The 72,089-nt window shown below is 46.2% G+C and overlaps 3 pseudogenes; all 3 read right to left on the bottom strand.

Annotated features, from left to right (window-relative positions):
* Positions 1–36,921: 36,921 nt before the first annotated feature.
* LOC146829804 (28S ribosomal RNA) lies at positions 36,922–38,641 on the bottom strand (annotated as a pseudogene).
* A 436-nt stretch (positions 38,642–39,077) lies between these two features.
* On the bottom strand, positions 39,078–39,231 carry LOC146829803 (5.8S ribosomal RNA; annotated as a pseudogene).
* A 997-nt stretch (positions 39,232–40,228) lies between these two features.
* LOC146829802 (18S ribosomal RNA) lies at positions 40,229–42,008 on the bottom strand (annotated as a pseudogene).
* Between the last annotated feature and the right edge of the window lie 30,081 nt (positions 42,009–72,089).

Raw genomic sequence — 72,089 nt, 5'->3', positions numbered from 1 at the left:
AGAAACCACCGCATTGAAGTCCCCCCCAACCACCAGAAGCCCCCCCGGGAGGTCAAGGAGGAGGCGCCCCAGGTCTGCAAAAGTGGTAGACTGTAACCCCGGTGGGACGTACACTGATACAAAGACAACTACTTTGCCCTCCATTCTCCCCACTAAGACAGTGTAGCGTCCCCTCTCATCATGGCGCACCTCGTCTATTTCCAACGGGAGCGAGTTCTTCACCATGATGCCCACCCCCCGTGAGCCCGACGTGAAGCCCGAGTGGGCCACCAAGCGATAGCCACGCCGATTCATGGCACAAAAGGAATTACCAATAAGGTGTGTCTCCTGCAGAAAGACCACATCTGGTGAAAGTCGTTTCAAATACTGCAGGACCACACCTCGCTTGATCCTATCCCCCAGTCCATTAACGTTCCAGGACAATAAAGTCAGGTCCCTACCCCCCATCACATACAGAAGCCATCATTCGTCCCCCCGAGAGCACCTTAAAAACACCAATACAATAAAGGGTTTGCCTTGCGGTAAAAACGAACAACACCCCACCCCAACCCACCCATCCCAACAGAACTCCCCCCTCCCTGCACCCCTGCATGAGCCCAAACAGCCCCCCCAAAGTGCAATGTGCCTGTCGCCCCATGAATGATGAAACTAACTAGTCCCCCAGAGGAGGAGGGAGAGCCCCCAAGAGACCGCGTACTACCTCCACAGGAGGGGAACTTACACGAACAGTCAAAAGTGACGATAATGTTGTCCAGAGCGAGGCCTACTATTAGTCACTCAGTCCGGATCCGGCGAGCCTTCCCCTCCAACCGCGCCCCCCCACCCCCCCGGCCCCGATCCCCGGGCAAAGAGTCCAACCAGTCCCCGGCCGCTTCGGGACGATCAAAAAAGTGCGTGCGGCCATCCACCTCCACTCGCAACTTAGCTGGAAAAAGCATCGCATACTTGAGGTTCAGGTCCCGTAGACGACGTTTGACTCCGAGAAAGCTCAGTCTTTGCTTCTGGACCGCTGGGGTGAAGTCAGGATAGAAGTTTACGTCCATATTGTCAAGTCTGACCAGTCCTTGTAGCCTAGAAGTCTGCAGGATAGCGTCTCTGTCCCGAAAGTTGAAAATCCGGGCAATGAGAGGCCTCGGAGGGGCTCCGGCCTTAGGTCTCCCTCCGGGAACCCTGTGGGCACGTTCCACCGCAAAGAATTTACTCAGCCCCCGGGGCTGGAGATGGGTGAGAATCAGGTCCTCCACAAACAGGTCCGCCGCCGCCTCCTCACGTCCCTCCGGCACCCCGACAATGCGGACATTGTTCCTCCGGGCCCGACCCTCGGAATCCTCCAGTCGACGATCCATCAGGGCGCTCGCCTGGCCAAGCCGGCGCACCTCCTTTTGGAGGGCCGCCACGTCCGTTGTGAGGCCCGAGGTGGTGTGGGCCAAAGAATCGACCCGGTCATTGGTCTTGGATAAGTCGGCCCTCACCAGGCCAACATCCACGTGGACCGAGTCAATCTTCTGCGCCAGTGTGTCAAAGCGCTGGTCCACCGAGGCCTTCATCTCGGCGATAGCGCCCATGACATCCCGCAGGGTCAAATCCGCGGGCAGAGCAGGAGCATCAGTCGGGCCCTCAGGGGACCTACGCGGCACCTCGGGAGATCCCTTCTGGAGGGTGTAGCGGTCCATGCTGTTGGACTGATGGGCTGCGCCACGGCGGGTCGATTTCACCTTTGCCCGGTCGCGATCTTGCTTTGTGGACATGGTTTCAGTCCCCAAATCGTGCCAATCACCTCGGAAAAGGCCGACAAACCAGTTCACGGGCTCTGGGGGGGGGCAACCACAAGTCCGCAGGACAGATCACAGCCGGCGGGCCAGCAGGGCACCCCAACGAGGCCCCACCACCGCACACCGCCCCGCAACCCAATCTCGCCTACGCAGCAAGGAGGGTGGCAAAGCGAAAGTGAAAGTGCGGGGTACGCGAGTCGCCCAGCCCTGCCCGCCGCTGTTGATCACTTTGTCTCCGGATCGCCCCGCAACTCCAATCCGGGGGGCCGGCGTGGAGAAGGCCGCAAACCTCAATCGGTGCTCCCGCCGGTGTCCGAGGTCCAATTTGGAAGCGGAAAACGGGTGACACCTCAGCTCGGGCTCACCAACACAGTCCCCTCATCTAGGACAGGATATTGTCAGGATTTATGTAGGAGGTCACGGAGGTCCTCGGGAGCCTCGCACCTACGCGGCCATCTTGGTTGCGCGCTAGGCTCCTCCTCCGCAAATGACAATTTTTAATGTATTAATTGTTATACTGATTTTTTTTATACTGATTTACTACATTTTTTAAACTATTTATTTCTAGATTTTTTTAATTACATTATAATTACATTATACATTACAATACAAAATATACTTTCTCAGAATGAATTACTTTAGTTTAAATACTTGGCAAATAGGCAACAGACTTTTAAGTACAGTAGTTACAGTTGTTGCAATTACCAACACAATTTCAAACACAAAGCAACATTGAGCTCAATGTGAATTTCTAGTTAAATGCAATTATTTACTTTATGGATTACTTTTCTAACCACAGGACGGGATCCTAGATTCAGTCCTTGGACATTTCCTGTAAACATTTGAGTAAAAGCGTTTTGGTTACAGTAGTTATTTTTAAGGAATATTATTGTATTTAAAAAAATTTCACATAGAATCACCAATGTTATCCTACGGCAGAAAATTCACCTGGCAGGTAAGTAGTGTTATCGTTACTTTTTCTAACTCACTGGTGGATCCTGGATCCAGCACTGGCCAACCTCCTGTAAACAGTTGAAAGAATGTGATTAAGTCGTACAGATGATTTTTTAGGAATATTTTTAGTTTGTGAAAATAGACACTTAGAAACTTTTCTGCTGAAAACCACACAATGCATTCCTATGGAAGGAAATACAAGTTACTGGTAAGTATGGCTAGAATTACTTTTCAGGGTCAGTGCTGGGCTAAAAGATGCAGCACTGGGTTCTCTCCTGATTACAGGTGAGTAAATCAGAATTCGTAGTTCGGCTGATTTTAGACGAATATTTGTATGTTTTATAAATGGACACTTAGAAAATTTTCTGCTGAAAACCACACAATGGATTCCTATGGAAGGAAATACAAGTTACAGGTAAATACGCTTAGAATTACTTTTCAGAGTCAGTGCTGGGCTAAAAGATGCAGCCCAGGGTTCTCTCCTGATTACAGGTGAGTAAATCGGAATTCGTAGTTCGGCTGATTTTAGAGGAATATATTTGGTTTGTGAAAATAGACACTTAGAAACTTTTCTGCTGAAAACCACACAATCGATTCCTATGGAAGGAAATTAAAGTTACTGGTGAATACGCTTAGAATTACCTTTCAGGGTCAGTGCTGGTCTAAAAGATGCAGCACTGGGTTCTCTCCTGATTGCAATTGAGTAAATCGGAATTCGTAGTGCGGCTGATTTTAGACGAATATTTGTACGTTTCATAAATGGACACTTAGAAAATTTCCTGCTGAAAACCACACAATGGATTCCTATGGAAGGAAATACAAGTTACTGGTAAATACTCTTAGAATTACTTTTCAGGGCCACTGCTAGGCTAAAAGATGCAGCCCAGGGTCCTCTCATGATTACAGGTGAATTAATCGGAATTCGTATTTCGACTAATTTTAGAGGAATATTTGTACGTTTCAAAAATGGACACTTAGAAAATTTTCTGCTGAAAACCACACAATAGATTCCTATGGAAGGAAATACAAGTTACTGGTAAGTACGCTTAGAATTACTTTTCAGAGTCAGTGCTGGGCTAAAAGATGCAGCCCAGGGTTCTCACCTGATTACAGGTGAGTAAATCAGAATTCGTAGTTCGGCTGATTTTAGAGGAATATTTTTAGTTTGTGAAAATAGACACTTAGAAACTTTTGTTTCAAAAATGGACACAAAATTTTTTCTGCTGAAAACCACACAATGGATTCCTATGGAAGGAAATACATGTTACTGGCAAGTACGCTTAGAATTACTTTTCAGAGTCAGTGCTGGGCTAAAAGATGCAGCCCAGGGTTCTCTCCTGATTACAGGTGAGTAAATCGGAATTCGTACTACGGCTGATTTTAGAGGAATATTTTTAGTTTGTGAAAATAGACACTTAGAAACTTTCCTGCTGAAAACCCCACAATGGATTCCTATGGAAGGAAATACAAGTTACTGGTAAATACTCTTAGAATTAGTTTTCAGGGTCGCTGCTGGGGTAAAAGATGCAGCACTAGGTTCTCTCATGATTACAGGTGAATAAATCGTAATTCGTATTTCAACTGATTTTAGAGGAATATTTGTACGTTTCAAAAATGGACACTTAGAACATTTTCTGCTGAAAACCACACAATGGATTCCTATGTAAGGAAATACAAGTTACTGGTAAGTACGCTTAGAATTACTTTTCAGAGTCAGTGCTGGGCTCAAAGATGCAGCCCAGGGTTCTCTCCTGATTACAGGTGAGTAAATCAGAATTCGTAGTTCGGCTGATTTTAGAGGAATATTTTTAGTTTGTGAAAATAGACACTTAAAAACTTTTCTACTGAAAACCACACAATGGATTCCTATGGACGGAAATACAAGTTACTGGTAAGTATGCTTAGGATTACTTTTCAGGGTCAGAGCTGGGCTAAAAGATGCAGCCCAGGGTTCTCTCCTGATTACAGGTGAGTAAATCGGAATTCGTAGTTCGGCTGATTTTAGAGGAATATTTGTACAATGGTGAAGGAAGGGGGCGGGGCCTGAGGTGATGTGTGCAAACACGCCCTGTGGCGCGTTTTAAGTTGGGGAATTGCATTGCAGAGAGGTGTTCAGAGGCCACGCCCCTTTTTACAACACTCTGCAGCGCAGCTCCGTGGTGCTTAGTGGAGGTATCTGGTGGGCTAGTTGGTCCCCAGGGACCCTCAGGATTGAAGAGAAATTAATTCCCCAACTTAAAATGCGCCACAGGGCGTGTTTACACATATATCACCTCAGGCCCCAGCACCTACCTTCACCACTGTGCAAACGTGCCCCGTGGGGTGTTTTAAGTTGGGGGATTAAGTCCCCTTGAAACCTCAGGTCACCTGGTGTCCAACTAGCCCACCAGGTACCTCCAGTATGCACCAGGGACCTGCGTTGCAGAGAGGTGTTCAGAGGCCACACCCCTTTTTGACAACACTCTGCAACGCAGCTCCGTGGCGCTTAGTGGAGGCACCTGGTGGGCTAGTTGTCCCCTAGGGGACCTCTGGATTGAAGAGGAATGAATTCCCCAACTTAAAACACACCACAGGGCGTGTTTGCACAGTATCACCTAAGGCCCCGCACCCTACCTTCACCACTGTGCAAACGCGACCCGTGGTGCGTTTTAAGTTGGGAGATTAACTCCCCTTCAATCCTGAGGTCCCCTGGGGTCCAACTAGCCCACCAGGTACCTCCATTAAGCACCACAGAACTGCGTTGCAGAGAGGTGTAAAAAGGGGCGTGGCCTCAGAACACCTCTCTGCAATGCAGCCCCCTGGTGCATACTGGAGGTTCCTGGTGGGCTAGTTGGCCCCCAGGGACCCCCAGTATTGAAGGGGAATTTGTTCCCCCTCTGCAAACGCGCCAGGGGGCACGTTTGCAGAGTGGTGTAATGGGGGGCGTGGCCTCTGTCCGCGATCCTGTTTTAGTTTTTTATTTTCTTTGTTTTTTGGAGGGGGGCTGCCTTAACCCCCTCCTGTGGCCCCTTATGGCCCCGGGGACCCCATCCCCCAGGGCCTGGCTATCTCGTTGCGGACCGTGGGGGGGTCCCAATCTCCCCACGGTCCCAGCCGGCTCCCGCTTCCTGCCGGCATTGCTTTTCCACATGGGGAGCATCTAACATGCTGCTCCCCATATGGAAAAGCAATCTGCTTTGCTTCATTAAAGAGAGAGCAGGGTTCCGTGCTCTCGCTTCAATGAAGCAAAGCAGTTTGCAATGGCAGGGTGGGAGCTGCGAGGCTCCCACCCTGCCATTGCAAACAGCAGTGTCCCGGGGTGGGCACCCCGGGACACTGCAGGAGCCGGCCCTGGGGGGTGGCGGTCCCCAGGGCCACGACAAGGCTCCAGGAGGGGGGCCGCGCTGCCGCCCTCCCACTTAAGCTAAAGCCCCGGGGGGTTGTTGTCCCCGGGGCTTTAACTTAAGTTACTTTAAATATGTAGTGCACCGGGGAGGTGGTGGTCCCCGGGACGTGTGGGGGTCTCAAGCCCCCCACACAGGGTTTATTTAAAAAAATAAAAAGCCCCGGGGGTGGCGGTCCCCGGGGCTGCGGGGGGGCTAGGAGCCCCCCGCATACATTAAGATAAGCCCCAGGGGGAGTCAGTCCCTTGGGCTGGGGGGCCCCTCTGGGCCCCCCATTATTTATTTATTTATTTAGATAACTTATATCACGCACAAATCATCCCAATGCGGATCTCTTGGCGCTAGCAGACAGGATCAGCGATCAGAGAGAAGGAAAGAACAGTTAGAAAAGCCAAGTTTTAAGCATCTTTTTAAATAGTACCAGATTTGAACATTGGCGAATAGCTTCAGGGAGGCTATTCCATAGCTTGGGGGCTAGGTAGGAAAAAGCACGACCTCCTAACCTTGCATTCCTGATTTTATATTCGCACAGGGTTTTGCGATTGCAGGATCTAAGCTGTCTTGAGGGCTGATACCATTTAAGTTTATCCATAAGATAGACCAGTCCCAGTCCATATAGGGATCTAAAGACCAGGCACAACATTTTGAAGGTGGCCCTTTTCCTAACTGGCAGCCAGTGTAGTTGGCGCAAAAGCGGCAAAGAGGGAGTTCGCGCAGGATTATCAAGAGCAAGGTGGGCAGCTGTATTTTGCACCACCTGTAGTCGGGAAAAGAGATCTTCCCTGATTCCAACCAATAGGGAGTTTCCATAATCCGGGCGACTCATTAACAGGGCCTGGATAAGAGTTTTTCTGGCACTCAGCGGGATCCAAGGGGAAAATCTTCCTTAACATTCGCATGGTACCAAAACACAAGGAAGCCAGGGTTTTGACTTGGGTCTCCATTGAGAGCTGGTTGTCTAGAAGGATCCCCAGGTTTCTCGAACAACTTCTAGGGATAGGGGCTGGACCCAATTTTGATGGCCACCAATCGGGGGTCCCTAAGTCCGCAGCTTTGCCGAACAGGAGAATCTCAGTCTTAGATGAGGTCAGTTGCAAAAAATGACTTCTCATCCAGTCGGCGATGTCAATCATACAGGCTGCGAACTTGATTTTCGTAGCTGCGGGATCCTTTCCGAGGTTTATAATCAGCTGCGTGTTATCAGCGTAGGAGATGGCCTCAAAGCCACAGTTTCTAATGACAGATGCTAGGGGGGCCACATATAGATTGAATAATGTGGGGCTCAAAATAGAGCCCTGTGGGACCCCCTTATCAACCCATACTGAAGATGACACGCAGGACCCCAATTGGATAGATTGAGATCTATCAAATAGGTAGCTCTAAACCACCTAATAGCTAGGCCGCCGACCCCCACCTCGCACAATCTACTTAACAGTATAGAGTGGGAGATGGTGTCGAAGGCTGCCAACAGATCTAATAACTCCAGCTTAACCGGAGAATCCTCATCAAGCGACAGCCTGATGGAGTCCGTGACTTCAAGCAAAGCAGCCTCGGTGCTATGAGATGTACGGAACCCTGACTGTGTAGAATCCAAGAGCTTATTTTCTTCTAAGTAGTTGGACAGATGACCATTTATGATGGATTCCATAACTTTAGACCAGCCAGGAAGAAGAGAAATGGGTCTATAGTTAAGAACTTTAGTAGGGTCCGCTGATACCTTCTTAAGTAGTGGCTTGACACGAGATACCTTCCATTTTTTTGGGAAGGTAGCTGTCACTAACGACATATTACAGATGGTAACCAAGGAATCTGCAAGGATAGGAGACAACTCCTTCATAATCCTGGGTGGCATAGGATCCAGAGGGGATCCCGACTTAATTTTAGCCAACAGAGCCTCAACCTGGGCAACTGTAATGATAGGAAAAACATCTAGACCAGGTGAACCTAATACTGGTCTAGGGACCTGGCTGGTATTTAGGTTGTTATTCCCCTCAAAAGTATGATAAATCATGGAGATTTTATCGATAAAATGTGTAGCTAATGCGTTGCAGAAGTCCTGTGTGGCTGGAAGGAGCACCTCATTATTCTGAGGGCAAGTAAATTCTTTCAAAATCTTGAAGAGCTCCTGCGAGGAGTCCTTGGCCTCCAAGATCCGCATACCCAAATGGGTTCTCCTAGCCTTTTTACAATTGTTTAGTTAGATTCTGTGAGCTGCCCGATGCCTATCTCTATCTGCTACTGCTTTAGTTTTTCTCCATCTTCTTTCTAAGGCTCTAATGCCGGTTTTCTCTTTCTTTAAGGCTTCAGTAAACCATAGCGCCAGAGCTATTCTTGGCGCGATTTGCATCAGCCTTAATGGTGCGATCACATTGAGGGCCTCCATCATGGCGGCCTCGACTCTCTCTAGGGTAGCATTGCAATCAGTCTCACCAAAAAATGGAGGAGAGTAGTTTCGGCTGAAGGAGGCGGCCGTCACTCTTTTCCAATCATTATAAAACAAGCCCCGGGGGGTGGCGGTCCCCGGGGCTGCAGGGGGGCCATGAGCCCCCCGCATACATTAACTTTAAGCCCCGGGGTGGCGGTCCCCGGGGCTGTGGGGCCCCTCCGGGCCCCCCATAACTATGAAAAATTGCCCCCGGGACTTGCCCCCCCGGGGGCTAATTTTAAACGAAGAGTGGGAGCCCGCGCTTGTTTTTTCCTTGTGGGACCCCCTGAGCAGGCCTAGGGGGTCAGGGTGTTTCTACCCTGCCCCCTTTTCGCGTTTTGCGATGTTTTTTTTGAGGAGTGTTGACAGCCAATTAGCATTCAGCTCGTGCACGGCAGGATGCGCGCTGGATGCGGGGAGGGATTGCGGATCCTCCTCGGCCATAAATATCACTAACATTTAACTCTAATTTTCTCAGGAACTGCTGAACGGATTTACACCATTTAAGCAAAAGGCACAAGTCTGAACTGAGGACTACCTCATGCCAAATTTGGTGTAATTCCGTTCACAGTTCGGGCTGTAGCTGCGACAATAGGTCCTATGGGAAATTGCATTGGGAAAATGCGTTTTGGGACCCCCCTTTTTTCTCGGCCCCCGCTTGGCGAATCACCGCCAAACTTTCAGGGCCAGAGCGGAGCGGAGCTGGCCAAAAGTTTGGAAAATTTTGCGATGATTCGTCAATCGGCACCAGACTTATTGCGAATAGAATGTTGTGGATTTCCTATGGAAAATAAGTCCTAACTATCAATCAATCAATCAATCACTGCAATTGTAAAGCGCGCTACATACCCGGGAGGGTCTCAAGGTGCTGGGGAGGGGGGGTGCTACCGATCGAAGAGCCAGGTCTTGAAGAGTCTTCTGAAGGCCAGCAGGTCCTGGGTCTGTCGTAGGATGGTGAGGAGAGTGTTCCAGGTCTTGGCGGCGAGGTAGGAGAAGGATCTGCCGCCGACTGTGGTTTTCCGAATGCGGGGGACTGTGGTGAGGGTGAGGTTGGCTGAGCGGAGGCTTCGGGTGGGGGTGTGGAAGCTGAGTCGGTTGTTGAGGTAAGTGGGTCCGGTGTGGTGTAGTGCTTTGTGTGCATGGATGAGGAGTTTGAAGGTGATCCTTTTGTTGACGGGGAGCCAGTGCAGGCCTCTCAGGTGAGGTGTGATGTGGCTGCGGTGGGGGATGTCGAGGACGAGTCGGGCCGAGGCGTTCTGGATGCGTTGGAGTCGTCTCAGGAGCTTGTTTTTTGTTCCTGAGTAGAGGGCGATCCCGTAGTCGAGTCTGTTGGTGAACTAAAAATATCTACTGGCTATAGATACTATATACTATATATATATATCGCTCCAATGCACCAAAACGCGAGTCACTCTTAGGGCGGGTGCCGTGACAAAATGAAAGACCCAGACAAAGAGTACGTTTCTCAACATCACACATGACTCTACTGGAAAGATTAATTATAGTCTTATTAACCGTTTCTTGATCCATTAGTAGGTTTTCTTGGGACGTGATCGCCTGTTTCCCATGTTGCCCCTTGATCTGCCTCTTCTGCCATCGCTGATGTATTCTTTTTCCTCTATTTCTCCGCTTCCGCGTCCCCTGCCGCGACCCCTCCCCCTCCCCCTCTGTCCTCATGTTTGCGGTACCGGGGTTTCTTGTGCAGTCCGTCGGCTCCGGCGGATGTGTTGGTACTCCTCTAAAAAATTAACTTGACGGGAAATGGGATTGGTAGTATTGGCATTATCCACTGAGATGTCAGATTCCATGTCACTTGTAAGGGAAGCAGCAGTGGCCTGGCTTTCGTCTTTGTCAGTACTGATTGAAATTGTTATTTCTTTCTGTTTGTATAGATAATCGTACTTGCGACTGAAACTTAGACAAAAAGAGTCCAAATATATTGTTAATTTCCAAACTTAGAACCCTGGCGGGCTCAATCAGGATGAGGAATTGGCCATCCATCTCAGGGAATAATGATAGTTGATGCGGACCTTGTAGGATCTTACTGTTATCATATAGTTTTTGCATGTTGCTGCAATCATGTCTAGACATGTGATTTTCTATGTGATATTTTCTCTCTCTCTTACTCTCTTCTTACCTTTTCCATTTTACATTTGTGCATTGAAAGAAAAGATTGCACTTTTTTAATGATATTTAATATTATATGTATGGTTTGTTTTATTCTTCTTTTTTCTTTCTCTTTTTTTGTTTATTTAATTGCAGGAGGAAAGGAAGGGGTCCAGACACTGGCACTCATTTTCACGGCAACCTACCCTTTTCCCCTCATCACCAGTTAGTTTGGGTGACTGGTGGGTACGGTAAGTGACTCTACAGGGACTTCTTGGTGGATGATTGATCTTGGTTGTATTTATCTTTGTGGAAGGGCACTGGCCCGATTTGACACTGTTCAGATGTACTGTATTTTACATTGTAACTGATATTTCTTTTGACATGCACAATTGCGCGTTAGCTTGTTCATCATTCCAGCCTGCATGCATTTATAAGATCAGCCTCTCTCACGTTGTCGTTGATCATGCATTGTACCGTCTTGTATATATCCATATTGTAGCGCAGAAGATGCTCCATCTTGATTTACATATTCTCATGTGGTGAAATATTGATACAGAGTATTCACTCCTCAAATTTGTTTCACACACGTGTTCGTGCTTGCATTTATCCACTTACTCTCTGGGAGGATACAATTTCAAGACTCTCGTTAACATGCAGCAAACACGGTTATTGATGGCTCTTGACCTGGATGTTGTGAACTACAAGGCACTCGAGTCTTTCATACATTGCATATGGAATTTTCTTTTAGATTACTGCAATTTTGTGTGGCAGACACTGTACACAGACAACCTTGTACAAATGCATTAAGTATTAATTTAGAGATTTTGCATGCACAACAACATAATTTATGTACCGATATACCATTGCAATATGTCTGCCATGTATACGATGTTGTGGCATTTCGCTCTCACGTTGTCCCTTGTTGATGTTTATGTTTCCTCAACTTTATCAGTCACCATGTTTGTTGGCACTTACTATTATGTGATCAAGGCTCTGCCATGAGCTGAAACACCGATGTGCTCTGCTGGCGTGGGCGCCACCTCTCTCGGGTCCCAAGCGGTCAGAAGGAGCGGTGATTTTGGAAGATATATATATATATATATATAAACACCAGTCCCGATAATTGCGTAGAGGCTGTCTTTGTAGGGCGGTCCTCGCACAGGGTATCGGCACCCTGTAATATTAAGTACCCAGTTCTCCAAATTTATGAAAAAAACACCAGGACACCTTGAAATTGCAGTGTGATGGTACTGACTGCACCAGCAACGCGTTTCAGCTTTCGCCTTGGTCACGCTGAGGTTAACGCAGAAACAGTATCTTTTTTATTTTTATTTTAGTGCAATAAATATAGTGAAAGGACCAGTGCATTAAAAAATATACCAATTCACTTAACAGTTATTTGGCAGCCATCTTAAAGCTGTAATTAATTGACAAATACTGCTTCCATAAATGTTTATACATATGTTTTCATAGTGAAGCACAGCACCAGAGACCAACTCAGAATTGCGCCCCAGTGGGCCAAATGATTCATAATTAAACGTTGGATTCCCTTTTGTTCTAGTCAGAATTAACAGGCCTACATTGTCATACAATAAACATAGTGAAAGGACCAGTACAAAAATACCAATTCCCTTTACAGTTTTTTAGCGGCCATCTTATAATAATAATTAATAGTTGCATAAATAACTATACCATCTTCATAAAGTAAAACACAAGAGACCAACTCAAAATTACGCCCTAGTGGTCAAATTGGTTCCGACAATATTCTAATCAACAACCTAATTAGAACGTTGGATTCCCTCGTGCTCTTGACAAAAAGTGATTGATCTGATTTTATAATACACCCCACCTGAAAATATACAAAAGAAAACATTTTTTTAGTGAAAAAGTTTCTTAGATTGCATACATAAGACTGTTTGTTAAAAAAGCAGAATAATACAGCGTTCATCACAATAATTTCCAAGATTTCATTCACAAAGTTCTTTTTACAATATATACATCTCACTTAAGTCTGAATTCAGATCATTCTTCTAAAAGATGATTATTAGTGACGTAAATGTACCACTAATTCTTCACTTGAATTTAATCCCAGAGGAGACATAGTCTCCAAATCAATGATGTATCTCGGTTCTAATTGGCGTAATGTTAGTTGTCTATTTCCACCCCTTACACCAATGGGGACTGCGTCAATTACCGCCATTCTCAACAATTCCTCATTCTGAAAATGCTGTTCAAAAAAGTGTCTAGCAACTGGGTATTGCCTATTGTTATGTCGTATAGCTCTGACATGTTCCAACACTCTTTTCTTTGCACAATGAATAGTGCTGCCAATATAGACCCTATTACAGGGACAAATAAGTACATAAATGCAATATGTAGTGTTACAAGATAGGGCTTTCTTGATTCTGAATTCTCTTCCACTATTAGCGAAAGCAAGTGTCTTACAGTCAAAGCTATTTCTGCATGCTTTGCATTTTTTACAGCAACGAAAGCCAGAGCAGCTGGGACAGATCTTCTCATCCTTGCTAGTTACATAATTAGGGCACATTTCATCGCGGAGTATTTTACTTCTCTGAAATGTAATTTGCGGACACCTGCTTAGATATTTCTGAAGGTTGTTGTCAGTTAATAGGACATGCCAATTCTTTTTTAGTATTTGGTGAATGTCTTGGGCTTGTCCTGAGTACGTGGTAATGAATCTCAGTGTATCAGCATCTGCCTTAAACTTATTAGGATGTAGTAGTTCAGTACGTGTTACCAATTCCACACGATTACAAGCCTCTGAAATAGTTTTTGTATTGTAACCTCTGTATTTGAAACGACGAATCATGATCGCCTTTTCGTCTTCATACAGGCTCACTGAGCTACAGTTACGTTTTGCCCGTAGCAATTCCCCATACAGGATACTGTATATTAGTTTCCGTGGATGGGCACTAGCAGCATTCAGAATACTGTTTCCTGCAGTGGCCTTTCGGAAGAGTTTTGTTTCAATGGAATTGTCCACAATCTGAACTTTCACATCAAAAAATTCAATTTCTTTTGCATTTATAATTTCCGTTAGAGCAATGTTAAACTGATTGTCATTCAACCTACAAATACACCTCTTAACTGACTCAATATCACCCCTCCATATGATGAAAATATCATCAATAAACCTGAGCCACAGGGCACAGCGATCAAAGTCTGGGGTTGATGACACAACCTGCTCCTCCCACCAGCCCATCACCAAGTTGGCATAACTGGGGGCGAAGCAAGTTCCCATCGCTGTGCCCTGTGATTACCGGTAAATCACATCATCAAACATAAAAAAATTATTTGTGAAACAGAATTGAATCATCTCCGAGTGTGACCATAAAGAGATTGAGCGAGTTTTTAGATAGTGTCTGACTGCTTGTAGGCCAAAATCATGATTTATGCACGTGTATAAATTGCATACATCTTGGGTCACCAGAATGTAATTAGGCTCCCAGTGAATGCCATCAATGATTGTCAAGAAATGGGTAGTATCCCTCAAGTACGCTGGTAAACTGACCACAAATGGTCTCAAATAGTGGTCAATAAAACGGGAAGAATTTTCTAGTAAGGATCCAATTGAAGAGACGATAGGTCTTCCTGGAGGATTCACTGGATCCTTATGTAGTTTCGGCAATAAGTAGAATATGGGGATACGAGGAAATTGGCATCTAAGATAGTTGTATTCTTCCCATTCCAATAATCCTCGTTCCCTCCAATCCACAAGTAATTCTTCATATTCCATGTTTGATTTAGTTATCGTTTTCTTGTCCGAAATACTATAACAGATCTTATTCGTTAACTGTCTATGACCTTCCAGTAAATAAGCTTGTTTGTCTAGTACAACGACATTGCCTCATTTATCGGACTGGCGTATTGTTATAGTCCTATCTTGTTTTAAATCCTCTAGTGCCCTGATTTGTTCCTCACGTAAGTTTTTTTTGAAAATGTGGAAGCATTTTATGTCGTAACTTTTTAAGATCAGCTAGCACACCTCTCCCAAAAACATCAATGGCATCACATTCAATTTGTGGCAAGAAAACAGACTTTGGTTTAAAGCCACTCCCTGGATTACTATTTATGTCAATCTCCAATTCTTGAGCAATATGGGGTATCTCAGCATTCACAATTTGTTCCTGTTGGGAAGTCAAAATGTTTAAAAGTTCAACATCATCTACATTCAGATTGCTCAAAACATCTGTATCATTTCCAGACTCACTGGACATGCACTTAGTATCAAACCATTTTTTTAACTTAAGTTTACGTGAAAAGAAAAACAAGTCAATTCTAGTTTGGGCAAAATTTAAGTTCAAAGTAGGGCAAAAAGACAAACCTAGTCCCAGAAGTCGACTTTCCTCCACCGACAATATCCGTGATGAAAGGTTCACTACAGTCATTTCATTGCCTGCTTGCCCCTTGTTGTCATTCCCACTGGGGTTGTTGTGTCTTGTCTTCCTCCGTTGTTGGGCCTTCTTGTTCCTCTGGTTCTTCCTCTGCCTCCTCGTCCTATCCCTCTCGGTACATTTGGTTCGTAATTCTGTTCTGTCCTTCCCTGATTCAGCATTTGAAACTGTACTAAAAAATTTGGTTTCTTTTGTTGGATTTGATTCAGAGCTGCCACCGGTGCATCTGACAGACTGCCATCAGAAATGTCACTTTCTGTTACCTCCGTGCTTCTAGGTGGTATTCTGGGAATAGTTGGTATGTTGTCTTCTTTATCAAATAGATGATCATACTTTCTATGAAAAGTTAGGGTCCGACCTGCTTGATAATCCTCGTAATCCCTAAGGAATTTACGCTGTTTCTTCGCTGTGATTTCTGCTTCCAATTTCTCCATCTTGGTTGCTAGATTTTTCGTAAATGTTACAATTGCCTCCTGAGTTGTTACTGTAGCTAATGTCAAAAATAATGAGTCTATCTCTTCCAACAGCTTACTGCGGTCTTTTAACGCATATTTAACAAAGATGCGTAGCATAGTTAATGAGCAGGCGTTTGAATTACTGGACCATTCCTCCAACATTTCTGGATCAGGGTCTTCGTATGTTGGTATTGTAAAAATACGTAAGCCTCGAGGTACCCGTGATACTTCTATGTATCTCTGAAGTGACTCTGCCTCCCACCATTTGGCGAGTGGTTTGCGATGCAATTTTTCCAGTTGGTCAAATAATGCTTGTATTTTGATCTCTTCCGTTATTGTGATGCGTGTATTAGAGTTATTTTCCCCTCCATCTGAAGTTGTAAAAAAATATTTATCTGCTGTACTCTTACGTTTAGCCTCCAAAGCTGCAGCCATCTTTGTGGTCTGAAAACAATTCTCCTGTATGTTATCCCTCTCGTTAGTTGAACTGTGGTTTTGATATTATTGGTGAAAGAGAACCACACTATACGATCAACCTTAATGTAGAGTTCACCCAGACTGCTTGTCTCTACTCACTTAGCGATCATTGTGGTGCAGTTTGTATTGCAGGTTTTCACTCAAATGATGTCTCAAATATCTTCACCCTCCGTGCGAGACACTGTTTTGAGTGCACTCTTCAACAACTATTCCGTGTTTCACCAGATGTCATATTTTACTTGTGGGAGAAAGTTTAAAGTTTAAAGACCCATTATATGCAATTTCAATGCCGTCGCGAGCGTAATTGCATCCTGACTCCCTGACATACCGACGTGCGTTGTCGCGGTGATGTGAAGGTCACGATTGGTGTGAATCCGTTCCGGGTCTTCCTTTACCGCAACCGTTCCCCAACGCGCCTATTAGCGAAGGGAGCCGTTGAGAAAGAGAGGATTAAATTACCCTTGCGACCTTTCTAAACCCTTCCCTCTTACTCTTCCCCCCAAATCCCGTTCTACTCATCCCAAGCTTCCCACTACTGCTATGTAACCCTGGGCGTAGTTCGCGTAGCCGCGCTTCGCGAAGCTTCGCGAAGCTTCGCGAACATGTACTTGCACTACGCGACCTTCGCGTAGCTTCGCGAGCTTGCGTAGTTGCTTGGTGCGCCCGTTCGCGATGGCTTTTTCTTATTCGGGAGCACGGTGAGCGTGTTCGGGGAGCTGTTTGCATGCTCGGGGATATATCTCGCGATCTTACCCATGCGGTCGCCAACGGGCGCGGCCATCTTGTTTTTCTATTGTCCCGCCCGCTCGCGATGCCTTTTTTCCTGTTCCGGGTCACGGATAGCGTGTTTGCGATGTGCATTGTAAGCCTGGGCAAAGCACTACGCTACGCTCGCGTAGTTTGCGAAGTTCGCGCTACTTCGCACTACGCAAACTGCACGTAGCACAGTGCGAACACGCGTAGCGTAGTGTTGCGTAGTGCTGCGGTCATTTTTTGCTTGCTCGCGGTCCTCAACGTCAAGGTGGCGACCGCGAGCAAGCAAAATGACATCCCGGCGAGACTTTTTCCTTGTTCGCGATCAGCAACTTCAAGTTGGCGATCGCGAGCATGGAAAATAAACCTCCCGGCGAGATTCCCAACGCGAGGAGGTCAGGTTTCTCATTGCGAGTGGTCGCGTATGCTCGCGACCGCTCGCGATGAGAAACTACCAGCTGTGAAGGTTTTATGGAGAAGACAAACTCAGATCAGATGACCTTGATGGATGTGTTAAACAAAGAGGGAAAGAACTAAGGGTGGCAGGACGGGCGAGATAAATAATATGACTAACTGGCAGAGAAGGATATGTTGTTGGAAGCATGCATAGGTGGCTGATAGTAATCAGATCAGATGCATGGGTTGTTGAAGGATGGGTGGAAGGTGAAAGAGAATGCCTGCCTGGGTGGGCGACACAGTATGGGTTGATAGTGCTAGATAGCAAGAATCAGCGGTGTTTGGTTCAAACTCAAAGCCAAGGCAAGCAAGGAAGGAGCGGAAGCATGGGTGTTTGTTGGTGAAACCAACTAAGTATGAGAGATATAAAAAAGAAGGATAAACGTTTACTTTAATGGATGTATGCCTGCATGTGCTATCATCAATAGACAGTATAGGTGGAAAGTGTCACTGGAGATTCTTACTTTGAAGAAAATGTAAAAGAAACCGCGCGACAGTAGAAAAGCCTTGGGGAATATAGGTAGTATTTATCAGAATACAGTACACTTGCAGTAGTTTGCAAGCACGTCATATATATTTATATATTTATATATCTATTATCAAGCGGAAGCCCCTTCCTCCCACTCTGGGGACCACTCCCAATCCTATTAATGTATTTTCGATTGGGGCAGCCAGCCTGCAAAGGGTGGGCTATCTGTTGTTTATGATTATTGGTTACACAATCAATGAAAGCAAAGTACCCTCTGCAGTAGCGGTTGGTGGTGGGAGTGTTGGCGGGCGGTGACATGGGGAGGCGACTGGTGGGTGGCACTGGCGAGTAAACTGTGTATTACGGCCAAATACAGGTAATAATTAACATAAAAATAAATAAAATTATTTTCAATGTGCGCACTGCACCGCCGAATGCGATGCAGTGCGTGCAACAATTTTTTTTTTAATGTATTGTTTAATTACCTGTGATTGTCCTTAATCCATAGTTTACTATCCCCACCCTGCACCTTCCCACGTCACCGACACACCGCCCGGCAGCACTCCCACCACCGACCGCTACTGACCTGATGTCGTATCGTATTAGCATCTATAATCTGAATATATAAGCAATGATCATTGGATCAGATAAATAATCAGCCTTTTTGTAGTACCCATGGCAGGGTGTAAGTGAAATTGTGCATGCCATTTGCCCTCATGTAACAGAGTATGGCCAGTGCCAACGCCCGTAAGGCGGCATACAAAAATATGAGCTTCCCCACCTGCAGACAGTAGTAGTAAATAAAACTAACGTGAGTCTGCATCATGTGGCTCATATCTGTTTCTCTTGGGTGCAAGCTTAGCTGACTGAGCTGGAATGCCGGCTACAAAAAGGTTATGTAAATGGGCTAAACTACAGATAAGAACAACACGACTGGTGTACCGGAGTACATAGTACGATTATATTTAACTCCCACAAATGTTAGAGTCCAAGGAAGTAGGAGTAGAGATACTTACCACCAAATCACAAATGTTATGAACTGTGCTTGCTAGTGATACTGTGACACTATGTGTTGAATGCTTTTAGTGTTTCTGTTTTGCTAAGAGTATTGGCTACAACGTGTTCTTTTTCTTTCTTGCTATAGATACTCCTTCCACATCCACTAAACCATCAAGGAAGGAGTTGGCCGCTAGGGCCCGGCGCCGGAAACTGGAGGCCATCTGCGAACATTATCGCCGGCTGGTGGCTCAGGCAGAGGAGGAGGAGGAGGCGGCTGCAGCTGCAGCCTCCTCCAATGCCCCGGGCCCCAGTCAGGCCCTGCCTCCACTTTCACGGCGTCGTGGTCCGGCATCCGCCCGCCGCCACGCCTCGATCTCAAGCACTGCTGCCCCCCACCCTGCATGTAACTGCAGGGCATTTCGCCGCCAGCTGCTCCGCCAGATGGCCCGCTTAGAGGAGAACCTGGAGGAGCGGGTAAAGATCCTGGTCGACAAACACCTTAAGGCCCGCCGACAATAGAGGACCTCGTCATTTGCCCCTTTTTTAATTCCTTTTGTTGGTGGGTGGGTTTTTGGGCATTGGGGATTCTTTCGGACATTTGGGACTCTTCAACTTTCGTTTCGTTTTGGACATTGGTTGGGGTTAGGGAGGGGGGTGGGTTAGGTCAGAGTGGGATAGTTTATTTTTGTTAGGGGAGATTACATTTTATTCTATTTACTTATACGATGTTAATGTTTTGTGGTGGGTTACAGTTTTCAGAATTCAATCTAAGTTACATGGTTTGTTACTTTGTTTCCGTACTGCTGCATGCCCACAGCCAGTGTTTGATTTAAAAGATCTGCCGATTTTGTAACACACAAACCGATAGATGCAGTACCCCTCACTGACTTATTTTTAATTGTCATAATAGTACTGTCAGTCTCTCCTTCTAGTCCATACCTCCCACCAAACTTATCTTACCTGTGATTGATGATGAAGTTCGGCACACTGATGGCTGCATAGTTGGTTTCCCAAATTAACAGACAAGATGCCATTATTGTGGTGGTAGTAGTAGACACTGGCAATAGCATTTGAAAAAAGAAATAGAAAGTCACTTGACTGAGAGACTGTGGGAGGAGTAGTAGAACAGAACATAAAGTAAACTACAGCATGGGTGGGCAAGCAGAAGAAGATCCTTGCCCTGCCTTAGTTGAAATTCAATTAGTGTTGCTTTCACCACATCTGCCCCAGCAAGCGTGTGATCAATTGGTGTACATTTAGCATCACATCACACCTCAATATAAATCACACAGCCCGGGGGAAGAGGGTTAGGGATTGATGAATGGATGGGAAGTGGGGTTTTGGGAAAGGTTTGAGAAAGAAAAACAGACAGTATGCATGGACACAACTGAAGTAAACCACAATCTTGTAAGACGACCATGATCCATTATCAAATAAATCAAAGTATAAAGTGAGAAAAAGCAAATGCATGCATGCTGAGGAAGAGAACTTGATGGTTAATGATAATGAGTTGTACTTACAATAACTACTATTACCCAATGAGACAGTACAGTCAGGGAAGAAATTGAAATTTGCCTTGCCTGTCTGCCGCCCTCAGAGCTCAGACCGAACCCAATTACATGCTGTACCGGGCTTACTTTTATTTTTCAAGCTAGCAAAGGAAATTAAAAAATAGTTGTAGGGATCAATTACCAAACAATCCACAACACACAGTCGTAATGATTGAAGAGAAAAAAGCTATCAAATAAATTTAAAGACGAATGATGAATGATACTAAAGTTACTGTATTATCCTGGTCCAAATGTGGAGTTGCATCATTCTCGTCCTTCCTCTTGGTCCTCCCTTCCATGGACACTCCGCACATAAATCTTGGGTACCACTGCCTGCCTGATGCGGATTGGTAAGGTAAGTGTGAGTCGTTTCTCCCACTATAGCACAGGTTAAAGGCCGGCCTGTAAGTGTAGACGGAAAAACAAACGGGGTTTTGAAATATTACTGCATTTAAAACAATAAACTCAATTACAGTGGAGTGCAAGACGAGAAGACAACACTCTGGAGAGAACACTTTCAGACTGAGGCATCTTGGATAGGATACATAGTGTCTACTCTACAGCATTCAGCTACAACAACCACGGGAGAGGACTCAGGAGGAGCCAGCACAGCCACAGAACAGGAGAACCGCGGCACAGGCCAGGCACCCTACCCCTTACTTACATTTTGAGCGAGCCAGAGAAATGTCATATGCACTGCAGCAACCTGTTTGTCTTTTAAGTCAGCCCATGAAACGCAGTTATTCCATCAATTTTCTCCGATCCAACTGACTGTGTGCAAAGATAGTATGCTCAGCAGCATCATGATGATGACTGTGTGGTACGTATTCTCCAACACCAACTCAGTCTGTAGTGACTGATTAAGTTTATAATATATTCCATATTACAAAATTGCAACGGATATTGGCCGGCACCTGCAGTGGTAGGAGTACAATGTGGTTATTATTAAACAACAAGGAAACATTAACTGTCACCACACCTGAGTCACTTTTACTTTGTCGATAAACTAGTGTAGTTCTACTTCATGCACAATTATTCGTAGTGAGCCAGCATCCAATGCAATGCATGCCACCATCATTCACAATAATCACTCATTACCTGTCTTGGTGTTCTCTTTGGCTGTCTGATCTGATGCCTGCCTAGCCTTCTGGCAGTCAGTGATGAGTTTCTTTCGGCTTGGAAACAAAATGGAATATAGCTGGAGTCACGTTTCACTTCTTATGGAGGGACTGTTAGAGGCAACATGTATTGTACTATTCTCCATCTCCATCCAATGTCTGGCTTGCTTGAAATGTACTTAGGGAGAGTAAGGAAGATGGAGCAGGACCCTGAGGAGTGGAGTGGACAGTTATGCACAGACGTGCAACTCCAATAGGGAAATAAAAAGAGGAGACTGTTGATGGATTTGTTGTGATTAGATTTTGAACAACAAAAACATATACACAGTCACACACAAATAAAGGAAGGGAGAACAATTTAAAAGCCTAGTTGTCAGGGAAGAGGAGCTCGTCCTCAAACTCTGGTGGTTTGGACAGAAGTACGTCTAACAACCCACTACTTGTGTCATCGAAGTCGCTCTCCTCTTCCTGCTGTGATTCACGTATTTTGTACTCCGGCGGTATAAAGTGTTGATTCATTTTGATCATGGTTAACCTCTCAACGCTTTTGGGCGAGAGACTGGTCCTTTTGACAGTAAAAATGGCGCCAGCAGCACTGAAAACACGCACTGAAGAGACACTTGCAACAGGGCAAGCCACATACTTTATCGCCAGCCTGCTGAGCACTGGCCATTGGCTTCTTTTCCCATACCAATACACCAATGGGCTTTGCTCCATGAAGACCTCTGTTGTGTCATCTAGATAGGCCTGAACCATCCGCTCAATGTTCAGGGTTGCTCCGATTTCCTGGGCCTCTTTTGCCTTTGCATCAGTCATGGACGTACAATACCCTTTCCGTAGAAACCAATCACCTGGCGTTTTTTTAAATGTGCCTGATGATCATGTTGGTGCTGTTGATGTTATTTCTGGCAGTGTTGTTGACTGCTGGGAGGCAAACGCACTGCTCTTGGACTCTGAATTAGAACTTGACTGTGGGTGCCCTGCAGTACTTTTTCTCCCTGGGGGGGCGGGCCTCTAATTATGATCCTTTCGTTTTCAAAGTCAGTGGCTTCCTCAGCTATCAAAGTTTTGTACTGGGCAACATCCACTTCTGAAAAAGGAATTACTTCATTACTGCGCAGCAATAATTTGTAACGTGGATCCAAAATTGAGGCAGTAATGTAATGTGGATGTGACACAATGTTATTTTGAATCCTTGTATTGTCAGATAAGCGAGCGACTAAGGTGTCTGCCAAATAATATGCGTCTACTTTGTCATCCACACCTGCGTACATTTCTAACACCTCCTTCAGCTCTTGCTCTAGCATGTACAACAATGGGATAGCTTGGCCCATAGTACAGTCCTCCCTGCTCACTTCACGTGTGAAGACCTCAAAAGGAAGTAGCATCTCTGTCAGGCATTTGACGAGGTCCCATTGGGCCATCTCAACTGTCATGCCTTTCACTGTAGGATCCCCTGACCTTTTCATGACATAAGCATTAAGTGGTATGTACTGCTCAAACAGACGCTCAAGCATGTAATACGTTGAGTTCCAACATGTTGGCACCTCCTGGATGAGTGCTTTGACTGGCATTTTATGCTCACGTTGAATGACCCTCAGCTGCTTCCGGGCTTTAAAAGAATGGTTGAAATGTGTGCATATTCTTCTGCAGGTGATCAGTAAGTTGCTGACTTTGCTTTCATTTTTCAGAAAGTCCTGAACAACAATGTTAATGCAGTGTGACAAACATGGGACCCCGAAATAGCCACCATCTTTCATGGCCCTAACTACATTACTGCCATTGTCCGTGGCAACAAAACTAATGGTAAGCCCTCTTGGTCTCAGCCACTCAAACACCTTGCTGTTAAACTCATCCAAAATGTTTGCAGCAGTATGAGATTTCTCCATAGCAAACATGGCTACAGTTGCATGTTTGCGAGTGTCTTTGAAAATCTCAGCGGTGTCAACAACACCGTCAGATATCTTATCTTTAACACCCGAAAAAGAGACCCAGTGTGCAGTGATGCACATGTAATCAGTGGCTTGGCAACTGGTCCACATGTCTGGTGTCAGTTGTATACTCTGAACAGCACTCTGTTTTAAGGCTTTTCCAAGCAATTCCAGCACGTCGTGATGTAGTGCTGGAACAGCAACTCTTGCGAAATAGTAGCGGCTGAGAACTTTCCATTTTGGGCAGATGGTGGTCACAAATTCAAGAAAACCCACCCCTTCAACAAAAGAAAAAGGGAGAAGGTCCAGTGCTAACATTTTAGCCAGCTTTGCATTGTACAAACGTGCTATTGGGTGGTTGCGTTCGTACTGCCCCTCCGGCCTAGTAAACATGCTAAGAATGGTAGGCTGCATGGTATTCCTTCCTGTGGTCAACGTCGCACTTTTTTGGCCAGCAGTACTCCTTGGTATCTCAGGCTGACTCTTACTCTTGTGCCAATAAGATGTGGCTGAGGATGTGGGCGTTACCACTGCAGTGCTGGGGACAGGGCTACTTTGTGTACCACTACCACAGAGAATGTCTCCCTCTTCTTCCTGTTCCACCGTGAGCGGACTTTCTACTCGTTTATGCCCAACAGCAATGGTTCCACTTTTGATAAGACTAAGGTGCTCCTTCCACTGGATTGCGTGGTGTTTTTTCAGATGGGTCATTTGGCCTCCGGTACCATAGTTTGTACCAAGCTTACCAAGACTAAGAAAGGTATGACAAACGGAGCATATAGCAATGTTCTCCTCCTTTCCGCTAACCGTAAAGAAGTCCAACACTGGGGAGCTTAACTTTTGTCTCCTGCTGGAGGTGCCACTCCCACTTCCAATGCCGGATGAACTGGAGAGTGTGTGTTGAATTTGACTCTGTGCAGTACCACTATCTACTTCTGCTGAGGTGGTGCTTGTGCTGGATGTAGGACGCTGCCGGCCCTTTGCTAATGTAAATATGGAAGCTGGAGTCGTGTTGGTGTTACCTGTGTTGGAGGTATGCGTGCTACATCGCTCGCAGCCATTTTGGATAGAGTAAAAATGTTGGTCTCCATCTCCTCAGTCCCGGGAGTGATGTTTGTGATAACTGGCTCATCATCATCATCATCATCCTGCTCTTCTACATCAACATCCATAAGTGTAAGGCTTTCTGGAACCTTCCTTTTCCCATGCCTGCTCTTGTGATGTGTTTCCCTCTCAGACTCAGTTTGTGGCTTCCAAGTGGCATCTAGATCATCAGAAGGGGGGCTTGGTGAAGAACTTGATGTACTAACCCTCCTTTTCCTTGCTGGGGATTTGGAAGTCAATGGAACTTCTAAAGGAGTGGCTTCCTCTTCTTCCTCTGCATGAGGCTCAATTTCCTGAACTGCCCCTACTTCGGGAGGAACAACAGCTACTATTGTTAAATAATGTGACTGTAAATAGGTATCAACGTACTCTATCAATTGATGACGTGGACCAGACTGACACCAGTTTGCAGCAGTATATTGATTTTAATTTAGGATTGTTTTTCTTCGTTGGAGCTGCCCTAAATAGTAGGAGAGTTCGAAGATTAACAAGAGTGGTAGAGGCTGTGACAAACCAAACCGCTGCTGCTCTTGGGAATCTTACGGAAGAATTACAGATTACCAGAATTGTTGCATTACAGAATCGTATGGTGTTAGATGTTATGTTAGCTGATCGAGGTGGAGCTTGTAAAATTATCGGAAGTAGTTGCTGTGTGTTTATTCCTGACCACACACCGTCAGTCTATAATGCAATCAACAGGTTGCATAAAATTGCAGCTGAAATCCATACAGAAAACAGCACTTGGTCCTTTCCTGGATGGTTCTGGGCATTGATCACTGCTTGGGGTTGGAAGGTTTTAACTGGTCTCTGTATAATTATAGCAGTTCTGTTTTCTTGCTGCATCTGTGTCCAATGTGGTCCCTTGCTTTGTTCCTTATGTGTATCATTCTGTATCCCCGATAAGAAAGCTATTGCCAATGTCACTCATCAGAAACGTTTAGCTAAGGAAGTAGAAGAGATGATGATAATCGATATATATGATGATTATCCTAACAAACCGGATGTCTTCAGTAAATGCTGAAAGGGTCGTCTGTTGTAAATTGCAACTACGATGTGATTAAGCATTTACTAAAGACATGAATTCTCCTGGCTTACACATGTCTCTTTTGTTATGTTGACTGAAGTCTGGGCTCCATTTTGTATTGTCATGTCTCCACGTGTGCAACACGAGGAGAGTCCTATCTTTGTGTTAGTTGCTCTTGTAATCTGCCTAGTAACAGTCTATAAATAGTTCCTTTGTCCGTCTGGCGCATGCCCAGACTTGACCACATCTGTTATCAGTTAGTCCTTGCTTGACCATGTTTTCGCGGGCTTAAGGAGTATGTCAGCTCCGCCCACATATTGATCTTGTATTGAAAATGTCCATAAAAGGTAACATTCTTCGCCTCATGTCGTATCCTCCCACTTATGAGCCCCTCTGTTGTGTATAAAAGGGGACCGTGTACGCAAGTTCTTTGTGCTACTCTATGCAATACTGAAGGGTATTGTATGGATTGTAGGACCACCCTTAAGGGTTAATAAACTCTGTCTTTGTACTTTGCAGTTTCCGTGCCAACTTCCTTATAGATTCCATTACAGGAGAGCGAACCCTTGTGTCCTGCGGGCCTAGCTGGGGCCTGTATTCATCAGATCCTTATGCTGCTAATTCCAAATGCTTTTTTCCGTCGAAATGGCCATGTGCGGCTGCCTTAATCATTGAAAAATCTTTTTTTAGCACTGAGGCTCTGCATATTATATTTATTTAAATGTACCAGCTACCGTCTAATACGGTCGCTAAAAAATATATTAATGTCTATAGTAGATGTCTCAGGCCTCTGTTTTACAGTGAGCTAAATGGTTTTAATGTTGAAAATCTTAAGTATTTTGCGGTCTGGGATAATTGACAATATAAAGGAATTCTAGCCTTGCTAATGCAGATCCCTGATAATGTTATGTCGGTTCGTGCATTGAGTTCTGATGTTTTTTTTAAAAAAAAAAACCTTTATTAACATTTTCATAGGTATAGACAAAACAGATTGAAGAAATATATAAAAGACAATAACATTTTTAACCCAGAGCCTCCCTTCAACCCCTTCCCACACCCGCTCCCAGGGCTGACCAGTACTAGTAAAAAACAGATTTCATTGTCAAATATTACAAAGGATGAAAAGCAGGGTAAAAAAAGTATGCCTTATCATATTCCAAATATCATTTTAGTCTAGAATAACCCATATTCAGAATTGATTATTCACAATTCATATGGAGCCAATTCATTAGGGGAGCCCAGATAGCTCTCCCTTTAGCTTTCGCCTTGCAGCCTTTTATAGAATATACTGCCCTCTCTAATCCATATATTGCTAGAAATCTTTCAAGCCATTGTTGACCAGATGGAGGAACAGGCTCAAGCCAGTGAGTATCTAAACAGAGTCTAAAAACTGTCATGGCAATAAATAAAAAGGAGTGGTTCTGGCTTAAAGAAAGAGGGCACCCCACGCCCAAATACAATCAATTGTGGCGATAAAACAAGTTCTCTGCCTAGCATAGTTAACACAATTTTGCTAACGTTTTGTTTCAGAGTATCTAAAGCTGGACATGTGGCAAACATATGTACACTATCTGCTGCGTGGTACTGACACTGGGGCATGTAGAACCTGGTCCCCTACCCCATTTATCAATCTTGGCTGGTGTGACATACAAATTAACCATGATTTAAAACATTGTAATTGTAGATTAGCCGCAATGAATGATGTCTGGGCCAAACAAAGTGAGTCTTCTGATTGAATCCATAGCAGACTTTGCCATCGTTCTGACATTAAATCATTCAGAGTTTTATACATTCCACCTTGGGTACTTGAAACTTTAAATAATTCATCCATTAATCTCACCCTAGAAAAACCACAGACACCCCCGTGTTTTTGTTGATAATGTCTCTTATTTGGAGATATTTAAAGAACTTTCGATTATATAGCTCAAACCTATCTCTAATAACATCAAACAATACCAGCTTAGACTCATTTGTAATATCTCCATCTATCCTAAGTCCTTTATCATGCCAGTACCTCATATGCCCATCATTAAAAATATTTGGAAGAGAATTGACTTGAATATTGGTGTATAGGCATTATTGCGGCCAAGGTCAAGTTTTTTCCGTACCAAGGTCCAGACCTTCAAAGCACAGATTAAAGTTTTAAATTTGACCCTTTTATAGTAATTCAATTCTATGTGCTGCATGAGGCACCCCCTAGCCTCAGTTCCTAAAATCAGCTCAAAATTAGAAGCAGTGGAGCCTAACATCATTGTATCATCATTTTCATTAGGCAATATCCCCATTTTCTGTAGCATTGACGCCCAGTAATATAATTGAAGATTAGGCACTGCCCATCCCCCTCTATCTCTAGGCAGAGGTAGCAGTTTACGTGCCCTTGGAGGGCGACAGGTAGCCCAGATAAACCTGTAGAATAGTTCATTCATAGTATTAAACCATGAGTTGCAGATTGTCAGAGGAATAGCCCTAAAGAAATATACAATATTTGGTAAAAACATCATTTTAATGGCATTGCACCTCCCTACCATCGTAAGCTTAAGGTTCCCTATACGGCTAAATACAGTTTTGAATTAAAAAATTAGGGGATTCAAGTTGTTTTCAGTAATTTTCGAAACATCTTCCATGATTTCTACGCCCGTTTATTGCTTTCTGAACCACTCATGCATAATTTATCTGAAGGCCATTACCAACCAGGACCTGAGTTCTATTTTGATTCAAGCAAAAGCCCGATAACTTCCCAAAAATGTCAGCTTCATTCTCAATCTCGCTTAAGGCGTTTATGGGGTTTGAGGTAGTAATCGCAAGATCATCGGCATAAGCCAGTATTTTCTTGTTCCCCCATTGCTCTGCACACCTGCAATAAGGTTATTAGCTTTGATTCTTCTAACGAGCGGATCTATATATAGTGCAAACAATAGGGGGGAGCATGGACACCCTTGACGGGTCCCTCTACTGATCAGTATCGGATCAGACATTTCCCCCATGATTGATATTCTTGCTACCGGGTTTCTATACATTGTTTTAATAGCCATTATGAATCTTTCTCCTAGCCCTCTGTTCTTTAAGGTTGCCCATAAAAAAGACCAGGAGACTCTATCAAAAGCTTTCTCCGCATCGAGCAGGATAAGCCCGATACTGTCCCTGGTAATACCTTCTGCATCAAAAAGAGCAATAACCCTCTGAATGTGATCTACTCTACTGCAAATAGATACAAATCCATGCTGGGTTGAGGAGATTAACTTCTTAATAATAACCGCTAGGCACACAGCAAGAATTTTAGCGAATATTTTAACATCACTATTTATTAAGGTAACAGGGCGATAAGACCCTATTTCATTAGCTGGCTTACCTTTCTTGGGAAATATAACAATACTGGCTGTTCCCCAAGACCCCAGGTCACCTAGCCCATCCTGGGCTTTCAAAAACACATCTTTCATTATTTCTTGTATGGAAGAGGCAAAGATTTTATAAAATTCACCAGGTATAGCATCTGGTCATACTGCTTTTCCATTTGCCAATGAGCTAATAGCACCGTGAATCTCCTCTGTAGTTACTGGTGTCTCTAAAGCCTCCATCTCTTCTGGAGATAATTTCTCCCCTGAAGCTTCTTCCAGGTAATTCTGCATCGTTTCCTCATCATTGCTAATATCTTCACTATACAATTTCTGATAAAAACGTTGAAAAGCAGCTCAAATTTCCCGAGGTTCTGTAACCGTCCCTACCCCTGGATCCTCTATTGCTAGTATACCCCCTTGGGTTACCTGCTGTCTTGCTTGGATCGCCAGCACGAGATCAACTCTTTCACCACACTCATAAAATGTGGACCGCCAAGCACAGTATTTCCCTGCTGCTTTATTTGATGACAATTCTATAATTGAGGATTTAACAATAACCACCTTGGCTTGTGCCTGTTCTGCTTCTCCATTGTTGTTGAGAGCCTGTACCAACTGGGTGTTAGCTTCACTCAATTTCCGATATTTCTCCTGGAAATAGTTTTTCTCTTTTCCTTGTGCAGCCCAACCGTATCTCTTTGTTCCCCTCTAGTCCTAGCTTTGAATGAATCCTAAATTTTCTCTAACTGCGCGCTACCCCTATTTTTTTCTAAAAATCTAGGAATCCAATCCCTCATATGTTGCACATAGTCGTCCTCGTACAAAAGCGCTCTATTAAAGGTCCAGTGAGAAATGGGGTGTTTAGCGGTCTGTAATGAGAACTCTAACACTAATGGATTGTGGTCGGACATCACTCAAGGGAATTTTATTATATTGGATTTTGTCAGTATCTCTTGAGACACAAGAAAATAATCAAGCCTAGCATAGGTCTGGTGGGGAGCCAGAAAAAAAGTATATCCCGCGTCCTGAGGGTTTAGTGTAGACCATGCATCGAAGAGACCATGGGTATTACATATATTAGAAAGTGCCTTGAAGACTTAGGGCTTACGTCCATAATAGGAACCTCCACCTATCCTCCCACTCCCATTATCTAGATTTAAATCAACATCTCCACATAAATTCAAGGGTAGAGGCCAGCCAACTAGCTCCACATTCAGCCACTCAAATTGGGTTGGATCATCCAATATCGAACCGTATACGGAACATAAAGTAAAAGAATAATCCTCGGCACAGCATTGAGTAATAACCCATCGGCCACCGTGATCTGATTTAGAGCGTGGGAATCTAAGACCTATTCCTTTCCTAACAAATAACCGTAACACCTCTTGTTTTTATTCCCTGTGTTGTAGCAGAGGTCAGATGGCACCCCTCTAATTCAGCAATACCAAGTCTGCTGGCCTCGATATGAATCTCGTGGAGACAGACTATGTCTGACTTTAAATATTGTATATCAACATTAATCCTGCGTTTTTTTATAGGGATTATTCAGGCCACATATATTAACTGAGGCTATCTTAGTTTTAAATATAGAACAGTCCCACTTTTCTCCCCTTCCTGCTTCCTACTAATACTAATAGTAACTTATCTAATTCAGCCAACTGGATCAGCCTACCCCCTAACCCCCCCTGCCCCCCACAAACCCCCCCTGACCCCAGCCTGATTCCCTCTATCCCTAGGCAAAAAAGGTCCACAGACTCTTGTGATGCCTCCTGCATGAAGCTGTTCACCCGCCGCTCATCCATCTCCATCAAACAAGAAATCCAAACTCAGCAAAATGGAAAGAAAACTCCCGATAGTGAAACAGTCAAACAGTTAGACAGGCTAGCCTCTTTTCTTTTACCAGCAGTAAAACTGACAACGAAACTGTCAATGATAGTAGTACGAAGGAAAATATATGGAGGACAAGCTAATAAAAAATTCCAAATCTATTGAAACTCTGGGGGATGGTCCTAGAAGACCGGATTGGGGGGAGGATTTTTTTCTCCTAATGAGCACTCAGAATTATCTAATCCCAGTGACCTAACAGATTTTGACAATTCTGGCACGGACAAAGATAGCTCTCTCTCTAACCCCAGTACACAAAAGCGACTTCCCTCCCTAGTGAAAAGAAGGGAAAAAACTAAAGGTGGGGAGCATTACAAGAGATTGGCCTATCAGGATCCGATCATAGCCAGCTTAAATGGGACTACTCAGCCACTCAATTGTTGAGTCAAGATGGTGGGCACGATGATGAAGGAGTCACTGGAGGCGGATTAGCAAAGCAATCCGACAAGCTTGTAAATGCAGTAGAATCCCCACCTCTCAATGAGTCTGATATATGCAACTCTTAAACAGATACAGGGTGAAGCGAGACAGGAACACAAACGTGCCCATCTCACAACAAAGAAACTTCAAGGTGCGATACGAAAAGTGAATAAGTCCTGCCCTGAGATTGCGGGAATGACTGCCCTGGAGGAATGAGTAGTAGCACTAGAAACTGGCACCGAGAATTCAGCTCAGCAAGTCTCCGCAAACAAATCTCGTATGGACGTTATGTGGAAGCTTGAGGATTTTGAAAATCGCCAGCTGCACAATATTCTAAGACTTCTTGGTATCCCTGAAAATGCGGAGGGGGAGGATATTAGAGGTTTTGTACTGCACCTGCTGAAAGGGGGCTTTCCTGAGCTGGGGCAATGGGATTGGGTGAGGAAGCAAAAAAAGAAGCAGGGTCTCAACATTACTAACAAAAAGCCTAGAGCTATATTAATTTTCTTGGGTAACTTTTTTGCGCCAAGCAGTGTTCAATAAAGCTCGAACTGAGGCACGGTGGTCAGCTGAGGGCTTCACCTTCTTTGTTAGGCCTGACTACTGTTATATCACTGTGGAGAGAAGATGGAGGCTTTGTCAACTGATCTTGCCCTTTCAAAAGATAGGGGCAGAGGCCTATCTACTTAGCCCGGCGAGACTTCAAATTATTTACAAGGGTACCACCAGAGAATTTTCATCTGGTATACAAGCTCAGGACCATTTACGTGAAATCTCGTAGACTAGGTTCTCTAAGTGGCCCGAGGGATAGATATGAAGCAACTGATCGGATTGTGTACAGAAGTGGGATGGAATGGAGGAAATATTGAAAAAAATAAAAGAGGCTAGCCTGTCTAACTGTTTGACTGTTATGTTTTATTACCTGCAATAATATGCATGTACTTTTATGTGGACCTCCAAGGAGCTCCACATCTTTAATAAAGAATTGAATTGCACCAAGAAGCCATTGACATGGAGCTTCGATGTGTAACCCTGCTCAAAGATGTGTCATGCATCTATGTCAGTGACCGTCAATGGATGCTTGTGAAGCGAGACCTGTTGTCAAGGAAGCTACTGGGGCTTGCAAGGACCTGGGTAGTGATGCATCAGTGCTTAGGTCGAGCTGATTCATGCCTGGCCTGTACTAGTGAAGCCACTGATGAGTGAAAGGAGTTGTGCCAAGATTTACTGCCCCGACTCAAGCTGGGCCGGTTGTCAGCATTGAGATGAGTCCTGCTGTCTCATGCTGGCAGAGTTGTTGAGGCGATGTGCAGTCCTGTGTTAGGGAACTCTGGAGTTTTGGGACAGATATCAGAATTAGAATGTTTTGTGCTGACCAAGCTTGCAAAGCTCTTGAGGGTTTGCATGGTCCTGCTTCAATGATGTGTGCCTCTCGAGAAGCCTGTTATGTCCCTGTGGCTTAAAACCAGGAAGTCAGGTAACTTAGAGATCTTGAAGTACCTAGACAAACAGGCAGACTGTGATGTGTAAGTGTGATAAGTAACAGCTCCCTCCCTCATTCACTCACTGTGGCCTATCCTGCCAACATATTTCCTCCCATTATCTTACTGACGGAGAGAAATACACAAAGACCAACTGGCAGCTACACCTTGTCATGTGGTGAAGGAACAGGCTACAGGTGACAATGGGTGGGGCAGGAAAATGGCAAGCTTTTAAAAGAGTATTTTCAGAATTGTGATGAAAATTTTGACTGTGCCAATAACGAGGGTGTTTAATTACATTGCTATAGTCACTAAACGTGAACTAGCTCCTAAAGCTAAACTAAAGTAAATGTAGTCACAGAAAAGGAGCATAGATTATAATCACATACATTTTGTTCTGTTACTTAGCTGGACAAAGGATTGGGGGTGTAACCACCCCCCTTCCTGGTCCCACCCATAGGGAGGGACCTAGCAGGTAGTCCGGCCCCTAGAATCCGCTTAAAGGTAGGAGCTGTGTCCTAAGACTTCAGACATCCTGGAATCAACTTAACACTAAGAAGAAGACGGGAACTTCGACGCTCTGCTGCACAGAGGACTGAAGCCAATCTCCCCTGTGGTCAGGGAGTGACCACCTTGCTAACGCAAGCACCATCCAGCGAATCAACGTCTGCTTTGCCGCCGCCTCCCGCCAAAGCCCGAGCCCAGAGACTGACAAGACCTGGACCTCCAGACCTCTTACCGCCCGATCCACAGACCCTGAAAAGAGGAGACCCGTGAAGGCACCGAGACACGTGGAGCCAGCCATCTTGGAACGACTATGACAAGCTGACAAGTGCAACAACCGAGGCTCCCTCCAAGTTGTGCTTTGGGATCTGAGAAGCCCAACACCCGAGCAGCATCTGCACCAAAGGTGAGCCCTCCAGCATCTCCACGATCTGCGTGGGGCCCTTCTGCATTTTGCCACTCGACGCGCCTAACCGGTTGCTGGCCCGCTGGCTAGTGGCCATCTTGGCGACGAACTTCAAGAAATACACCGCTGGTCTGGTTGCTCCAGACTGGCCCTTGCTCCCCTCCAAAGGAGCAGTCCTTCTGACCTTGCTGGTCAGAACCATCAGCTTATTTCATCTCCTACAACATTAGCTTTTGCCAAGGCTTGTTTGCTTCGATCAAGTCGCCAACACCGCCGACAGCGAGAGCCTGCGTGGGACAGCTCGTGAACTGACTCCTGGACGTCGTCGACCTCCAGGGACCACGTGGCTGCAGAGACAAGCTACACCTTTCTTCCTGTTTGCACCCGACATTGCCTGGTACCCACCTGGTGCCACGCTGGTCACTGGCTAGTGACTGTGAACACTGTCCCCTCTGCTTACAGGTCTTCAACATCTCCGATCCACTCTTGGATCCACTGCATCTCTCCCGGACCGACCGCCTGCAGCATCTTTGTCTTCAAGCTCCACGGAACAGATAGAAGAAACCCGACGCACTTCGAGGCCTATGCACCCGCTTCCTGTGGGTGAGGTAAAGCTGGCACACCTGTGCCCACCTGTAGTAATACATCTCTAGTGCCTGTGTTCCAAATCTTGAGTTCCTAGTCCATCCGGAAGATCCTCTTTGCAGTAACTTTGTACTTTTTACGCACCCATTGAAACCTATGGGAGCACGCGTGTGACTATTTTCTCTGCACATGCCACCCGTGGACCTCCTGGTCACTAACTGATGTTAGCTCCTTGTAGGCCCAGCGATTCTAGAGGCCCTAGGCCTTTTCCCTTTTCTGTTCGTGGTACTTATACCACTATTTTAGTATATGGTTCGAGTGGCCACCAGGGCCTATCCATATAAAGTGCAACTTCTGTGTATTCTACTGTAATCTTGTTTGACGATTTGTGCTCCTGTGCTCATAAAGAGACTAGGGGTTACTTTGAGAAATAAATACATATATATTTTGAATATATATCTGTGTGGTGTCCTTTCATTGGTATAAAAGGGGGTTGCATTTGGTAAAACAGCTGGCTTAACACGCTTCACGAGTTTAGCCTCAAAGACTGCTTAGCCTACGCTACCACTAGGGCAACTAGTCCGAAAAGGTTGACTTACAACCACACCATAAGGGTCGCTTGGCATGGTACAAGGTGATCACTTTAACTAGTGAGCATCATATACCAGGCCAACTTCTCACAGAAGTCATTAGTTATTTCGAGCAGTGTAATTTCTTTACATAAATTTCTAATTTCCCATTCATCCGGTATCCGATTAATCGGCATGAATTTAAGGTTTTTCTTGTTTTCTTTTACAATTATGCTTTGGAAAATGTCATCAGCACTGATTTGGCAAGTGGCATCTTCTGCCCCATCAGTGATAATCCTGGCAATTTTCTTTTTGTCTTTTTTAACCCCTTGTGTGCCACGCCCTTTCCCCGCCCTGTGCCGGCCGTTACATTAGCGGGCGGGGTTCATGACGAGCTGGACTCGTCATGGGCACAGCGCAACCGCGGCCCATGACGAGTCCAACTCGTCATGGGCACACAAGGGGTTAAACATTTCCTGGTATTCTTTGTAGTTGCCTTTTGCTTCTGCATAAGTTTTCTTGTGTGACTGATTGAGCCTTCCATTTTTCTTATCTTTCTTTGATATCTTGTTTTGTGCTGACGCAGTCTGTGGCTAGTCTTGAGCAGGTTTCATAGGCTCATTATTGGGTTCACTCGTTGGTTCGGTACGATTTGTTGGTACAGGACTGATATCAGTGTTGTTTTCTGAGATATGTCACTATCTCATCCATCAGATCCATAGCATCATCGCGTTGCTCTATGTTTTGGATGTACTTCTCGACTTCTGTGATTCTATCCTCCAGCTCATCAAAGTTCTTGATTTTTTTAGCACGTTTGCGATTGATAACGTCCCTGCGCTTTTCTGTTGTTACTTCCACTGTAACCTCTGGTTCATCACAGGAGTCATTTTCTGAAACATTTGATGCTTGCAGTACATCTTTTGCCGATTTTTTACTCTAATCTCTTCTATCTCTTCTTTTTTCTGTAATTTGTTTTCTGTTTTTATTGTCAATATGTGGAACCAATAACGTATTATTATTTTTCTTGTTTTCATACATTTTTTCCAATTTTGCTAATAGTAGTATTTCTTGCTGTGACCATAATTTTAATGGTTTGCTGCTTGCCTGAGCTGCTAGTCTAGCCTCATTTTGCGCTCTTGGATGCGCATGCCAAGCATGATGTGAAACTCCTATCATTATTCCAAATCTGAGATCACAGAAGCTGCACGGGAATGGCAACTCTCCTTTTTGAGATCTTCCTTTACATTTTGCACATTGGCATGCATTATTGTGATATTCGGCTTCTTTGTCACATTTTGAACAATACATTTTGAGACATGTTTTCTTAATTCTTTAAAAGTTCCCAATATGTCGCCTCACAAGTCACATTTATACTTTTCGTTTGGGTATTTCCAAAATGTGACTTTTTTTGTGTAGTCACTTTTCTTTGTTATCAATTCTTTGCTGACCTCGTACACATCAGGTAGATTTTCAAAGTTGGTTGTACCAATGTCATTCTTGGCTGAGGAGGCCACAAACTTGATGGTTTCACAGAGGTCTACTGCTGTGTCTTCTTCTGCTTCAGAGGGTGAACTAAGGCCTATATCGTGATCTGAATCGTTTTTGCTTGTTGCATTGTTTGAAGCGGGTGCTGGTTTCTCAAATTCGGTGAGGAGGTTAATGATTTTTGGAAAAGACAGCACCTTCTAACGCCATCTTAACAGGGTTTTTAATCTCCAGGAACTACCCCATCTGGAATTGTGTTTGTTTGCTTCACCACTTCTCACTATCACGCTTGCTGCCATGATAGAACCTTGTTTGGCCTGTCTCAAGAGACTTCTCTATGCAGAGTTTAGCACTATAGAGGCAGTTACCAGCAGGAACACTGGGAGGTAAGGGCCACTACAACTGAGAATAGGTTAAGAGAGTCATAGTTACTCTCGCCGTTTAACCGCGCTTCATTGAATTTCTTAACTTTGACTTTCAGAGCAGTGGGCAGAAATCACATCGCGTCAACACCCGCCTAGGGCCTTTGCGATGCTTTGTTTTAATTAAACAGTCAGATTCCCCTGGTCCGTAACAGTTCTAAGTCAGCTGCTAGGGGCTGGCCGAGGCAGAATGCCGGCCCTGTGCCCCTGGGGAGGGGGCATGGAGAGAGGCGACCACTGCAGCTGGGGCAATCCACAGGAACGGCCTGGCTCGCATCCAGAGTTGCTGCCGCCCCAGAGGGAGGCCCCTTGTCCAGCCACAGCACGCGCCCAGCCCCACTTCACACCCTAGCCCAACCAACCCAGCCCTTAGAGTCAATCCTTATCCCGGAGTTACGGATCTGACTTGCCGACTTCCTTTACCTACATTGTTCCAACATGCCAGATGCTGTTCACCTTGGAGACCTGCTGCGGATATGGGTCACACCATCTCCCTCAGATTTTCAAGGACCAGCGAGAGCTCACCAGACGCCGCTGGAACCACACCGCTTTCGAAAGCTTGGGCCCCTCTCTCAGGGCGAATCCATTCCAGGGTGCCCTGCCCTTAACAAAGAAAAGAAAAATCTCCCTGGGTCTCCCGCCGGCTTCACCGGGATCATTTGCGTTACCGCACTGGATCTGATCCCCACTCTCTTTCGATCGGCAGAGGGCAACGGAGGCCATCTCCTATTCCTTCCGAACGGCGCTCGCCCATCTCTTAGGACCGACTGACCCATGTTCAACTGCTGTTCACATGGAACCCTTCTGCACTTCGGCCTTCAAAGTTCTTGTTTGAATATTAGCTACTACCACCAAGATCTGCACCTGCGGCGGTTCCAACCGGGCCCTTGCACTAGTGATGGCCAGCTATGGGCCTGACGGTCCAGTGCCATCCATTTTCAGGGCTAGTTGATTCGGCAGGTGAGTTGTTACACGCTCCATAGCGGATTCCGACTTCCATGGCCACCGTCCTGCTGTCTATATCAACCAACATGTTTTCTGGGGTCTGATGAGCATCGGGTGCCTTAACCCGGCGTTTGGTTCATCCTGCAGTGCCAGTTCTGCTTACCAAAAGTGGCCCACTAGGCACTCGCATTCCATGCCCAGCTCCACGCCAGTGAGCTGAGCTTCTTACCCATTTAAAGTTTGAGAATAGGCTGAGATCGTTTCGGACCCAAGACCTCTAATCAGTCGCTTTACCAGATAAAACTGGGGGCTCCGAGCGTCAGCGATCCTGAGGGAAACTTTAGAGGGAACCAGCTACTTTATGGTTCAATTAGTCTTTCACCCCTATACCCAGGTCGGATGACCGATTTGCACATCAGGACCACTACAGATCTCCACCACCAGAGTTTCCTCTAGCTTCGCCCTGCCCAGGCATAGGTTACCATCTTTCGGGTCCTATCACGCACGCTCATGCTCCACCTCCCTGACAGAGGGGGAGATGGGCCAGCGGTGTGCCCGCCAATGGAAGCGTGGCGGGATCCCACCTCAGCCCTGTGGACACGACAAAGCTGCTACCAGTGGGGCCGTAACACCCTCTGCTGGAGTGGAGGGCCACCTGCCACCCCAAAGCCTTCCCAGCCGACCCGGAGCCAGTCGTGGTGCACCGCTGCAGAGGAAATGCGCCCTGCTGTGGCCGGGTAGGACCCGTGTGCTTGTCCCACGCATGGGATCCAGAACTCCCAGGCCACCGACCTTCCCGCCATATTGAATCCTCCTGGCAGACTGCTCGAACCCCACCCATTCACCTCTCGAGGGTTTCACACCCTCTTGAACTCTCTCTTCAAAGTTCTTTTCAACTTTTCCTTATGGTACTTGTTAGCTATCAGTCTCGCAACCGTATTTAGCCTTAGATGGAGTTTACCACCTGCTTTGGGCTTCATTCCCAAGCAACCCGACTCCGAGAAGATCCGATCCCAGCGCACCGTCGGCCGCTACCGGTCTAACACTATCCGAGGGGTTAGCCTCGAGGACTTGGGCTCCCTGAGCAAAGCTGGGAGTCGGTCTTCTGTACACCATATTTCGGCACTGGGCTCTTCCCTCTTCACTCACCATTACTGGGGGAATCCTGGTTAGTTTCTTTTCCTCAGCTTAGTAATATGCTTAAATTCAACAGGTCGCCATGTCTGATCTGAGGTCGTAGTCGGAAGAAAACGCCAAAGCGTTAAGGAGGACCCTGGGAAGGCCAACTCCCTGCCAGAGCAGGGGTCTGGCTTCCCAGCAGCGTACACCCTCTTTCCCTGGATTGGATCTGGAGGGGTTTCGCCCTCGCTGGGAAGCTGGCAATGGAGGTGGGTGCCCGAGACGCGTGCGCAAGGGCAGCCGGTGGGATACCACAGACAGCCACACGTGGGATGCAGCCAGGAACCCCAGGACAGGCCCCTTCTCGGGGCTAGGCACGCCGGTGGCATACCTCCGCGGCAGGACCGGCGAGGGACACTGCCATGGGTGATCGGGGGGTTTGACCTTGTGGGGGGACGAAGGGAAGTAGAGATAACCCTGCAACAGCCCCAGTCACGTCCTGGGGAATCCCCAGGGTGATTGACGATCGAGCGAACCCCAGACAGTCATAGCCCCAGGAGGAAGCAAGGGCCGCAAGATGCTTTTGAGGTGTCGATGATCAATGTGTCCTGCAATTCACACTAATTCTCACAACTAGCTGCATTCTTCATTGACGCACTAGCCGAGTGATCCACCGCCAAGAGTCGCAGGCAACTTTTTGAAAACGTTCGCACACCTGCAGGAGCAGGAGAGGCGGGAGGAAGGCGACGCCGTATGTCCGCCACCCGTGCAGCAGGCGGCCCGGGTGCCCCGTTCAAGGCTTCCCCTCTGGAGTCAGACTGCACTGCTGGGAGAAAAATAACATTAGCAGGCGCTTCGCCCTGGATTCCCCCTGACCCACCCACAGGCGAGGGAGGGGGCTCCCAGAGTGACAGGAGTAGGCAGCCCTGCAGCCACCGGTCCCTCCCAGAGTAACAAGGAGGGACCACACGAGCCTTCAAACCCCTTAGCCCGGCCGCACGGGACCAGTTCAGGCTTGGTACCTGGCAACGAGGCAGGGTCGCTCCACATGGACGTCAGCTGTCCGTCACCGGTGGGCCCGAGCCATGCCGGCAGGCTGGCTTTTTTCAGCTCACCACACCTTTGCCCGGGTCAGAGGCGCTAGAAGACAGGTACCTCTCCATCCCGCAAGCCTCCCACTGAGAGGAGCCAGGGTCCCCTCCCAGGCCCTTGGCCCTCCTATTTCAGGCCCACCCTGCCTCACAAGAAGGGCCACTCCTCGGTCGCCCGGTTCCCGGTGGAGCCGGGACATGGGCACCAGAGAGCCCCGACGGCTGCAAGGACTTTCGAAGGGGGGTGTTTACTAGCCTCATAATGCACTGCCATTCAGTTTCCCCCCACTGGCGGGTCATGCCGGGTGAGCTTGGGTTCTATCTTGGTAGGGCCTACTGCTGTGACCATCCCAGAGAGGGACAGGGGCTGCCCCCTGTCCCCGGTCCCTTGCATGTCAGTCGGGTCCTCCCCAGGGAGAAGAAGCCGGCCAAAGGCCCGGATCTCACCCAAGCACCCCATGCGGCCACGGACTGCTCTGACAGCTGGGGCGTGCCAGGGCAGGGCTGGGCCCTGTGCCTAAGGTGTGTGCTTGCAGGAGGTAGCCAAGGGCTTCGGGCTGGCACCGTCGGTCACTCGAGCTGCTCTGCCGTTAATGATCCTTCCACAGGTTCACCTACGGAAACCTTGTTACGACTTTTACTTCATCTAGATAGTCAAGTTTGATCGTCTTCTCGGTGCTCTGCCAGGGCCGTTGCTGACCCTGGCAGGGCCGATACGAGGACCTCACTAAACCATCCAATTGGTAGTAGCAACAGGTGTTGTGTACAAAGGGCAGGGACTTAATCAACGCAAGCTTATGACCCGCACTTACTGGGAATTCCTCATTCATGGAAAATATTTTCATTCCCCAATCCCTATCACGAATGGGGTTCAACGGGTTACCTGCACCTGTCGGCGAAGGGTAGACACACGCTGATCCGTTCAGTGTAGCGCGCGTGCAGCCCCGGACATTTAAGGGCATCAAAGACCTGTTATTGCTCGATCTCGTGTGGCTGAACGCCACTTGTCCCTCTAAGAAGTTGGACGCCGCCTGCTGGGGGTCATGTAACTAGTTAGCGTGGAGGAGTTTCGTTCATTATCAGAATTACCAGACAAATCACTCCACCAACAAAGAACAGCCATGCACCACCACCCACAGAATGGAGAAAGAGCTATCAATCTGGCAATCCTTTCCCTGTCGGGCCAGGTGAGGTTTCCTGTGTTGAGTCAAATTAAGCCTCAGGCTCCACTCCTGGTGGTGCCCTTCCCTCAATTCCTTTAAGCTTCAGCTTTGCAACCGTACTCCCCCCGGAACCCAAAGACTTTGGTTTCCCAGAAGCTGTTCAGCGGGTCATGGGAATAACGCCGCCGGATCGCTATTCGACATCATTTATGATTGGAACTGCAACGGTATCTGATTGCCTTCGAACCTCTGACTTTCATTCTTGATTAATGAAAACATTCTCGGCAAATGCTTTCACTTTGGTTCGACTTGCGCCGGTCCAAGAATTTTACGTCTAGCGGCATAATACAAATGCCCCTAGCCGTCCCTCTTAATCATGGCCCCAGTTCCGAAAACCAACAAAATAGAGTCCTATTCCATTATTCCTAGCTGAAGTATTCAGGTGACCGGCCTGCTTTGAACACTCTAATTTAAGTAAACACTCAGTCAAGAGCATCAAGGGGGCGCTGAGAGGCAGGGGCTGGGACAGGCGGTAGCTCGCCTCAAGGCAGAATGCCAGCTTGATCCCAAGATCCAACTACGTGCTTTTTATCTGCAGCAACTTTAATATACGCTATTGGAGCTGGAATTACCGTGGCTTCTGGCACCGGACTTGCCCTCCAATGGATCCTCGTTAAATGATTTGAAGTATACTCATTCCAATTACAGGGTCTCGAAAGACTCCTATATTGTTATTTTTTGTCACTACCTCCCCGAGTCAGAAGCGGGAAATTTGCGCGCCTGCTGCCTTCCTTGGACGTGGTAGCCGTTTCTCAGGCTCCCTCTCTGGAATCAAACCCTGATTCCCCGTTACCCATGGGCACCATGGTAGGCACAGAAAGTACCATCGAAAGCTGATAGGACAGACATCTGAATGTATCGTCGCCTTCACTGGGACGTGCGATCGCCTCAAGGTTATCTAGAGTCACCAAAGCGGGCCCAGATTGGTCTTGGTCTGATAAATACACGCTTCCCGGGAGGTCAGTGCTTGTCGGCATGTATTAGCTCTAGAATTACCACAGCTATCCAAATAACAGATGGAGCGATTAAAGGAACCATAACTGATTTAATGAGCCATTTGCGGTTTCACTGTACCGCCCGTGTGTACTTACAAGTGCATGGCTTAATCTTTGAGACAAGCATATGCTACTGGCATGATCAACCAGGTAGATGCACCTGCTGATGGGGTGGGATCGGGGTGCCGTGTGTCCATCTCCCCGACCTGACAACCTTCTCGCTCCCCTCCCTCTCGGGAGCCTGCTAGGGGAAGGAGCCTACCCGGCTGGGCTGGAGGGCTCATTGGAGGGGTGTGGAGAAGTGTGGTCGCATGGGCACCAGTGGGCTGAGCCATCTCCCCCGGAAGGGAGAGGCAGGCTGAGGCGCAGCCTGAGTGAGACGCAGGGGTGCTGGAGCCTGGCGATGGCGGCACCCCTCGGAACCGTTGTTCTGAGCTGCTGTGGAAATGTGCTGGGCGGAGAGGGGTGACGCCATGGCGCACAGGCCCTACGGACCTGCCGGGCAGCAGCATCTGAGGTCCTGGCACCACCCGATACCTTCCGCTTGGGTCGGACCACTGGGGGCACGAGCTGCCGGGCCACTCTGCCTTCGCTCTGCTGGGTAGGGTGAAAGGCCTCCCACCAGGCAGTATGCCCTCGAGTCAGTAGAAGAAGTACAGGTGATCGTGCTAGGTTTGATGCTAATATACGTGAGCAGGATGGGTTCAACACTTTTGATAGAAGGAACCAATATCAAATGTCTGACTATGTGCCATCTAATCTTCAAGGTTCTGCTTATGCATAGTATTGCCTAGGATGGGGTAAGGAATCAGTTGAAGTTCTAGTAGATCAAAGGGGTCACTATGTCACAGCAAACGTTTTGGGCTCCACTGATCAGTTTCTGGTTGATACAGGAGCTACTCGTAGCACCTTGTCTAAGCAATTGGTTCCAAGGGCTCCCCTGTCTGGCTTAACCATTACATTGATAGGCTTCGATGGAACCCCTTCCCTTAGCCCATTGTCGCAACCTCTTGCATTCCATGTGGACAAATTTACTGCTCCATGTCCATTTTTGCTTTCCCCGAACACACCAGATAATATTGTGGGTCTTGATATGCTTAAGTATTTCAGGGCTACGATACGATGTTCTCCAGAAGGTGTACGTGTTATCTTGAATGACAACCATCCGACGGAGAGAGCTTGTCTTGTTAAAGAGGATATTGCATTAGCTTCACTCCCTAGTACTTTGTGGGCTACTTCAGACACTGATGTAGGGCAAATGGTTATTCCTCCAGTACATATTAGTGTCAAGGAGGGCGCTGTACTGCCACATTTGCCTGAATACAAAATTTCACAGGAAGGGGAAGAAGCACTCATACGTATTGTCCATGATCTCATTGAAGTGGGGGTTGTTGAGGAAGTTCCTTACAATGTTTGTAACAGTCCGATTCTTCTTATTCTGAAAAAAGATACTGACACTAGGGTTTACAGATTCATTATTGATTTACGAGAAGTTAACAAGATTGTAGTACCACAATACCCCGTGGTTTCTGACATAACGACACTTCTTACTTTGGTTCCCCCGACAGCGACTACATTTTCTGTGATAGACTTGAAGAATGCTTTCTTTTCGATCCCTATTCATCCTGATAGCCGATATTTGTTCGGTTTCACTTTGAATAATCGATTGTATAGATTCTGTAGAGTTCCTCAAGGCTATAATGAGAGTCCTAGTATTTACAGTCAAGCATTAAAAAGACAACTTGATTCTTTCGTTTTGCCTGAAGGAGTGGCTCTCATACAATATGTTGATGACATCTTGTTGACAGCCGACACCCCTGAACAGTGTGAAAAATGTACTTTGTCCTTGCTCTCTTTTCTTGCTTCCCATCATCACAAAGTATCACGAAAGAAATTGCAATATTGTAGACCGAAGGTAACCTACTTAGGTCACCTTCTGTCTAAGGAGGGACGTGCACTTACACCAGATCGCATTCAATCTATTTTAGTGCCCCGTACGTGCATTCATTGGTCTTACTTCTTTTTGTAGGCAATGGATATTAGGATTTTCACACATTGTTAGATGGACAGATGGACACATGGAAAGATGAATGTGAGACTGCTTTCCGACAGTTACGACAAGCTCTTTGTTCAGCACCAGTGTTAGGTACTCCAGATTATACGAAGCCTTTTACATTATATGTACACGAGAAAGATGGATGTGCATTGTCAGTTTTAGTGCAGACACACGGTGACAAACAGCGTCCCTGTGCATATTTTTCAGCAGTACTTGATCCTGTTGCTCGTGCGTTACCTGGATGCTTCCGTTCAGTTGCAGCAACAGCTGTGTCAATGCGTCAGAGTGAAGGGATAGTTTTGTCACATAAGCTGTTGGTGCTAGTACCCCATGCGGTTGATGCCCTTTTAAATCAGACGAAGACGCAGCATTTAACTAGTGCTCGTCTGACAGGATATGAATTGACATTGTTGGCCCCTCACATTACACTAAAGAGATGTGCCACTTTGTTGCCATACCCGGTGACTCAGTCTCAGTCACAGGAATCTCATCATTGTATATTCCTTACTGAGGAACAGACAAAGGGTCGTGTCGATATGCAAGACACGCCCCTTTCAAGTGTTGATGGGGAACTATGGGTTGATGGGTCCTGTTTGAAGTTACCAGATGGTACAACGTCAGCTGCATATGCAATTACAGCACTTCAGATGGTAGTTGAGACAGCTCGTATTCCACAGAAGTCAGCTCAGGCAGCTGAGCTAATAGCGTTGACACGAGCGTGTGAACTTAGTACTGATTTATCTGTGAACATTTATACAGACAGCCGCTATGCGTTCGGAGTGGCCCATGATTTTGGGCTACTCTGGAAGGAGAGGGGCTTTCTTACATCCCATCCGGGGTGCAAATAATGCATGGAGAATTAGTACATAATCTCTTGACTGCTTTAACATACCCAAAGAGAATAGCAATTGTTAAATGTAGCGCACATAAGAAAATAATTGAAAAGATAGGACAAGGCAATGCTTTTGCAGACCAAACAGCCCGTGAAACTGCCATGCAGCAAAGCACCACGTCTATGTATATAGTGAAGTCACAGGCTGAACGTTGGCATGATACCAGACAGGAAGTGCTAGATATGCAGAGATCTGCTTCTGCAGAAGAAATTGAGCAATGGTCTAAGGAGGGAACATTGGATGATGAGGGCTGTTGGAGGAATAAAGAGATGAGCAAGTGGAGATTGCCGACAACCTATTTACAACCTATGATTCATATGGCACATGGGCCGGCACATGTTGGAGCCTTCTCGATAACGAAATTGCTCATGCAAGTTTGGGAGCATCCAGAAATTGCCGGCACAGCTAAAAAGATGGTGCAGTCTTGTCTGATTTGTCTTCAGCATAACCCTGGTAAAGGGACACAAACTCCAACAGGAGGGTTTGCTACGTCAACTGCACCTTTTGAAGTTTTGCAAATGGATTACATCCAGCTTGAGCGCTGTTATAACTTAAAGTATGTTTTTGTAGTGGTATGTGCCTTTAGTAAATGGATAGAGGCATACCCTACGAAGGACAATACAGCTCTCACTACAGCAAAGGTGCTTTTGAAGGAATTTTTCCCTAGATTTGGTGTTTGTAATCTTTTATGGAGTGATAACGGACCCCATTTTATTGGGCAAGTTGTCGAATATGTCCTGAAGGGGTTAGGGATAAAGCAGAAGTTTCACGCTGCTTTTCATCCACAATCAGCAGGGTTAGTGGAGAGGTATAACGCCACACTTAAATTAAAACTGGGGAAAATACTAGCCTCCACATCCTTGAATTGGCCAGACGCATTACCTTTGGCACTGTTGTCCATTAGATCAGTGCCACATTCGCGGTCTGGTCTTACACCATATGAGGTGGTGTTTGGCAGGCCTATGAACATTTGGGGAATTCCTAAACCACGTCCCATACATGATGTGCCTTGTGTATTGATGAGTGACTATCTATCACAATTGACTGACAGTTTGGTCTCTATTTATCAACAGGTGTGAGAAGCTCTTCCTGATAGGTCTGCAGGTGAAGGCCATGGACTTCGGCCTGGAGACCAGGTGATGATCCGATCGTTCCAGAGGTTGAGCAGCTTGGAACCAAGGTGGTGCGGCCCGGAGCAGGTGCTCCTTTCAACGAGAACTGCGGTTCGAGTGACGAACAGAAGGAACTGGGTGCACTCCACCCACTGCAAGAAAGTGCCGTCTACCTTGGTGGATCCTATTGCCTTGATCGACCATCGGGACATCCTGGATACAGAGAAAGGCCAAGCCATATCACCTGACGAACCTGAGGAAGTCTTCCCGGACCATACAATTCCTGGAGTATCCCGATATCAACTGAGACAACGGAAAGAGCCTGCATCGTCGAAATAGACTGGTTGAGCAACCTCCCTGGGTTAGTGAAAAGGAATGCCGATGTGGCAAGGGGGGGGGATCAGTTCTGTATAGTGTAGCGACACCCGTCTTGACCCTCGGTGAAGAAATCAACGGCTGCCCAGGGATAAGAGCTCCAACAATTCTTTTCAACAATAAGCTGATCATGTCCACAATGAGCTCAACTGTTTCTAAGAGAAAGATCATTTGTGCTATAGGGTTTGTTGTTGCTATGGTGGCTGTAGCAGTAATAACCTGGTTCGTTGAGAAAGTGGCTCCTGCTCGAGAACTTTTGATCGCCACTACTCCAGTACCAGTTGAACACCACTACTTTACGCTTCCCTATCATGAGAGGAAGCATCGACAATCCTACTTAAATAATACCTTTATCCAGATGTTGCATCATACTCACAATGCCACGAATACTACCAACTGTTGGGTGTGTGGAATGATACCTGCACATCAAAAGAAAGGAGGAACACCTTTTATTCCTCTTCCCTTTTCTCATAATGGTTCTTGTCAAGCTTGGTATGCGCTTCTGTTTGCATCTGGAAGACGTACAGTAGGCGGGCTTCTTTTTCGCCTCAATAAAGTATGCTGCCAAGATAAAGATCGTTATCCTCAAGCCAAAGGGACCAAACGGGAATGGGAAGAGTATCAACCGGACAATGTTTCAACACCATATATCTTCACAAATATGAGAAATTTCACCAGTAATAAACAATTTGTGATTTCTGTTACTAGAGCTAAAGCAGATTTATGTGTAAGCAGTATTGAAGAATTCCAGTGGGGAAAAGTGAATGTACTGTAATTCTGCCTATTGAAGGTATAAATAATAGCACTTTCATAGCCTCACACAATACTTATTTTATCTGTGGTAGCCACGGATATTATCAACTACCTGCTGGGTGGTCAGGCGTGTGTCCTTTCTATTGCCCCCTGTGTTTCTGGCACCTGCATCATACCACCGGGACCTTAAATTATTTGACGATATCTCTAGAAATAGATATAAAGGGACAGTAAGTGTTGACGAAGTAGACCAAACTGATACCACTCTACAACAATATGTTGATTTTAATTTAGGTTTGTTCTTTTTTGTGGGTGCTGCATTAAACAGTAGGAAAATAAGACGATTGACTAGAGTTGTGGAAGCTGTTACCAATCAGACAGCTATGGCACTCGGGAACATTACGGAGGAGCTGCAAATTGCAAGGATTATAGCTCTCCAGAACCGAATGGTTCTAGATGTGGTTCTGGCTGATCGAGGTGGTGCATGTCGCATCATCGGCAGCAGCTGTTGTGTATTCATACCGGATCACTCGCCTTCAGTATATGACGTAATATCAAAGCTGCATAAGATTGCTGCAGAAATTCATCCAGAGACTGGTACTTGGACTCTAGCTGGATGGTTTTGGACTCTCATTTCTGCTTGGGGCTGGAAGCTACTAACTATCTTGTGTATAATTATTTCAATACTTTTTACATGCTGTGTATGTATCCAATGTGGTCCAATGCTTTGTTCCATTTGCATTTCTGTCTGTATACCTGTCAAAAGAAATATTGCAGAGACACAGGCCCAACAAATGTTGAATAAAGAAGTGGCCGAAATAATGCTAATAGATGTACGGGATGCATATTTAGATTACCCCAGAGGAACAGATGTCTTCAGCTAATGCTAAAAGGGTCACTGTCGTAAATTGGCTGCGATTGGATTAGCATTAGCGGAATCCATCTGGTATTTAGAGGCTATCTTGTCAATTTTGTGGAATCCATTTGTATTTCTGGCAGCCATTTTGTCTGCCATGTGCTCACCAAGAGCTGTTTCCTTCTTCACTGTTGTTTACCCTTGTGTTCTGTTTAAAGGACTGGTTATACTTAGACTCTGCTACTCTGTGCATGCGCAGAAGAATCTAACTGTCCATACATCTGTTTTTAGCCTGTAGCTGTCAGGTTGTTTCTACCAGAGTCAGCAACTGCTAGCTCCTCCTTTACTGTTGACTGTGCATTTCTGTATGACCCTCTATGTATGTAATTCTCCTATGTGTGCTTGTACCGCCCTCTTTTTTGACCCCCTGTGTGGGTATAAAAGACCCATGGTTCTTCTACTCTGTGTGCTACTTCACTCAATACCGAAGGGTGCTGTTTGAATGTAGTTCCACCTCATGAGGTTTTATTAAACTTTGTATTTTCTATTCCAGTTTCTGTGCCAACTTCTTCCCAATAGTCTGAGGACTCTGTGCAGAGAAGGGCGAACCCCTTGCACTGGTAGGCCTAGCTGAGGTCTCTTTCAACAGAAGGACCAAGGACAGTGCTCGCGGTGGGTAGGCCACCCTCTGAGGGGCCCTCAGGGTCCCCGGCCAGAGCTCCTGAAATCAGCCAAGCACAGGGAGGTTCCCCGGGCATAACAGAACCCTATCCCGGGCCTTTGGCAGAGCGGCAGGCTGGGGGACGGGGCTCAGGGCCGGAGCACTTGACCCAGGGCCTGGTGGGGCCGCTGGACCCAGCCAGGGCGCCCAGGCCCAGAGGCGCCGAGCAAGCCTCCCCGGGCCTGCCGGACACCATCCGGGCACCCTGCCATGCAGAAGGACCAAGGACAGAGCCCAGGGTGGGGAGACTCCCACCCCGGCCAGAGCTTCTGAACCAAGCCAAGCAAGGGGAGGCTCCCCAGGCAGAACAAAACCCTGTCCCAGGCCTTTGGCAGAGTGGCAGCCCGGGGGATGGGGCCCAGGGCCGGAGCACCTGACCCGGAGCCCGTCGAGGCCCCTGGACCCAGCCGGGCTACCAGGCCCAGAGATGCAGGGGATGCCTCCCCGGGCCCACAGGACCCTGTTCCCGGCCCCTACTAAGCAGCAGGACTGAGGACAAAGCCTGCGGTGGGGAAGCTACCTTCCCTGGGGGATGTATGATATTACAACGCGGGTTTTTACCACGCGTGCAGTTACATCCCATGCGTTACAATGCATGCGATGTTACAACGCTATGCCATTAGAACGCAAGTCTTTACATCGACTTGCGCTAGATGGCGTGCTGACATTAAAAAAGTGTAATTTACTATTCCAACACCAGCCCACTTAACAGTAGGGAAGGTGTTGGGATAGTAAACTACACTATTTGTAATGTTAGCACGCCATCTAGCGCAAGTCGATGTACAGACTTGCGTTGTAATGGCATAGCGTTGTAACATCGCATGCGTTGTAACGCATGCGATGTAACTGCACAGCGTGGTAATAATCGCGTTGTAATGGCTGTTCCCCTTCCCTGGGAGCCCCTAAACCCAGCCAAGCAGGGGGAGGCTCCCTGTGCCCACGGGACCCTATGCATGGCACCTGCCACACGGCAGGCCTGGGGACGGACCCCGGGCTGGGATGGCATCTGATTCCTGGCCTGTTCAGCTGCTGGCTGAGGATCATTCGGCTGCAAGATATTCCAGAGTTCCCTGCCCCTACTAATCCAGAGGAAAGATACCTCTCTTTCTGGGAAACCGTGCGCACTGCGAGACTCAGGGGACCCTAGACCCAGACGTGCCTGACCTCCTGGAACCCTGGCTGGGATCGGGGAGGCAAATGAGCCCCCATCGGGACTTCTGGGGCAGGCTAGCCATCTGGTAGCCCCATTGGAAAGCATTGCGTGCGACCAGATGGCCGGGACCAAAAGTACTCCCATCTGCCCTCCCTGAGCCTTCGCGGTAGGGCTCCCACCTGCCCACGCAAAGCTTGGGGGCTCCGCATCCCGGTGGGCTCGGGGACCCTGGCTGAGCCTCAGGCATGGGGAGGACCACCGGAGCTCTTGGGCCTGGAAGCCCGGGGGAGGACTGCCTGGGGCCCATGGAGCCCTTCCAGGGCACTTTGCCATGCCGTGGGCTGGAGGAGGCAGCCCCCCGGATGGAGGGGAGGGGTTGTCCAGACATGGCCCATCTGGTCCCTGGCAAAGAACCACCATCCCAGAAGAGGTGTTCCGGCATACCCTGCCCCTATTAATCCGAAGGAAAGCTATCCCTCTTTCTGACAACCCGTGCGCTCCGTGAGACTCGGGACCCTAGGCCCGGATGCACCTGACCTCCTGGAGCCCTGGCTGGGATGCGGGAGGCAAATGAGCCCCCATCGGCACTTCTGGTGCGACCAGATGGCCGAGTGGAAAGGTGCAACCAGATGGCCGGGACCGAAAGGACGCCCATCTTCCCGTCCGAGCCAAGCCATGGTGGTAGGGCCCCTGCCTGCCCTTGCAGGGCTCTGGGGCTCTGCATCAGGGGCCCCTGTCCCTGGCAGATGCATACTTGGCAGGCCACAGGACGGGGGCTCCCACACCCCAGGCCCTGACCAAAAACCAAACCCCAGGGCTGGTCCCTGCTTCTCAACCAAGCCAGACCGGGGAGATGGGGGAGCCTGCCCGGGCACGAGGGAGCCCTGTCCCGGGCACACAGATCCTCAGGACATGCACTCATATTCGACACATTTTTTCCATAATTCCGCCTAGAGGCGTTACGCCAATTCCACCCAGCCCTAATTATAAGAATCTTTATCCTGAACTTTACCATCCGGTATTGGAATTGCTGTAATGTTCACCATGGACAAGTCTCTGTGTTCACGATGTGATGACGTATGTGGTTTCAGGTCCAAGTTCACAGATTGCACTGCTGAGCGTTCTGGGGGATAATGTCCGTTCAGAATCAGAAAAAAGACAGTTATGGTACCACTCCATGTTAACAGATATACTACACCGATTGCCAACCAAATGTGTAGCCAAGGTTGCACCAAGTAAGTCTTTTTTAGCATAAGATAGAATTGTAGAAATCTTTCTCTTTTTGAAGTGGGTGGCGTTTGATCAGGTTCACTTGGATCTGAAGAAAAGTTATTGAAGTCGATGATGTAGCCAGATGCAGTTCGATCTTTCTTTGGTCGCTCTGCAGATTTTGTAGAACCGGCAGATGTGTTGTTTGATGGCACATTAACGTAAACATCGCTTTTGGGTCAAATTGCAAATAGCATTTCTTCTTGATGTTCTTTAATGTCAATTGGAATGATTTGTGCTCTGTCATTTGGGACTCCATCCCTTTGTGTAGTGGAGTCTTGAAAGGTTATTAATCTTTCCATCTGAACTTCTGTGTAGCAGCTAGAAGAGCTCTGCAGCTACTCAGGACTCCACAGGGCCTAGTGTTGAGAATCGGCCACATGAAGCGGTTTAACCAAATCAATGGAGATAAATCTTTTTTTTTTTTACCTTCCATTAATGGAAGGAGTAGAGCTCTTGTTCCCGCTATCACCAGGACAAGTACAGCTGTTTTGTATGATGGCCCAAACTCTCTTCTGTCTGTGATCTTCTCCCTGACCAGATCCCCAATCTTCAGAAGGTCTTGTTGGAACTGGTTTCACTTCCCCAGTGGTGGTGCGTTTGATTTGATGCTGCTTTGTAGCGCTCAGAATTCATTGAGTTCCTGTAAGACAGCAAAACGGTCATTTATTTCAAATGGTTTCGCATCCGCCACTGTGCTGGCACAATCGAGATCAGGTACCACCATTCGTGTCCCAAACAGGATTTCATAAGGGTGCGACCTTCCTAGGACTTTCTTGGCATGTTGTTGAGTGCCCTCTGTACTCCAGATCTGTGCATTGTAATACAAGTATCAGGGCTTTTAGTTCTGCCAACCGCCCTGTACAATCTCCTAGAGATTGTGTAGTCATATTGCTGGGATGAAATGTACCCTCCCGTATGAGACCTTTTACTTTAGCACACCCAGCTTTATATTGCTGTTTACTTCCAATGGCAGGTTGCACAGAACCATCAGTATAAATGATGTGTTCCTACTGATCTTGAGGCAAGATTTCATTTGGGAGAGGATATTCTTGCAAGAATGCTGGTGTTTTAAGTCATGGATTGTATCTTTATTCTACATCTGTTGCAGTGATAGAATTGCCCCCTTGTATCCAACGTGGATGCAATGCCTTCGCATTTGGAATGCTGGTTTCAGTTACTGCTTCTAGAGTCAGTATAAGAGCAACCACAATAATGTGTTTCTGCTGTGCTAGTGCTCTTTCTCTCACTATGGCAGTCTGTACTGCTGTCACAATTTTTTTAATTGCTGCAAACTCATTTTCAGCATTTGTGTACAGATGAGATTTATATGCGATCAGTACTGTTTCACCTTCAATGAACGTGATGTAGGTATACACTGACAATCCTGGAACTACTCATTCTACCAGGTTCCAGACGTTTACTTGTGTTTGCAAGTGTTTTGGAGCTATCATGTCAGCTTGTACTGAACGTAAAAAGTCTGTATGCATTTGAGTCCACTTGTTTGCAGTGCAGTGAAATCCGGTCTGAATAAGGTGTAGAAAGGTTTTACTCTTTCTGCAAGGTATTCAATGTATTTTCTGCCATCATTTAGAAATCCTAAAATGGATTTTAAACCTTTCAGATTTTGTGGAGGCTGGATTAGCGTGCATTTTTCTAAAAAAATTGCGGCTAGGCTTTTGACTTCACTTGACAGCTCATATCCCAAACCAGGACACTGAGATGGGCAATTTTTGATTTTTTTAAATAAATTTGTAGCCCAGAAAGTCATAGTTAACAATTATGTGGTTCACCCTGCACATGTGTTCAAGTAAATCTTTGTCCGTCAGATAATTATCATCTACATAGGACACTGCCCCTTCATCATAAGTTTGTAGAAGCTCTGACACCCTTGACAAAAACAACCCCGGGCTGTTCTTATACCCCTCGGGTAATCAACAACTTCGATGCTGGGTGCCTAACGCAGAGAATCCAGTCAGATATCTGCTTTCAGGAGCTATATTTTGGCAGAAGAATCCATCTGAGATATCTAGTGTTTTGTATTTTTTCTGCACAATATTATTCATTATTGGAGCACCGTGTGAATTCTGCAAATGTCTTAGTGCAAGTGTTCAAATGTCTGTTATCCAAAAACAAACAATATGTATCACCAGGTTTCATGAGGGAAAACAAAGGATTATTCATTGGTGAGGTGCAAGTTTCATTTACACCTTTGTATTTAAGTTGGTCTAATATTTCTTTGACTTGTTTCTTTGCCTCATGTTTAACAGGGTACTGTCTCTGTGGTGTTGGAGTAGTTTTTAATGGGATTTCTTGGTGTTTTGACTCCATGTACCACCCTACCTCATTGTGGTATAATGCTTGTGCCCACTCCTGCGCATATATGAGTTTTAAGGAAACAGGAACGAGGTCAGAAAAAGCAGGCAAAATGAAGCTTTCACCTTTTGGGCAATCCATTATAAACTCAGGTGGCTAATCCTTTTCAGATAACAGGATAGCATATCCAAATGTCAAATTTGCCCGAAAGAGTCCTGTTATTTACCTTGAGTAAATCCCCTCTAATTGTAGATTAGTTTCATGTAGACGGTGTGGGACACTTACTCTTTTATCTGGTGTTTCCACCATGATGTTCTCATCCAACACTGCTGTCACCAGAAATTCCTTCAGGTTCTAGTGAGCTATTGTTACTTCTGTCACACTGTCTAGCATCGACAGAGTCCATTCCCCGTTCAGAAGCTGAGTCCTCAATAACCCGGGCATGCTTAATTTTTAAACCAGCTACTTTCTTCTTTCTGAATTGAGTCTTTGTTTTAGGTTGCTCTTCCTGTTTGATAATGACATCTGAAGTGGATGTGCCGCTGTTATATCTGTATTTGGCACAAAAATCTGATAAGTCCTTGAGATTATGTGTGGACCTTCGCGCACTTAATGCAAGTATCCTAATTGATTGTCACCCTTTGCCAAATATCAATGAAGTGGTGTGCATGTTAGGAGGTGCTACTGTATTTTCCACTTTGGACCTTAGGTCAGCATATCACCAAATTGAATTGACCAAAGAATCTCGCCAATTGACAGCTTTATTACGCCTCAAGTTCTGTTCCAATTCAAGAGGATGCCATTTGGATTAGCATCTGCGGCATCTGTGTTTTCAGAGGTCAATATGTCACCTTTTCAGATTCATGTGTGAAGTGTTTCCAAGATGACATTTTGATTTACTCGCCTGACCAAGCGTCTCATCTGGAGCATCTTAAGAAAGTGTGTAAGACTCTCAAAGATTCTGGTCTCACTTTGAAGAGGAACAAATGCAAGTTATTCCAAGAATCGGTGGAATATCGAGGTCATACCCTCTCGAAGGAAGGTGTTATTCCAAAAAAGTCACTTGTTGATGTGATTCTCAAAGCACCATTTCCTTATTCTAAAGAGAAACTCCTTTTTTTCTCAGGACTGTGGGAGTACTATAGCAAATTCATAAAAAACTTTGCTTCCAAAATGGAACCTTTAAGAGAGTTAACAAGGAAGAACATTGAATTTGTCTGGGGAAAAAGGCAACAAGAGGCTTTTGAGAACATTAAGTCAGAAATGATCACTGCTCCCACACTCAAACCTTTTTGTATTGGAAAAACATGTGTACTTACCGTGGATGCCAGTTTATACGGACTTGGTTGTGTGTTGTTTCAATGTGCTGGCAAAGATGAGTGGAATGTGGCGTTCGCCTCTCGGACATTAAATGAAACGGAGAGACATTATGCAGTGATTGAAAGAGAATTACTAGCATGTGTCTGGGGGATGGAGCATTTTAGGAACTACATCTGGGGAGCACGATATCTTGAAGACTGACCATAAGCCATTAGTTCCCATATTGTCTCCTGGCGGGGGTCTGAATGCCACAGCCAGAATATCCAGATTAATGTCGAGGTTGCAAGAGTATACTTTCTCAGTTGAATATGTTCCAGGCAAAGTAAATGTCACTGCTGACTGTTTATCACGCCGTCCTTGTGACGCATGTGATAATACTGAGGTGGAAGAAATTGTTGCTAGTATTCCTGATGTTTTATCAGGAAAATTCAGTTCTATTACAGAAGAAGCATGGGTAAGGGCCAAGGTGGATGATAATCTTTTACAACAAGTCATAAAGTATAATAAGGTTGGTTGGCCTCTCAAGAAAAACATTACCGATAAGCTGCTCCCATATTGGAAGGTTTCAGACGAAATTTTGGTGGAAGATAATTTCATTTTCAGACAAGGGAAGTGTATTCCACCAGTGTCCTTGCTGAGTCATGAAAGCCATTTGGGAATGTCGTCTATGAAGAGGCTCATAAGATCTATATTTTGGTGGCCTAGTATAGACAAATGTGTTGATAGGATGGTGAGAGAGTGTCCGGAGTGCATGTGCAGTGAGAAATCTCTCAAGTGCAATCCTCCTCCTCTTATTCCTGTTAAGTGGCCTGATCATCCGTGGCAAAAACTTGGAATAGACATTGCTGGTCCATTTAATTTTTTGCCACAAGATTGCAGGTTTGCAATAGTAATGGTTGATTACCACTCTAAATGGCCAGAGGTGAAACTAGTTCCACATGTTACTACCAGTAGTGTTATCCTTTTCTTAAAGGAAGTCTTTGCCAGGGAAGGGAGCCCCGAAGTACTTATATCGGACAACGGTGTGCAGTTTAAGTCTCATGAGATGTTAGAATTCTTAAAATTGCATAATATTCGTCACGCCACCACATCTCTTTATGAGCCTCAAGGCAATGGTCAGGTTGAAAGGTTTAATAGAGTCCTTAAGCATGATATCATCTGGGCACGTGATTTTGGTACTGATTGGAAAGACAAATTGAGGGAGAAGATGTGGTTGTACCGCATAACTCCACATTCAACAACAGAAGTCTCACCTTTTTGTTTACTTAGGGGTAGGGAACCTCCATCAACATTGTGTCCTTGGTGGTTTAAGAAAATTGTTGGAGTTCAATCCTCTAAGTTGGACAAAGAAATCTTGGCCAGTAGAATTGAGGAAAAACAACAGAAAAGTAAAAATTTGTATGACCTTCGCATGAGAGTTAAGGTACCACAATTTGTCGTTGGGGAGTTTGTAAGGATACGCAAACCTGGTATACTTTCTAAAGGTTGTAATAAATACGGTAAACCGGTTAAAATTGTTAAAGTCAATCGCAATAGTGTGGTCACTCAAGATGGTCAAGTTTGGAATGTAAGACGTGTTTCCACATGTACATTATCTCATCCCAAATTATGTTAAGGGGGAAGGTGTGTTATATCTGTATTAGTATTGCTGTTTTAATTATATGTTGCCATTTTAACTGGGTTGTGTATTTTCATTTATGGCACATGCTTACAGTTACTGTGACATCATCTGGAATTCTACTTCCAGGGTTGTTTGGCTGAACTGCTGATGGAGATGTACTGTGCTCTTTCTACAATAAACTTGAAATATTCATCTGCCTGGATTCACTGTTTGTAACTTGGAATATTACAGCCTCCCTTTTACTCTTTGGTCGATCTTCAGCTTTTTGTTCTGACCGTCCTTGCCTCTCCAAGCTTTTTGGTGAACGCTGAATGGAACGAAATGAACGTGTATCAGTGTCCTAATACTGTGGTGATGCTGGTATATATTTAAACTATATGTATTTAGGTTAAAACACACCCCTCTAGTCTCTTTATGAGACTGGAGTTCGAAATACTTAAGTTACAAGTGAGCAATCATCAGTAATAGCACAAATACACGTTTGGGCCCTAGGGGCGTACCAAACCATATACCAATAAAGTGGTATAAGAACCACAACTGAACTAGACACAAGGCCTAGAGCCTGTAGAATCGCTGGGACCCCAAGGAACCACCCAAGGTAGTGACACAGGGGACCCACGGGGACTGTATGCAGTGTGTGAACACAACCGAGGGGTTCCCATTATCTTCTATGGGCAATGTCGCGGTTGGAAATTTAAAGATTAGGAACACTTAGAATCGAGTCAGGACCAAACCCTTTTGCACTTAAGAAGTTCTAGGGCTAGCACCCACGGGAGCACCAGAGTACTCGAGTTACCTCACCCAGGGAAGCCGGGTGCATAGGTGTATTTTGGTGTTGGGTCGCGTCGTCGATTGCAATGGAGAAGTGTCCGAAGAGATCCAAGCCTGGATCTAGGATGGAAGGAACCTGAAAGCAGAGGGGACAGAGTCTGGGTCTTTAGCCAGTGATGGAGGGCAGGATGGACCAATGCCCACAGATGTTGGATGCTTCAGGTGAGTTGATGGGTGTCTTGACTCTTCAGCCACAAGATCCAGGAGGCGTCGACAAAGTCCACGAGCTGGATTCAAGCTGTCCCACAAAGTCTGTCGAGTGCTACAGTGTCGGCGAAAAGATTGGACCCAACAAGCCTTGGCAATGGCATGTCACTGGAATTCAGAGAAAGGACTGCAGTGCAGACCAGCAAGGTATGAGGGACTCACCCAGTCATGTCTGGAGCAACCAGGAAAGCCCAAGTAGAAGAGGAGTTGCCTTCGTGGGGACCTACTAGCCAACGGGCTAGCGATCGCAAAGGAGCCTCGAGCGGTCGCACTTGAAACTGGCCCACGGGTCACTCGTGGAGTGAAGCCCAGCAATCTTCGGTGCAGGAGGTGCTCAATGCAGGGGCTACTCGGAGCCCAAAGCACAACTTCGAGGAATCCCAGGAAGATGCTGTTGCTGCAAAAGATCACTGTGTCCAGGGGTCACGGTTCCACGTCACCCACGATAGCCTACGGCCTCAGCTTTGCTGTGGACTCAGGGTAGCCTCGGGGAAGTCTGGAAATCCACCTCTGGTGATGCAAAGACTTCAGCGTCCGGCGGGACCTTCGGAGTTGCAGACCGAACAGTTGCTTCTTTGGTGCCTGCCAAGCAGGGGAGTCACTGCTTGACCCCAAGGGAGATTTCTTCAGTCTTCTAGTCGAAATAGAAAGTCGAAGGTCCAAGATATATGTTGCAGAGTTTCGTCCAGGGTAATCTAAAGTCACAAGGACTGGGTTCCCATACTTATACTAAGTTTCGGGGTTGGACACACTCTAGGGACCCACCTATGGGAGGGTTGGGAAAGAGGGGTGGTTACACCCATTTCCTTTGTCCAGTTTCACGCCAGAGCAGGGGCAGGTAGCCCCTGCTACCGGTTTGAACTGGACTATGCACAGTGACAGAAAACGTGCCCCCAGTGCAGGACTTCAAAGCACCAGAGAGTGCTCCCGCCCAGCCCCAATACACAGCTGCCTGTCTGGGGAGGTGGCTACACCCCCCCTTCGATGGGAAACCTATTGTCCAGGCCTCCCCTGGCGGAGTTTTGGTCAGCAGCAGGAAGCAAGACCCGTCTCTGTGGCAGAGGCATCCATTCTGTGATGCCAGGGCTCAGGAAAGTCCTACCGGGTTTGACCAGTGTGAACATGTCTCTCCCTCTAAAAGGGTGGAATACTACCCCCACCACCAGAACTGGCGGGGGGGTTGCATTCCAAGATGTTTGACACCAAACACGACATGTTTTGATGCAGCCATTACAAAGTTAACATTTACAGCGAGGATATAATGCACTTAAGAGTATATGGTATGGCTGAATCACAGAAAAGCCATAAGGAAGTATTTCCGAAAGCTGCAGAGGGGCTCGGCTCATGCTTGGTCACCCTCTCACACAAAACCAAGCACTCTGCCTTCAGGATTGTCAAGGCCTGCCATAGGAGTGGCTTATAGGTTTATATGTGTCTGTATATAAATGTGGATATAGTTAGCCTATACCACTGTAAGGGTGCAAGCACACCCTTACCCAGGCTGCAGTAGTAGACCTGTGGTGCCATTTTGGAGTGCTTCCCAGGGGTGGTATATTACATGCTTCAGCCCCTGGTAGACCTCTGAGGTACCTATGCCCTAGGTACATAGTATACCATATACTAGGGGCTTATAAGGCACTCCAGAATCCAATTAGATATGTATCTAATGTACATGCACACCATTTTATAGAGGAAGCAGCTAGGCTGTGGGCCTGATTAGCAGGGCCACAGCCAGACTAAGGTCGAAAAACAGTGAAACACCAGCAATAAGTGGGGGTACCCATGTGAAGCAGATCCTACTGTCCTATAAGGGGTACCCCAATGCATAGTGTTCCCGAGTGTATGTAGGTGTTTTCACTGTATTCTAAGCGTCTTTTAGCATAGCACTGGCTCTAGGCCTGGTTAGTCAGAGTCTGTTACCACCAGTACCCGTCTGAAAAAGTTGTGGGCAGAGGATGATTTTGCAACAAGGCATCTTTCTGCTCCTCTGTTGGTTCTTTCTGCATGTCTTCCTTCTTCCTGCACTTGTTTTCGCCTTTGTGAACTTCTGTTGTTTCTTTCGGCATTTTTTTTTGCTTCTTTCTGTGCTTTTTTACTTCTTTCTTCACATGTCCTTCCTCTGTAGGCATAGTTAGAAACTAGCATTTAAAAAAACTTTGAAATTCACAGAAAAAACCATAGGTTTCAGGCACGTTATAGTTAGAGATGTCATCAGTGATGTCATCAGTGATATCACTGACCATGTCAGGAGTGATGTAATATGTAACGTCATCAGCAGTGCATTGCGATGGCGTGAGTTATAGTTAGCTGAATTAACTATAACGGGGAAATTTTACTGGTTTTGTACGAGTGCAATGTCCAATAAATATAACTGTCCCTAAAACCTATGGTTTTTCAGTGAATACGGGTGAGTAGTCGCTCTTTACCAAACCCCTGATTGATTGATTGATTGATTGATTGATTGATTGATTGATTGATTTTAAATGGTGTTAATCTGTTCAGTAGTTTCTGAGAAATTTTAAAAATAAAAAAATATACATCTGAGCACCAAGGAGGACTTGCAAACCGTACCGAGCATGAGCTTCATTCTGATTGGCTGCCAACATTTCAAACCAGAATGTGTTGGCAGCCATCTTGTTACTCTATAACCAAGTCACAAGAAAACAGTAGAAAAAAGATAAAAAACATGAAAAGGGGGCAGGGTAGAAACCCCCTGACCCCCTAGGCCTTCTCAATGGGTCCCACATGTACCCCCCGGGGCCCAAAAAACATTTTTTTGTTACTATTTGGCTGAATTCGCGCTAGGACACGAATCCGGTTGATTTAAAAAAAAAAAAAAAAACAGCGCTTGGGCTCCCATGCTTAGTTTTCTATAAGCCCTCGTGTGGGTCAGGTTCTGGGGGCAATGCCCAATTAACTTAGTGGTTGCCCATGGTGCCCCCGCAGCCCTGGGGAATGCCACCTCTTTCCCAAGGTGGCTCTCTGTTGCAGCCTTGGTAAGTTGCAGAGTCTGTGAAGAAATTTTTAGCATTTTGTGAACTGACCAATGGGCAATCTTGCAGCTCCTTGGCCGGCTCACTGCCATCATGCCTTTTATGTGCGGCGTGGCTGCCGCTACCGAGTTCTGCGCCTTTACCTGACTGTTGATTTCTTCAACTTTTATTATTACTTCTAGGTTTTGTTGAGTAGTAGACAAATCTGCGCTGGTATTACCGCTGATATTGCCACAGAGTTTTTTCTTTCAATCAATCAATCAATCAGGGTACTTGTAAAGCGCGCTACTTACCCGTGAGGGTCCCAAGGCGCTGAGGGGTGGGGGGGTGGGTGCCGCTACTTCTCGAAGAGCCAGGTCTTGAGGAGTCTTCTGAAGGAGAGTAGGTCTTGGGTCTGTCGTAGGTGGGTTGGGAGGGTGTTCCAGGTTTTGGCGATGAGGTAAGAGAAGGATCTGCCACCGCCGGTCATACATTGGATGCGGGGGACATCTGCGAGGGCGAGGTTGGCAGAGCGGAGCTGGCGGGTGGGGGTGTAGAAGCTGAGTCTGCTGTTCAGGTAGGCTGGTCCGGCATTGTGGAGTGCTTTGTGTGCGTGGGTGAGGAGCTTGAAGGTGATCCTCTTGTCGATGGGGTGCCAGTGCAGGTCTCTCAGGACAGGGGTGATGTGGCTGCGGCGGGGGGAGTTGACGATCAGTCGGGCGGAGGCTTTTTGGATGCGTTGTAGCCGCCGTTGGTGTTTGGCTGGGATTTCTGCGTAGAGTGCGTTGCTGTAGTCCAGTCTGCTGCTGACGAGGGCCTGTGTCACTGTTCTTCTTGTCTCGGTCGGGATCCATTTGTAGATCCGGCGGAGCAATGCTTAGAGTGTTGTAGCAGGAGGAGGAGACGGCGTTGACTTGCTTGGACATGGAGTGGGAGGAGTCGAGGATGAATCCTATGTTGCGTGCGTGGTCAGTTGGTATCGGTGCTGTCCCCAGGGCAGTCGGCCACCAGGAGTCGTCCCAGGCTGAGGGGGTGGGTCCGAGGATGAGGACCTCCGTCTTGTCCGAGTTCAGTTTCAGACGGCTGCTCCTCATCCAGTCGGCGATGGCCTTCATGCCCTCGTGAATGTTGGTTTTGGTGGTGTGAGGGTCCTTGGTGAGGAAGAGGATGAGCTGGGTGTCGTTGGCGTAGGAGATGATGTTGAGGTTGTGGTGGCGGGCCACTTGTGCGAGGGGGGCCATGTAGATGTTGAACAGCGTCGGGCCGAGGGATGAGCCCTGGGGGACGCCACAGATGATGTCGGTGGCTTCTGACCGGAAAGGTGGGAGGCGGACGCTCTGTATTCTGCCGGAGAGGAAGGACGTGGTCTAGTCAAGGGCCTTCTCTTGGATTCCAGCTTCTTGGAGGCGTGTCTGTAGGGTGCGGTGGCAGACCGTGTCGAATGCGGCTGACAGGTCCAGGAGGATGAGGGCTGATGTTTCGCCGTTGTCCAGTTGGCGTCTGATGTCGTCTGTGGCGGCGATGAGGGCTGTCTCAGTGCTGTGGTTACGTCTGAATCCGGATTGGGACGGGTCCAGGATGTTGTTGTCTTAGAAGTGGCGGGTCAGTTGAATGTTGACGTGGATTAGAGGGTCAGTTAGTTTTCTAGTGGGTCGCAAAGTTAGATCGAATCTCCCTGATGGGAGTGGGGTTTGCAGCCCTTTTATAGGTCCACTTTTGGAAAATATTGCTGTTCCGGGGTCTTTCAAGAAGGACAATTTTGCGTATATTTTGGGCTGTAGGGTGCATGGATTTCTCTTTTGGGGTGTCCTCCCAATATTTATTAGCTCTTGGGGGCTTTGAGAAAGCTACATTTCCATTTGCTGTTACTATTAATGTGTTTTTATCCTCCAGTCTTTGTGTTTCACTGTAAATTGTGTCTTTGAGGGGAGCTCTGTCACTATCAATTGTGCCTTTGAGGGGAGCACTGTCGGGGGAACAAGGGATCTTATTGATTGTCACTATGTAGCTCATTTTGTTGAGCTTTTCATGTTTTGTTAGGTGACTATCCAGGTCAGGGCCAAGGGGGCTGTTGTCCCTGCTTTCGCTCTCATTTTTCCTTTGTGTTGCTTTTAGATGCAGCCTTGATCTTACTGAAGTCTTTCTTACACTGCCCACCTCATGGTCCTTCCTATTATCCTTTCCACTTGTTTGTGTTGAATTTGTATATGTTGCTTTGGAATTGGTTTAGTTTTTTTTTTGTGCCAAATGCAGGCTTACTTGTTGTACTTTTTGTACTCTGTGGGAGTGTAGTCCTACGAGGTGATGAAGAGTGAGGAAAGACAAGCTTTTTGGCATTTTGCAAATGCTGCCTGTGTTGAAAAAGGCTGTTGCTGGCAAATACTAGCAAATACTAGCAGAAGCTGGCAGCAGCTGGCAGAAGCTGCCAGATATTGATGAACGCTGTCAGCTGTAAAGTGGAAAACTGCATACCGCGAATTGCAAACTGTGAGCAGTGGCTCTATGAATAGGGCTGTCAGGCTAACTGCAAGCTGTGCCAGGATCTAGCTGGTCCGCCTCCATGGGGTCACGAAGTATACACTTGGCAGCCTCCCTAATGAAGGACTGTGTTCATTTTGCACACACAAGTATGCTCACCTTCATCTTGGGAGAAGCTGACTGGTGGCGACTCGTGGTACCCTTTCCTGCCTTGTCTCCTGTCTTGCCTCTAGTAGTCCTTTTGTGGTTGTTTGGCTGTCATCAGGATAATCTTGTGGATAATTAGGCCAGCTTGAGCACTAGAGAGGGAGGGCCGAGGCCAAGGCTTGATATCGCTGGATGCGGCCGGATGTGCCCCTGGCTTGATGGCGTTTGGTTAGAGCCAAAGTTTCAACTTCTCTTCCTTAAGCAGATCAAAACAGTTATGATTTGTCTTTTTATTTCGCCAGATACTATAGCTCACTACCCCCCTCCCGGACCCATGATGCTATTAACACCAACAACATAAGTAAGAGGGCCATTTGGTTTTTCCATGCAGCTGTTTTTATAACCAATTTTAAATGTTAGACATGCTCTGGAGCAACGGCGCCTGGCAAACACCTCAGACGCTTGTTTTTAGCATGCCTACCACTTCACGAGTTCGCTATATGTTCGACATACACTCCGGCCAAATAGCCACTACGATTGCACTTTGTCAGTAGCTCTGACATCACTTGATGTAATCAAATGCAGGCACAACTAGTGTTTATGGTCTTGTGAAAATAGTCTACCTTTCCATAAGTCCGTTCATATACGACGAATAATCACTCGTATTGAGGTGTTGTTAGCTATTAGCGCTATCCGGACACCCACTCTCGCTCCACAGCACGGTTTACAAAAAGTTTTGTTCACACAAGCACGTTAATAAGATGAAAATGCAATCAACAATGTTTTGTCTCTTTATGTCTTTATATGTGGTTTGTCTGTCTTATTTTCTTTTTCAGACATTCTTAGCCCCGGATAAATGGGAGGCTTCTCGGTAAAACCGTGAGTTTTACCATTTGATCTCCACAGGTCAGGGTGCGCCTTAGCGTGTGCATACCGCCGTGGAGACCCTTGTGGTCCTGATGAAAGCTTAGCCAATTGGGCGCAAAAAGCAGAAACATGTCGACCTTATAAATTGGTCAAGCTCTGGTTAACATTACAAACCAGATCTTGCCCAACTCACGTTTTTATTGGTCTTTGATTTGCCAAGAATAAACTTGTCATTGGTTAAAATCATTTACCTTTTAATCTCACTCCCCTTCACAATCAGAAACCAGCTCCGCTGTAACACAGGCGTCGCAGCACACCAGAGAGGCATTCGGCCTCTCTGGTGGGAACCCGATGATGAAGCATGTCACCAACTAGGTTGGTGAGTGAGGGTTCTTTTAACAAATCTTTTTGGTTTTTGCCCGTGCCTTTTTTGCTCCCTATTCTCTTGTCACTCTTTTGTTGTTTAATTGATTGAATCAGGGGGAACAAGAGTGATAGTCCCTCACCCTCTTTGTGTTCTTGTGATATTTTGCAGCGCACAGCTGCGAGGGTTAAATCCCTTTCTTTTGCCTTACTTTAGCGACTCCACATATAGCAGCATGGATAACCTTGGTCTCTCTTACTCGAATGAAGAGGTGGATGCCCTATTGGCAGACCCCTCACTCTTTTCTGACCCCTCGATCGCTCAAACAATTTCACAAACCACAGAGTGGGATAAATTGAGCGAACAGAAAAGAGGGCGGATACGTATCATTCTCCATGGCACGATCCTCACTGAGTACTTAAGAAACAACATAGCACCCAAAGGTCTGCTGGTTACCAACGCCCCTCGCATTTTTCTGGATGATGCACAATTTAGAAAGGAATGGGCACAGATCGCCTGGCACTGTACCAGGGATTGGTTGGTGCTCATAATAAAAACAGCATTAAGGCTCTCGGAGGCTATTATGGTAGAGATCCAGTTAACGGAAACTCACTTCAGGACCACCTTAACTGGCTACAAAAAACGACTCGACGAACTGAATAAAGAAATTAATGAGTATAAGGATTCCCTCACGCAATCTAAAGCCCAGAAATTCCAGAAGGATCTATCAAGATGGTCATATTCAAGGGCATATCCATACACCAGCCCAGACTACAACCCGCCTTCAAGGAATGACTACAATACTGACAGTTCATTTGATGGTTCTACAGCAAGTGATTCCAGTGGCGATAGCTATAAAGCACGCCAACGGGGAAGAGGAAGGAACAGACGACAATATAACAACCAGACCTGGCATCCCTTCCAACAATCACCTTTCCAACCCCCACCATTCCACCCTATGATGGGTTGGAACCCTGGCTTTTTACCGCATCCCCAGTACCAGCAGAACCAGTATCGCCCCCCTTTTTTAGAGAGGGGCAGAAGAGGCCGCGGACGGAGAAGAGGACCCACCCAAGTCCAATGGCAACAGGACGAAACAGTGGGGGACAACACGCGGAGCAAGGCACCACGAGCAGGCCCCAGCAATCAAAGAGTTTGATCACGAACCTCTCCTCAGTGATACTTACATCTGATGAGACTTCGGTCTTGGAAAAGGGGTTAGGTTTCGTACCTACGGCCCGTTTCGATCGATTCAAACTCAAATGTGAACTTTCAAACTTCTTCAGGAAACTGAAGCTTAAGAGTTTCTTCGAAAAGCAGCCTCTGGATAACACCCAGCCGCTATTGAGTGACACAGGGTTTAAGGTAAAATCTACCTTCACCCCGCCTCCTTATGCTATTCCACCTGAGATCACAGCATTTGAACAGGCAGTATCTAACGATATTGACGCCTTTATGGAACCAAATCGCTTCAAGAACATGAAAGCTGGCGAGTTTCAAGCTTTACATTCTTTGCAAGCCAACACGAACATCGTGATAAAATCGGCAGACAAAGGTGGCGGAGTAATAATACAAGACACCACTGCCTATGACACAGAGTGCAAACGCCTCCTCAATGACCCTATCAGCTATACTCCCCTAGCTGCGGATCCCACCCATGAACTCCGGAGCACAATTCACCAACTGGTAGAAAACGCAGAACTCCAGGGTTTTATCACCAAACAAGAAGCAACTTACCTCACAACAAGTGAGGGTATCATCCCTTACTTCTACACCCTCCCGAAAACTCACAAGAACAGGATACCTCCTCCTGGACGTCCCATAGTTTCTGGGATGGGTTCACTTTTGGAACCCTTGTCACGCTACTGTGATTTCTTCCTGAAACCACTCATACAGGCTACTAGCACCTACCTCAAAGACACGAAAAGTCTATTGGCCCGCCTCCAGGAGATCACTCTTCCAGATGGAGTCGTTTTTCTGGTGACCATGGATATTGAAAGCCTTTATACCTGTATTCCCCAGGATGACACCATCAATGTAATCAGGAGCACCCTTGAGTCTAGCCCTTGGAACTATACAACTCCGCGTGAATTTGTGATCACATGCGCCACACTTGCATTAAAAAGAAATTTCTTTGAATACAAGGGCAATCTGTTCTTACAGTCAACAGGCACATCGATGGGCAGCACTTTCGCGCCTTCGGTAGCTGGGCTGTATGTATTTGATTTTGAATGTAAATTCATCCTAACGCCACAAAACCCTTTTTCGTCCAATATTTTCTTTTGGAAAAGATATATTGACGACGTCTTGATCATCTGGCAGGGTTCTGAGGAATCACTCCTCGATTTCTACAACTGGGTGAATGAATGCAATCCTCACCTCAAGTTTACACATACTCACAACAAAGATGAAATGATTTTCTTGGATGTGGTAATCACCAGGGTAGGCGATACTCTTCAAACCAAAACTCACCACAAACCGACGGCAAAAAACAATCTACTTCATTTCACCAGTTACCACCCTCGCCCACTGAGGGAAAACCTGCCATTTGGTCAATACCTTCGGCTCCGTCGGAACTGTAGTGATGTTTCAACATACAAAAAACAAGCCAATGATCTTACTGCTAAATTGAAAGATCGTGGTTATCCTAACAAAATACTCTCAAAGAGCAACAAACGAGCTCGTAACCAAAACAGAGAAGCTCTTTTGGAAGTTTATGAGAAAGAGGATCAGGACACCATACCTCTCACTTGCGTCACAACTTACAACGCAGCCTCCAACGCAGTGAGCAAGTCCATAAGGAAACACTGGAATATTCTGACAAGCAATAAACATGATTGGGAGAAACCCTTGTTCTCTTATAAAAGGGCAAGGAGCATTAAGGACTCCCTGGTGCATACCCATCCGAAAGTTCAGGAAAGAAATCAAGAACAGTCCATCGTCAGTACGTGGGGCCTTCCTCCCATTGTTGGCCACTATCCTTGTGGCTCATGCAGTGTCTGTCATTTGACATCCCCCTCTAAGTATCTTATACTTGAACAAGGAAAGCAATGGATGCAGAGAATGCACACCAATTGCAACTCCACCAACGTGGTTTACTTGATCACATGCCCATGCGGACTGAGATACGTCGGCATGACGAGTAGGAAAATAAAACAGCGCATCTGCGAACATCGCAGCACCATCCGATGTCGCAAGCTGAGCACAAAACTGGCGGAACACTTTTTACAGTTGAATCACACAACAAATGACATGAGATGGACGATCATTGAAAAACTCAGACCTGGAGCAAATACCCAACAATTGCTATTTGAGAAAGAACAACGTTGGGTTTATCGTTTATCTACTCATCTCAAAGGTCTGAATGACAATATCCCTTGGGGTTCCATATTAAAAAACTAATTCGCTGATCCAACCTAACCAGTTTGGCATCAACACCTTAGTAGCCTCCGTGCAGTTCTTTGCACCGCACACAGCCTTTGATTTTCTTGTCAGCCCGAATTATCATGTTGACATAAATTGTCCTCGACCAAGACTCCCCATAGGCAGTTTTATGATTTGGTATATGCCAACCCTTATAAACTGACAAACATCAAGGAAAATAATCTACTATTTGAGATTAGACGTTGTAAATTGACGTTTTGACAAAGGTTGTATTTGGCATTCTCAACCTGTTGAATAAAACGCGCCAGTTCACAACCTCCCCATCACGAGGGGAGAACCAATAGGAACACAAACTCAAACTTCGTCATCACCCGCCCCTTCGGACTGCATCACACGCATACGCACGTAAAAATAATCACGTGACGGGAACCACGGAGTATTTACTTCCGTGTTCCCCATTCACTCACTAATATCCGGGCCGAGGAGGACAGATCGAGGTTGATCGCGGGAGTGTGCGAGCATGGAAGTAAGTTGACGAACCACTTTTTGACACCGCATTAGGTTCCTTTCAACTTCTCTTCCTTAAGCAGATCAAAACAGTTATGATTTGTCTTTTTATTTCGCCAGATACTATAGCTCACTACCCCCCTCCCGGACCCATGATGCTATTAACACCAACAACATAAGTAAGAGGGCCATTTGGTTTTTCCATGCAGCTGTTTTTATAACCAATTTTAAATGTTAGACATGCTCTGGAGCAACGGCGCCTGGCAAACACCTCAGACGCTTGTTTTTAGCATGCCTACCACTTCACGAGTTCGCTATATGTTCGACATACACTCCGGCCAAATAGCCACTACGATTGCACTTTGTCAGTAGCTCTGACATCACTTGATGTAATCAAATGCAGGCACAACTAGTGTTTACGGTCTTGTGAAAATAGTCTACATTTCCATAAGTCCGTTCATATACGACGAATAATCACTCGTATCGAGGTGTTGTTAGCTATTAGCGCTATCCGGACACCCACTCTCGCTCCACAGCACGGTTTACAAAAAGTTTTGTTCACACAAGCACGTTAATAAGATGAAAATGCAATCAACAATGTTTTGTCTCTTTATGTCTTTATATGTGGTTTGTCTGTCTTATTTTCTTTTTCAGACATTCTTAGCCCCGGATAAATAGGAGGCTTCTCGGTAAAACCGTGAGTTTTACCATTTGATCTCCACAGGTCAGGGTGCGCGTTAGCGTGTGCATACCGCCGTGGAGACCCTTGTGGTCCTGATGAAAGCTTAGCCAATTGGGCGCAAAAATCAGAAACATGTCGACCTTATAAATTGGTCAAGCTCTGGTTAACATTACAAACCAGATCTTGCCCAACTCACGTTTTTATTGGTCTTTGATTTGCCAAGAATAAACTTGTCATTGGTTAAAATCATTTACCTTTTAATCTCACTCCCCTTCACAATCAGAAACCAGCTCCGCTGTAACACAGGCGTCGCAGCACACCAGAGAGGCATTCGGCCTCTCTGGTGGGAACCCGATGATGAAGCATGTCACCAACTAGGTTGGTGAGTGAGGGTTCTTTTAACAAATCTTTTTGGTTTTTGCCCGTGCCTTTTTTGCTCCCTATTCTCTTGTCACTCTTTTGTTGTTTAATTGATTGGCGTTTGGTTAGAGCCAAAGTTGGCATGGAGCTGGATGATGCTGGGTGCTGGATGCTGGATGCGGCCCCTAATCCCAGCTAGATGTCATTTAGTTGGACCCCCAGTAAGGAAACTAAAGCCAAAGCCATCAGGGAGCCAGATTTGTGAGCTCAGCTGCAGGAGTTTGATGTCCTTCCTGCTTCACTCACTGCTGCCGGTGATTGAAACAAAAACGTGGTAACTGCACTCCAACCACTCTGTAGCCTGAGTGCTTCTTGCACCTCTGTTGCAAATTTCTGCATCCCTCATGCCTCTTTCTGAACTTCTATTGCTTCTTCCTACACCTCTGTTGTTTCTTTCTGTAGTTCTCTTGCCTCTTTCTGCACCTCTTTTGCTTTTTTCTGTACCTTTCTTGCCTCTTTCTGTACCCCTCTTGCCTCTTTCTGTATCCCTCTTGCCTCTTTCTGCACCTCCGTTGGTTCTTTCTGCACTGCTCTCTGGTATAAATTTCTGTACCCCTCTTGCCTCTTTCTGTACCCCTCTTCCTTCACCTCTCTTACCTCTGTCTGCACACCTGTTTTCTCTTTCTGCAACCCATTTACCTGTTTCTGAAACTCTCTTGCATCTTTCTGTAGCTCTCTTGCCTCTTTCGGCACCTCACTTGCATTATTATGCAGTTATCTTGCTTCTTTCTGCACCCTTCTTCCTTTTTCTGCACATCTCTTTTCTCTTGCTCCACCTCTCTTGCCTCATTCCTCACATCTCTTGGTTCTTTCTGCACTGCTCTTGCCTCTTTCTGCGCCCCACTTGCCTCTTTCTGGCCCTCTTTAGTTTCTTTCTGTACTACTCTCTCCTCTTCCGGCACACCTCTTTCCTCTTTCTGCACCTCTCCTACTTCTTTCTGCACTTATATTGGCTCTCCCTCTCCCTGCACCCCTCTTGCTTCTTTCTGTACCCTTGCAGTCTCTATCTGCACCCCTGTTGTCTCTTTCTGCACTTGTCTTCCCTCTTTCTGTACCTCTCTTGCTTCTTTCTGTACTTCTCTTGCTTCTTTCTGTACCTCTCTTGCTTCTGTATGCACCAATCTTCCCTTTTTTACATCCCTCTTGTCTCTTTATGCTGTTCTCTTGCCATTTTCTGCACATCTCTTGCCTCTTTCTGCACCTCACTTGTTTCTTTCTGCACCCCTCATGCATATTTAGGCATTTGTCCAGAAGTAGGCCTAGTGATCTAGTAGAGTTAATTACATGAGGGGTGCAGTCAAGGGCTGAAAGCTGTGTGAGCCAGTCCTCAATGGGCGCCGTATGATTGTGTGGGGCGAGCAAGAATAATTCTGTTTTTAGAGAATTTAGCAGATGGTGATTGAGCAATAACCATTGTTGACTGTTAAAGAGAGCAAGGTTGAGAGTAGCAATGTCTTCAGAAGAAGACATTTTCAGATACAGTTGGGTATCATCAGCATACGTATGGTAATGAATGTTAAATTGTTTCAGAATTTTAATGAGGGGCTCCAGATAAAAAGTTGAAGAGAGTGGGAGAGAGAGCAGATCCTTGTGGGACTCCAATTGAGATGGGAGTATTATTGGAAAGGTCATTGTTTACTTTGAATCTTTGAGTTCTACCTTGAAGGAATGAGATAAACCAATTTAACACTGTACCTGATAACCCCATCCTTGTTTCAAGTAGGTAAATTAGTTTGTTGTGTTTGACCATATCAAATGCTGAGGAAGGATCCAAAAGTGTAAGTAGGCATGGTTTGTTCTGGTGTTGAAGTCTGAGTGCAGCATCTACAATGTGAGTTAAGGCGGTTGCTGTACTGTGACCTGATCAGAAGCCATACTGGAATTGGTCAAGGAGTTGAAAATGATCAATGTGATTACAGAGTTCGGTATGAACATATTTCTCAAGAAGTTTGGATAGAGTGTCGATAGTAGAAATAGGTCTATAGTTGTTGGAATCAGATACATTTGCCTTAGATTTCTTAGGTATGGGGATGACTTGCCAATCTTGAGGCAATCTAGAATGAGGCCTTGCATAAGGGATTCATGTACGATCTTTGACCACAGCTGAAAAATGGATGAGGTAAGCTCTTTAAAGAGTTTGGGGGCAGGGGATCGTTGAGGTGATTTGATGGTTTTAAAGTTGTCAACATGTTAAGCAGCTCAAGATCATACAGAAGTCTGAAAGTATTTCACAAAGCATCATTTGCTTCAGCATCAAGTCGACTAGAGTGATCATAGCATAGCTCAACCATGGTGAACCAGAGAATAGGGAGTGGAGAGCTTTATTCAGTATATTTGTTAAGGAGAGTTGCAGACCTCATTCAATCTCTCTTGTTTTTTGATTGAAATGGGCTGAGAATTCCTCACTGCTTTGGATTGAGTCTTTAAGTGTCAAGCGTTGAATAGAGAGTTGGTTCCATTGTTCTTTGATGATTTCCCCAAAAAATGTTGGTCTACTTTTGGCCATTTTAAGTTGTGATCTAAAGTGATCAGCTTTAGAGAGGAAGATATGTTTGTTATATGCATTTTGAGACTTCCTTAGTTGTTTGAGGTTAGCAGTGGTAGCTGTCATGGTTCAGAGGTGGCAGGGTGTAGGGCGAGAGGCAAGGAGGGGAAGGGGGTAAAGTAAAGAAAAAAAATAAAAGTAATCTTACCTCATTGCCGCTCCTCATGAAATCTCTGCTCCACAGGAACCACATCCAAGCTCCCTGACCAATCACAATGCTGCACTTCAGCATTATGATTGGCAATCACTGAGGTTCCCCTGAAAAATCACAACACTGCAATGCAGAATTGTGATTGATCTGAGCGCTGAGGTTCAGCACTCAGCAAGGGAATGGGGCATGGGCTCTAAATGCAGCCTGCATGGAGAACATGTAAAGTGCCCATGA

This window comes from Triturus cristatus, chromosome 5_2, assembly GCF_964204655.1.
Source record: "Triturus cristatus chromosome 5_2, aTriCri1.1, whole genome shotgun sequence".
NCBI lineage: Eukaryota > Metazoa > Chordata > Amphibia > Caudata > Salamandridae > Triturus > Triturus cristatus.
This window is presented reverse-complemented; position numbering and strand designations above follow the sequence as displayed.